At 47.0% G+C, this 72,089-nt stretch overlaps 1 protein-coding gene across 1 annotated transcript; it reads left to right on the forward strand.

Moving 5' to 3' along the window:
• The first annotated feature begins 15,913 nt into the window (after positions 1-15,913).
• Positions 15,914-59,824, forward strand: LOC101732307 (pepsin A). Its single transcript, XM_031895194.1, has 9 exons — positions 15,914-16,005; positions 20,897-21,059; positions 25,941-26,058; positions 27,113-27,231; positions 34,270-34,466; positions 48,130-48,243; positions 50,264-50,408; positions 58,962-59,060; positions 59,566-59,824. The coding sequence occupies exons 1-9, from the start codon at positions 15,953-15,955 to the stop codon at positions 59,701-59,703; spliced, it is 1,146 nt and encodes a 381-aa protein (XP_031751054.1). The 5' UTR covers positions 15,914-15,952; the 3' UTR covers positions 59,704-59,824.
• The last annotated feature ends 12,265 nt before the right edge of the window (positions 59,825-72,089 follow it).

The following is a 72,089-nucleotide window of genomic DNA, read 5'->3' on the forward strand; positions in this document are numbered from 1 at the left end:
TATTACACGGCCCAGTATTACACGGCTCAGTATTACACGGCTCAGTATTGCACGGCTCAGTATTGCACGGCTCAGTATTGCACGGCTCAGTATTACACGGCTCAGTATTACACGGCTCAGTATGGCACGGCTCAGTATGGCACGGCTCAGTATGGCACGGCTCAGTATGGCACGGCTCAGTATGGCACGGCTCAGTATTACACGGCTCAGTATTGCACGGCTCAGTATTACACGGCTCAGTATTGCACGGCTCAGTATTACACGGCTCAGTATTGCACGGCTCAGTATTGCACGGCTCAGTATTACACGGCTCAGTATAGCACGGCTCAGTATTACACGGCTCAGTATTGCACGGCTCAGTATTACACGGCTCAGTATTACACGGCTCAGTATTGCACGGCTCAGTATTGCACGGCTCAGTATTGCACGGCTCAGTATTGCACGGCTCAGTATTACACGGCTCAGTATAGCACGGCTCAGTATAGCACAGCTCAGTATAGCACGGCTCAGTATTACACGGCTCAGTATTACACGGCTCAGTATAGCACGGCTCAGTATTACACGGCTCAGTATTACACGGCTCAGTATTACACGGCTCAGTATAGCACGGCTCAGTATTACACGGCTCAGTATTACACGGCTCAGTATTACACGGCTCAGTATTGCACGGCTCAGTATTACACGGCTCAGTATTACACGGCTCAGTATTGCACGGCTCAGTATAGCACGGCTCAGTATTACACGGCTCAGTATTACACGGCTCAGTATTACACGGCTCAGTATTACACGGCCCAGTATTACACGGCTCAGTATTACACGGCTCAGTATTGCACGGCTCAGTATTGCACGGCTCAGTATTGCACGGCTCAGTATTACACGGCTCAGTATTACACGGCTCAGTATGGCACGGCTCAGTATGGCACGGCTCAGTATGGCACGGCTCAGTATGGCACGGCTCAGTATGGCACGGCTCAGTATTACACGGCTCAGTATTGCACGGCTCAGTATTACACGGCTCAGTATTGCACGGCTCAGTATTACACAGCTCAGTATTGCACGGCTCAGTATTACACGGCTCAGTATTACACGGCTCAGTATTACACGGCTCAGTATTGCACGGCTCAGTATTGCACGGCTCAGTATTGCACGGCTCAGTATTACACGGCTCAGTATAGCACGGCTCAGTATTACACAGCTCAGTATTGCATGGCTCAGTATTACACGGCTCAGTATTACACGGCTCAGTATTACACGGCTCAGTATTGCACGGCTCAGTATTACACGGCTCAGTATTGCACGGCTCAGTATTACACAGCTCAGTATTGCATGGCTCAGTATTACACGGCTCAGTATTACACGGCTCAGTATTACACAGCTCAGTATTGCACGGCTCAGTATTACACGGCTCAGTATTGCACGGCTCAGTATTACACAGCTCAGTATTGCATGGCTCAGTATTACACGGCTCAGTATTACACGGCTCAGTATTACACGGCTCAGTATTGCACGGCTCAGTATTGCACGGCTCAGTATTGCACGGCTCAGTATTGCACGGCTCAGTATAGCACGGCTCAGTATTGCACGGCTCAGTATTGCACGGCTCAGTATTGCACGGCTCAGTATTACACGGCTCAGTATTACACGGCTCAGTATTACACGGCTCAGTATTGCACGGCTCAGTATAGCACGGCTCAGTATTACACGGCTCAGTATTACACGGCCCAGTATTACACGGCTCAGTATTACACGGCTCAGTATTGCACGGCTCAGTATTACACGGCTCAGTATTGCACGGCTCAGTATTACACGGCTCAGTATTGCACGGCTCAGTATTGCACGGCTCAGTATAGCACGGCTCAGTATTGCACGGCTCAGTATAGCACGGCTCAGTATTGCACGGCTCAGTATTGCACGGCTCAGTATTGCACGGCTCAGTATTGCACGGCTCAGTATTACACGGCTCAGTATTACACGGCTCAGTATTACACGGGTCAGTATTACACGGCTCAGTATTGCACGGCTCAGTATTGCACGGCTCAGTATTGCACGGCTCAGTATAGCACGGCTCAGTATAGCACGGCTCAGTATTGCACGGCTCAGTATTGCACGGCTCAGTATTACACGGCTCAGTATTACACGGCTCAGTATAGCACGGCTCAGTATTACACGGCTCAGTATTGCACGGCTCAGTATTGCACGGCTCAGTATTAAACGGCTCAGTATTACACGGCTCAGTATTGCACGGCTCAGTATTGCACGGCTCAGTATTGCACGGCTCAGTATTGCACGGCTCAGTATTGCACGGCTCAGTATTGCACGGCTCAGTATAGCACGGCTCAGTATTGCACGGCTCAGTATTGCACGGCTCAGTATAGCACGGCTCAGTATTGCACGGCTCAGTATTACACGGCTCAGTATTACACGGCTCAGTATTACACGGCTCAGTATAGCACGGCTCAGTATTGCACGGCTCAGTATTGCACGGCTCAGTATTACACGGCTCAGTATAGCACGGCTCAGTATTGCATGGCTCAGTATTACACGGCTCAGTATTACACGGCTCAGTATTACACGGCTCAGTATTGCACGGCTCAGTATAGCACGGCTCAGTATTACACGGCTCAGTATTACACGGCTCAGTATAGCACAGCTCAGTATTACACAGCTCAGTATTGCACGGCTCAGTATTGCACGGCTCAGTATTACACGGCCCAGTATTGCACGGCTCAGTATTACACGGCCCAGTATAGCACGGCTCAGTATAGCACGGCTCAGTATTGCACGGCTCAGTATAGCACGGCTCAGTATTGCACGGCTCAGTATTGCACGGCTCAGTATTACACGGCTCAGTATAGCACGGCTCAGTATTGCATGGCTCAGTATTACACGGCTCAGTATTACACGGCTCAGTATTACACGGCTCAGTATTGCACGGCTCAGTATAGCACGGCTCAGTATTACACGGCTCAGTATTACACGGCTCAGTATAGCACAGCTCAGTATTACACAGCTCAGTATTGCACGGCTCAGTATTGCACGGCTCAGTATTACACGGCTCAGTATTACACGGCTCAGTATTACACGGCCCAGTATTGCACGGCTCAGTATTACACGGCTCAGTATTACACGGCTCAGTATTGCACGGCTCAGTATTGCACGGCTCAGTATTGCACGGCTCAGTATAGCACGGCTCAGTATTGCACGGCTCAGTATTGCACGGCTCAGTATAGCACGGCTCAGTATTGCACGGCTCAGTATAGCACGGCTCAGTATTGCACGGCTCAGTATTGCACGGCTCAGTATTGCACGGCTCAGTATTGCACGGCTCAGTATTACACGGCTCAGTATTGCACGGCTCAGTATAGCACGGCTCAGTATTGCACGGCTCAGTATTGCACGGCTCAGTATAGCACGGCTCAGTATTACACAGCTCAGTATTGCACGGCTCAGTATTGCACGGCTCAGTATTACACGGCTCAGTATTACACGGCTCAGTATTGCACGGCTCAGTATTACACGGCTCAGTATTACACGGCCCAGTATTGCACGGCTCAGTATTGCACGGCTCAGTATTACGCGGCTCAGTATTACGCGGCTCAGTATTACGCGGCTCAGTATTACGCGGCTCAGTATTGCGCGGCTCAGTATTGCGCGGCTCAGTATTGCACGGCTCAGTATTGCACGGCTCAGTATTACACGGCTCAGTATTACACGGCTCAGTATTGCACGGCTCAGTATTGCACGGCTCAGTATTGCACGGCTCAGTATTGCACGGCTCAGTATTGCACGGCTCAGTATTGCACGGCTCAGTATTGCACGGCTCAGTATTGCACGGCTCAGTATAACACGGCTCAGTATTGCACGGCTCAGTATTGCACGGCTCAGTATTGCACGGCTCAGTATTGCACGGCTCAGTATTACACGGCTCAGTATTGCACGGCCCAGTATTGCACGGCCCAGTATTACACGGCTCAGTATTGCACGGCTCAGTATTGCACGGCTCAGTATTGCACGGCTCAGTATAGCACGGCTCAGTATTGCACGGCTCAGTATTGCACGGCTCAGTATAGCACGGCTCAGTATTGCACGGCTCAGTATAGCACGGCTCAGTATTGCACGGCTCAGTATTGCACGGCTCAGTATTGCACGGCTCAGTATTGCACGGCTCAGTATTACACGGCTCAGTATTGCACGGCTCAGTATAGCACGGCTCAGTATTGCACGGCTCAGTATTGCACGGCTCAGTATAGCACGGCTCAGTATTGCACAGCTCAGTATTGCACGGCTCAGTATTGCACGGCTCAGTATTACACGGCTCAGTATTACACGGCTCAGTATTGCACGGCTCAGTATTACACGGCTCAGTATTACACGGCCCAGTATTGCACGGCTCAGTATTGCACGGCTCAGTATTACACGGCTCAGTATTACGCGGCTCAGTATTACGCGGCTCAGTATTACGCGGCTCAGTATTGCGCGGCTCAGTATTGCACGGCTCAGTATTGCACGGCTCAGTATTGCACGGCTCAGTATTACACGGCTCAGTATTGCACGGCTCAGTATTGCACGGCTCAGTATTGCACGGCTCAGTATTGCACGGCTCAGTATTGCACGGCTCAGTATTGCACGGCTCAGTATTGCACGGCTCAGTATTGCACGGCTCAGTATTGCACGGCTCAGTATAACACGGCTCAGTATTGCACGGCTCAGTATTGCACGGCTCAGTATTGCACGGCTCAGTATTGCACGGCTCAGTATTACACGGCTCAGTATTGCACGGCCCAGTATTGCACGGCCCAGTATTGCACGGCTCAGTATAGCACAGCTCAGTATTACACGGCTCAGTATTACACGGCTCAGTATAGCACGGCTCAGTATTACACGGCTCAGTATTGCACGGCTCAGTATAGCACGGCTCAGTATAGCACGGCTCAGTATTGCACGGCTCAGTATTGCACGGCTCAGTATTACACGGCTCAGTATTACACGGCTCAGTATTGCACGGCTCAGTATTGCACGGCTCAGTATTGCATGGCTCAGTATTACACGGCTCAGTATTGCACGGCTCAGTATAGCACGGCTCAGTATTACACGGCTCAGTATTACACGGCTCAGTATAGCACAGCATCAAACCAGCAGAGCAGTCTTTACACGGGTCTTTCTCTGCAGAGAGCCAAAACCAGACTGACTCTTACTGACTGGGAGCAGCCTTTTATACCCAAGGCTCCCAGCATGCTTTGCAATTCAGTGACATCATGCCTTTTAAAATTAAACAGATATTAACTTCAACAATAATTACAATTTTTACAAGTACATGTACATAAGAGTCTGCGCAGATTACAGCATAAAAGGTGAAAAAGAAAATTCTCATTTAAACAAAGTTTAAGATGAACATTTTCTGCTTTTCCCCGTTCTCATCAACCAAGTGCCCCCCCCCCATGATAATAAAGTTACCACCCCTTTTTGCTTCATTTTTTTGCTATTGACATATTTGAAAAATAACTGTGGGTTCCTGTTACCCCTAGCTGCAATATCCCTTTCCATCTCTATTTTAGCTGCCTGATAGCTTTTTGGCTGCTTTATTGCCCCCCTTGTACCTGATGAAAGCCTCAGGTGCCCCAGATAAAGCAGGTTTTTTCTTACCAACCCCGACACTAACACTTTTATCCAACCATAAAGGTTTTGCTTAGCTCCGCCTCTCCTTGCTTACAAGGGGAATATACTGACCTGTGCACTTGCTAAGCAACATTATAAAGATGTTCCATTTTCCTTCTGGGTTTAACCCTGTGAGAAGCCTTTCCCAGCTTACACATTGCAGAGGTGCCCCTATACTGGCACAGTCTGCCCCTATACTGGCACAGTTGCCCCTATACTGGCACAGTTGCCCCTATACTGGCACAGTTGCCCCTATACTGGCACAGTTGCCCTTATACTGGCACATTGCCCTCATACTGGCACAGTTGCCCTTATACATAGTTATGCCCATCCATACATTGGAGTTGCAGTTGCATTTCTAGCTCCTCTCTGTACTTTTTCTTTCAGCAGTCTCCCCCTGTATATAGTTTCCTCACTTTGGTTCTCCAGCCTGGGCCACTACTGGATTTATATATGGACTCACCAGTGGACAGAAGCTGTGTAGCTATCTCCATGTACCTCTTCAGGAGGCCTTTTGGTCATCAAGCTGGGGAGAGTTAGGGTTGGGGAGCAGGCAGATTGGGGAGCAGGCAGGTTGGGGAGCAGGCAGGTTGGGGAGCAGGCAGGTTGGGGAGCAGGCAGATTGGGGAGCAGGCAGATTGGGGAGCAGGCAGATTGGGGAGCAGGCAGATTGGGGAGCAGACAGGTTGGGGAGCCGGCAGGTTGGGGAGCAGGCAGGTTGGGGAGCAGGCAGGTTGGGGAGCAGGTAGGTTGGGGAGCAGGCAGATTAGGGAGCAGGCAGGTTTTGGAGCAGGCAGGTTTGGGAGCAGGCAGGTCGGGGAGCAGGCAGGTTGGGGAGCAGGCAGGTTGGGGAGCAGGCAGGTTTTGGAGCAGGCAGGTTGGGGAGCAGGCAGATTAGGGAGCAGGCAGGTTTTGGAGCAGGCAGGTTTGGGAGCAGGCAGATTAGGGAGCAGGCAGATTGGGGAGCAGGCAGATTGGGGAGCAGACAGGTTGGGGAGCCGGCAGGTTGGGGAGCAGGCAGGTTGGGGAGCAGGCAGGTTGGGGAGCAGGCAGGTTGGGGAGCAGGTAGGTTGGGGAGCAGGCAGATTAGGGAGCAGGCAGGTTTTGGAGCAGGCAGGTTTGGGAGCAGGCAGGTCGGGGAGCAGGCAGGTTGGGGAGCAGGCAGGTTTTGGAGCAGGCAGGTTGGGGAGCAGGCAGATTAGGGAGCAGGCAGGTTGGGGAGCAGGCAGGTTGGGGAGCAGGCAGGTTTTGGAGCAGGCAGGTTGGGGAGCAGGCAGGTTGGGGAGCAGGCAGGTTTTGGAGCAGGCAGGTTTGGGAGCAGGCAGATTAGGGAGCAGGCAGGTTTTGGAGCAGGCAGGTTTGGGAGCAGGCAGGTTGGGGAGCAGGCAGGTTGGGGAGCAGGCAGGTTGGGGAGCAGGCAGGTTTTGGAGCAGGCAGGTTGGGGAGCAGGCAGGTTGGGGAGCAGGTAGGTTGGGGAGCAGGCAGGTTGAGGAGCAGGCAGGTTGAGGAGCAGGCAGGTTGAGGAGCAGGCAGGTTGAGGAGCAGGCAGGTCGGGGAGCAGGTAGGTCGGGGAGCAGGTAGGTTGGGGAGCAGGTAGGTTGGGGAGCAGGTAGGTCGGGGAGCAGGCAGGTCGGGGAGCAGGCAGGTCGGGGAGCAGGCAGGTCGGGGAGCAGGCAGGTCGGGGAGCAGGCAGGTCGGGGTATATGGACTCACCAGTGGACAGAAGCTGTGTAGCTATCTCCATGTACCTCTTCAGGAGGCCTTTTGGTCATCAAGCTGGGGAGGGTTAGGGTTGGGGAGCAGGCAGATTGGGGAGCAGGCAGGTTGGGGAGCAGGCAGGTTGGGGAGCAGGCAGGTTGGGGAGCAGGCAGGTTGGGGAGCAGGCAGATTGGGGAGCAGGCAGATTGGGGAGCAGGCAGATTGGGGAGCAGGCAGATTGGGGAGCAGACAGGTTGGGGACCCGGCAGGTTGGGGAGCAGGCAGGTTGGGGAGCAGGCAGGTTGGGGAGCAGGCAGGTTGGGGAGCAGGTAGGTTGGGGAGCAGGCAGATTAGGGAGCAGGCAGGTTTTGGAGCAGGCAGGTTTGGGAGCAGGCAGGTCGGGGAGCAGGCAGGTTGGGGAGCAGGCAGGTTTTGGAGCAGGCAGGTTGGGGAGCAGGCAGATTAGGGAGCAGGCAGGTTTTGGAGCAGGCAGGTTTGGGAGCAGGCAGATTAGGGAGCAGGCAGGTTTTGGAGCAGGCAGGTTTGGGAGCAGGCAGGTTGGGGAGCAGGCAGGTTGGGGAGCAGGCAGGTTGGGGAGCAGGCAGGTTGGGGAGCAGGCAGGTTGGGGAGCAGGCAGGTTGGGGAGCAGGCAGGTTGGGGAGCAGGCAGGTTGGGGAGCAGGCAGGTTGAGGAGCAGGCAGGTTGAGGAGCAGGCAGGTCGGGGAGCAGGTAGGTCGGGGAGCAGGTAGGTTGGGGAGCAGGTAGGTTGGGGAGCAGGTAGGTCGGGGAGCAGGCAGGTCGGGGAGCAGGCAGGTCGGGGAGCAGGCAGGTCGGGGAGCAGGCAGGTCGGGGAGCAGGCAGGTCGGGGAGCAGGCAGGTCAGGGTATATGGACTCACCAGTGGACAGAAGCTGTGTAGCTATCTCCATGTACCTCTTCAGGAGGCCTTTTGGTCATCAAGCTGGGGAGAGTTAGGGTTGGGGAGCAGGCAGATTGGGGAGCAGGCAGGTTGGGGAGCAGGCAGGTTGGGGAGCAGGCAGGTTGGGGAGCAGGCAGATTGGGGAGCAGGCAGATTGGGGAGCAGGCAGATTGGGGAGCAGACAGGTTGGGGAGCCGGCAGGTTGGGGAGCAGGCAGGTTGGGGAGCAGGCAGGTTGGGGAGCAGGTAGGTTGGGGAGCAGGCAGATTAGGGAGCAGGCAGGTTTTGGAGCAGGCAGGTTTGGGAGCAGGCAGGTCGGGGAGCAGGCAGGTTGGGGAGCAGGCAGGTTGGGGAGCAGGCAGGTTTTGGAGCAGGCAGGTTGGGGAGCAGGCAGATTAGGGAGCAGGCAGGTTTTGGAGCAGGCAGGTTTGGGAGCAGGCAGATTAGGGAGCAGGCAGGTTTGGGAGCAGGCAGGTTGGGGAGCAGGCAGGTTGGGGAGCAGGCAGGTTGGGGAGCAGGCAGGTTGGGGAGCAGGCAGGTTGGGGAGCAGGCAGGTTGGGGAGCAGGCAGGTTGGGGAGCAGGCAGGTTGGGGAGCAGGCAGGTTGGGGAGCAGGCAGGTTGGGGAGCAGGTAGGTTGGGGAGCAGGCAGATTAGGGAGCAGGCAGGTTTTGGAGCAGGCAGGTTTGGGAGCAGGCAGGTTGGGGAGCAGGCAGGTTGGGGAGCAGGTAGGTTGGGGAGCAGGCAGGTTGAGGAGCAGGCAGGTTGAGGAGCAGGCAGGTTGAGGAGCAGGCAGGTCGGGGAGCAGGTAGGTCGGGGAGCAGGTAGGTCGGGGAGCAGGTAGGTTGGGGAGCAGGTAGGTCGGGGAGCAGGCAGGTCGGGGAGCAGGCAGGTCGGGGAGCAGGCAGGTCGGGGAGCAGGCAGGTCGGGGAGCAGGCAGGTCGGGGAGCAGGCAGGTTGGGGAGCAGGCAGGGTGGGGAGCAGGTAGGTCGGGGAGCAGGTAGGTCGGGGAGCAGGCAGGTCGGGGAGCAGGCAGGTCGGGGAGCAGGCAGGTCGGGGAGCAGGTAGGTCGGGGAGCAGGCAGGTTGAGGAGCAGGTAGGTTGGGGAGCAGGCAGGTTGAGGAGCAGGCAGGTTGAGGAGCAGGCAGGTTGGGGAGCAGGCAGGTCGGGGAGCAGGTAGGTCGGGGAGCAGGCAGGTCGGGGAGCAGGCAGGTCGGGGAGCAGGCAGGTCGGGGAGCAGGTAGGTCGGGGAGCAGGCAGGTCGGGGAGCAGGCAGGTTGAGGAGCAGGCAGGTTGGGGAGCAGGCAGGTTGAGGAGCAGGCAGGTCAGGGAGCAGGCAGGTCGGGGAGCAGGTAGGTCGGGGAGCAGGCAGGTTGGGGAGCAGGCAGGTCGGGGAGCAGGCAGGTCGGGGAGCAGGTAGGTCGGGGAGCAGGCAGGTTGGGGAGCAGGCAGGTTGGGGAGCAGGCAGGTCGGGGAGCAGGTAGGTTGGGGAGCAGGCAGGTTGGGGAGCAGGCAGGTTGGGGAGCAGGCAGTGTCATGAAAATGACCTAACAAGTGTAGGCTCAAACACTGGAGAGAAACCGTGTAGCATTCCAGCACTTTATTTTTGTAAAGTCCAATGACATCACACAGCGACAAATCCTTCTAAGAAGTAAAATAGCAAAAAGGCAGTTCCAAAGTCCCACAGAAGTAACTCCACAGTCTGAAGAAAATAATGGCCGAAGGGTAACTGAAGCGGTTGATCCGAAGTGCAGGAATCCTTTCCTCTCTCTCTCTCTGGAGACTGACTCCCAAGCTCTCTTTGGGGCTCTTTTTATGTCCCTGTGGGCCCCACCTCCCAGCAAGCCCCTATTGTTTCTATGCAGGGGTGGGGAGACGTATAGGTGCCAGGGTAACTGGATTATCTGCCTATTGTTTCCAATCAGGCCAGGGCAGATGTGTTGGAGCCTTTGGGTATCAGTCCCTAATCTCATCAGAGGGAAATTAAATCAATTCCGCCATTGTTTAAGATAAACCCGTCACATGCAGGTTGGGGAGCAGGCAGGTTGAGGAGCAGGCAGGTCGGGGAGCAGGCAGGTTGGGGAGCAGGCAGGTTGGGGAGCAGGTAGGTCGGGGAGCAGGCAGGTCGGGGAGCAGGCAGGTCGGGGAGCAGGCAGGTCGGGGAGCAGGCAGGTCGGGGAGCAGGCAGGTCGGGGAGCAGGCAGGTCGGGGAGCAGGCAGGTCGGGGAGCAGGCAGGTCGGGGAGCAGGCAGGTCGGGGAGCAGGCAGGTCGGGGAGCAGGCAGGTCGGGGAGCAGGCAGGTCGGGGAGCAGGCAGGTCGGGGAGCAGGTAGGTCGGGGAGCAGGCAGGTCGGGGAGCAGGCAGGTTTTGGAGCAGGCAGGGTGGGGAGCAGGCAGGTTTTGGAGCAGGCAGGTCGGGGAGCAGGCAGGTTGGGGAGCAGGCAGGGTGGGGAGCAGGCAGGGTGGGGAGCAGGCAGGTTGGGGAGCAGGCAGGTTGGGGAGCAGGTAGGTTGGGGAGCAGGTAGGTCGGGGAGCAGGCAGGTCGGGGAGCAGGCAGGTTTTGGAGCAGGCAGGTCGGGGAGCAGGCAGGTTGGGGAGCAGGCAGGGTGGGGAGCAGGCAGGGTGGGGAGCAGGCAGGTTGGGGAGCAGGCAGGTTGGGGAGCAGGTAGGTTGGGGAGCAGGTAGGTCGGGGAGCAGGCAGGTTGGTGAGCAGGTAGGTTGGTGAGCAGGTAGGTTGGGGAGCAGGTAGGTCGGGGGCAGGCAGGTTGGGGAGCAGGTAGGTTGGTGAGCAGGTAGGTTGGGGAGCAGGCAGGTTGGGGAGCAGGTAGGTTGGTGAGCAGGTAGGTTGGGGAGCAGGTAGGTCGGGGGCAGGCAGGTTGGGGAGCAGGTTGAGAGAACTGCTAGTTGGGGAAAACACACAGGATATTAAAAGATCAATAACATCAATACTTGGGCCACAAGATCATGACTTGCTGCTTTCTAGTTTTTTATAACAAATCCTCCCTGACTGATTTATATCTTCAATGAAATATTTCCTATAAGTGGCCCAGACTTATGCGCTGGGCAGAAGGGTAACTTTGGCTTTCTACCTGCCCCCACCTCCTGCACAAATGTATTTACGGGACTCCCCATAAGATCATGGACGGCACAGAGGAGCCCAGGGTACCCACATATTCTGCATGTGTTATAGGGTCACCTGCAATCCTCTCGGACTCCCCTTGGCTTCAGGGTCTGACTCCCCATTGTTCTGCCACTGGACCTCGGCCAAATGGAAGTGTGTCCTTCCTCAGTCCTATCAAATGTTCTGGAAAAGTAAACACTAAATAACCTTCCGCTATTATCCAAGGGTGGAAAGATAAGAACCAGGAGTGTATTTGTTCTTTCCTATAATAGTCTCAGTTGTACCCAGAAGCACTAACCAAATACACACTGGGGGGCTTCACTTGTGGTTCTGGAGGCTTCACTTGTGGTTCTGGAGGCTTCACTTGTGGTTCTGGAGGCTTCACTTGTGGTTCTGGGGCTTTACTTGTGGTTCTGGGGGCTTCACTTGTGGTTCTGGAGGCTTCACTTGTGGTTCTGGGGGCTTTGCTTGTGGTTCTGGGGGCTTCACTTGTGGTTCTGGAGGCTTCACTTGTGGTTCTGGGGGCTTCGCTTGTGGTTCTGGGGGCTTCACTTGTGGTTCTGGGGCTTTACTTGTGGTTCTGGGGCTTTACTTGTGGTTCTGGGGGCTTCACTTGTGGTTCTGGGGCTTCGCTTGTGGTTCTGGGGCTTCGCTTGTGGTTCTGGGGCTTTGCTTGTTGTTCTGGGGGCTTCGCTTGTGGTTCTGGGGCTTCGCTTGTGGTTCTGGGGCTTCGCTTGTGGTTCTGGGGCTTCGCTTGTGGTTCTGGGGCTTCGCTTGTGGTTCTGGGGGCTTCACTTGTGGTTCTGGGTGCTTTGCTTGTGGTTCTGGGGCTTCGCTTGTGGTTCTGGGACTTCGCTTGTGGTTCTGGGGGCTTTGCTTGTGGTTCTGGGGCTTTACTTGTGGTTCTGGGGACTTCACTTGTGGTTCTGGGGGCACATGGGGCACATTACAATATGTAGATATCCAACAGAAGGAATCCTGGGAATCCAATGGAACCCCTGCTGTAAATGATAAGGATATTAGCAGTCACTGAGGGGTTCTGTGCCCATATAAAGGCACAAGGCTGCAGGCTGAGTTATACAGGGAACTCTGAGTATCACTCATGTATTATAAGGGATAATGTACCCCCTACTGTAAATGATAAGGATATTAGCAGTCACTGAGGGGTTCTGTGCCCCCCATATAAAGGCACAAGGCTGCAGGCTGAGTTATACAGGGAACTCTGAGTATCACTCATGTATTATAAGGGATAATGTACCCCCTACTGTAAATGATAAGGATATTAGCAGTCACTGAGGGGTTCTGTGCCCCCCATATAAAGGCACAAGGCTGCAGGCTGAGTTATACAGGGAACTCTGAGTATCACTCATGTATTATAAGGGATAATGTACCCCCTACTGTAAATGATAAGGATATTAGCAGTCACTGAGGGGCTCTGTGCCCCCCATATAAAGGCACAAGGCTGCAGGCTGAGTTATACAGGGAACTCTGAGTATCACTCATGTATTATAAGGGATAATGTACCCCCTACTGTAAATGATAAGGATATTAGCAGTCACTGAGGGGCTCTGTGCCCCCCATATAAAGGCACAAGGCTGCAGGCTGAGTTATACAGGGAACTCTGAGTATCACTCATGTATTATAAGGGATAATGTACCCCCTACTGTAAATGATAAGGATATTAGCAGTCACTGAGGGGCTCTGTGCCCCCCATATAAAGGCACAAGGCTGCAGGCTGAGTTATACAGGAAACTCTGAGTATCACTCATGTATTATAAGGGATAATGTACCCCCTACTGTAAATGATAAGGATATTAGCAGTCACTGAGGGGTTCTGTGCCCCCCATATAAAGGCACAAGGCTGCAGGCTGAGTTATACAGGGAACTCTGAGTATCACTCATGTATTATAAGGGATAATGTACCCCCTACTGTAAATGATAAGGATATTAGCAGTCACTGAGGGGTTCTGTGCCCCCCATATAAAGGCACAAGGCTGCAGGCTGAGTTATACAGGGAACTCTGAGTATCACTCATGTATTATAAGGGATAATGTACCCCCTACTGTAAATGATAAGGATATTAGCAGTCACTGAGGGGCTCTGTGCCCCCCATATAAAGGCACAAGGCTGCAGGCTGAGTTATACAGGGAACTCTGAGTATCACTCATGTATTATAAGGGATAATGTACCCCCTACTGTAAATGATAAGGATTTTAGCAGTCACTGAGGGGTTCTGTGCCCCCCATATAAAGGCACAAGGCTGCAGGCTGAGTTATACAGGGAACTCTGAGTATCACTCATGTATTATAAGGGATAATGTACCCCCTACTGTAAATGATAAGGATATTAGCAGTCACTGAGGGGCTCTGTGCCCCCCATATAAAGGCACAAGGCTGCAGGCTGAGTTATACAGGGAACTCTGAGTATCACTCATGTATTATAAGGGATAATGTACCCCCTACTGTAAATGATAAGGATATTATCAGTCACTGAGGGGTTCTGTGCCCCCCATATAAAGGCACAAGGCTGCAGGCTGAGTTATACAGGGAACTCTGAGTATCACTCATGTATTATAAGGGATAATGTACCCCCTACTGTAAATGATAAGGATATTAGCAGTCACTGAGGGGCTCTGTGCCCCCCATATAAAGGCACAAGGCTGCAGGCTGAGTTATACAGGGAACTCTGAGTATCACTCATGTATTATAAGGGATACTGTACCCCCTACTGTAAATGATAAGGATATTATCAGTCACTGAGGGGTTCTGTGCCCCCCATATAAAGGCACAAGGCTGCAGGCTGAGTTATACAGGGAACTCTGAGTATCACTCATGTATTATAAGGGATAATGTACCCCCTACTGTAAATGATAAGGATATTAGCAGTCACTGAGGGGTTCTGTGCCCCCCATATAAAGGCACAAGGCTGCAGGCTGAGTTATACAGGGAACTCTGAGTATCACTCATGTATTATAAGGGATAATGTACCCCCTACTGTAAATGATAAGGATATTAGCAGTCACTGAGGGGTTCTGTGCCCCCCATATAAAGGCACAAGGCTGCAGGCTGAGTTATACAGGGAACTCTGAGTATCGCTCATGTATTATAAGGGATAATGTACCCCCTACTGTAAATGATAAGGATATTAGCAGTCACTGAGGGGTTCTGTGCCCCCCATATAAAGGCACAAGGCTGCAGGCTGAGTTATACAGGGAACTCTGAGTATCACTCATGTATTATAAGGGATAATGTACCCCCTACTGTAAATGATAAGGATATTAGCAGTCACTGAGGGGCTCTGTGCCCCCCATATAAAGGCACAAGGCTGCAGGCTGAGTTATACAGGGAACTCTGAGTATCACTCATGTATTATAAGGGATAATGTACCCCCTACTGTAAATGATAAGGATATTAGCAGTCACTGAGGGGCTCTGTGCCCCCCATATAAAGGCACAAGGCTGCAGGCTGAGTTATACAGGGAACTCTGAGTATCACTCATGTATTATAAGGGATAATGTACCCCCTACTGTAAATGATAAGGATATTAGCAGTCACTGAGGGGTTCTGTGCCCCCCATATAAAGGCACAAGGCTGCAGGCTGAGTTATACAGGGAACTCTGAGTATCACTCATGTATTATAAGGGATAATGTACCCCCTACTGTAAATGATAAGGATATTAGCAGTCACTGAGGGGTTCTGTGCCCCCCCATATAAAGGCACAAGGCTGCAGGCTGAGTTATACAGGGAACTCTGAGTATCACTCATGTATTATAAGGGATAATGTACCCCCTACTGTAAATGATAAGGATATTAGCAGTCACTGAGGGGTTCTGTGCCCCCCATATAAAGGCACAAGGCTGCAGGCTGAGTTATACAGGGAACTCTGAGTATCACTCATGTATTATAAGGGATAATGTACCCCCTACTGTAAATGATAAGGATATTAGCAGTCACTGAGGGGTTCTGTGCCCCCCCATATAAAGGCACAAGGCTGCAGGCTGAGTTATACAGGGAACTCTGAGTATCACTCATGTATTATAAGGGATAATGTACCCCCTACTGTAAATGATAAGGATATTAGCAGTCACTGAGGGGTTCTGTGCCCCCCATATAAAGGCACAAGGCTGCAGGCTGAGTTATACAGGGAACTCTGAGTATCACTCATGTATTATAGAGCTGATACAGAAAGGCTAATGTGTATGGGAACAGTGTAGCCAATAACTGCAATATGTGCCTCTATACACAGTTTGTAGGGCTCAGATCTATAGAGAGAAAGCTCCTGGGTGCAGCCTTTATATCTCACTGGGGGTCAGTTTGTATCAGAGGCTCATGTAAGGGGGTTACTGATTGGGAGAAATATATTTGTAGCCTTAATTCCAGAGGAAGGTAAGTCTGCCAATTTCCCGCTCATATCTCAGTATGGGCCAGAGACTGGGGATGGGGAGGGGCTAATGATGGGGAGGGGCTAATGATGGGAAGGAGATTCATAGTAGGAATAATAATAATACACAGACAGTTGAAGAGTCAGTTCTTTCCCCCGTGGGTGTCGCTAATAGAAGTGACTATGAGGTGGCTCTTACTTTTACTCTGGGGGGCAATGGGCCATGGATTGGTACGGTAAGTGTTTTCATTTATTACATATGGGGAATATTTACTTGCCTTACTGCTCATTGTAACATGGATTTCCTTTCCATCCTCATGCCATGATCTTACTCTTTGCCTGTTCCATGTCTGGTAACTGGCAGCAACTTGTTACAGGGAGATTTAATGGGGGGAAAGTACTCAATAAGAAATAGCAACACTGCAATCATCCTTTAGGGATTTACTCATCTGAGCTGGATGAACTGAGCATGCCCAGAAGCCAACGGCTCAAGTACATTCCTGAGGGAGTGGCCGACTGGTTTAGAGGAGGAGGAAAAAATCTAATTCTTCTAATTGATTAAGGGGAAGCTGCAGCCTTACTATTAACCTTGCTGAACAAGGGGAGATCCTGTCCCATGTCATGTTGCACGGAGGGGTACTGTCCCTTTAATGGTCAGTACAAGCCCTATTCATTGCACTCATTTGCACAAGGGGGCGGGGATACTGTCCCTTTAATGATAAGCACACAGGAGCATTAGTGAGGTTAGGCACCAATGTTGGGGATCAGGCTCACAGTTGGGGTTCCCATACATCCCATAGGGGTTCAGTTGGGTCACCCCTCCCTTTGCTGCTGTAACTGCCCCTACTCTCTGGGAAGGTTCCCACTAGATGTTGGAACAGTGTTGTTGGAATTTGCTTCCACTCAGCCACGAGAACATTACATAGTTACATAGTTACATAGTTACATAGGGTTGAAAAAAGACCAGTGTCCATCAAGTTCAACCCATCCAAGTAAACCCAGCACACCCAACCCACACCTACCAATCTATACACTCACATACATAAACTATATATACACCCACTAGTACTAACTGTAGGTATTAGTATCACAATAACCTTGGGTATTCTGCTTGTTCCAGAACTCATCCAGGCCCCTCTTATAGGCATTAACAGAATCTGCCATTACCCCATCTCTAGGGGCATTCCCCAACCCCCTCACTGCCCTCACCGTGAGGAACCCCCTACCCAACATCCCCCGGCAGGGCATTCCCCAACCCCCTCACTGCCCTCACCGTGAGGAACCCCCTACCCAACATCCCCCGGCAGGGCATTCCCCAACCCCCTCACTGCCCTCACCGTGAGGAACCCCCTACCCAACATCCCCCGGCAGGGCATTCCCCAACCCCCTCACTGCCCTCACCGTGAGGAACCCCCTACCCAACATCCCCCGGCAGGGCATTCCCCAACCCCCTCACTGCCCTCACCGTGAGGAACCCCCTACCCAACATCCCCCGGCAGGGCATTCCCCAACCCCCTCACTGCCCTCACCGTGAGAAACCCCCTACCCAACATCCCCCGGCAGGGCATTCCCCAACCCCCTCACTGCCCTCACCGTGAGGAACCCCCTACCCAACATCCCCCGGCAGGGCATTCCCCAACCCCCTCACTGCCCTCACCGTGAGGAACCCCCTACCCAACACCCCCCGGCAGGGCATTCCCCAACCCCCTCACTGCCCTCACCGTGAGGAACCCCCTACCCAACATCCCCCGGCAGGGCATTCCCCAACCCCCTCACTGCCCTCACCGTGAGGAACCCCCTACACTGCTTCAAATGGAAGCTCCTTTCCTCTAATCTATAGGGGGGGCCTCTGGTGCGCTGATTGTTTTTATGGGAAAAAAGAACCCCCCCAACTGCCTATAATCCCCTCTAATGTACTTGTACAGAGTAATCATGTCCCCTCGCAAGCGCCTCTTTTCCAGAGAAAACAACCCCAACCCTGACAGTCTCACCTCATAGTTTAACCCTTCCATCCCCTTTACCAGTTTAGTTGCAGTCTCTGCACTCTCTCCAGCTCATTAATATCCTTCTTAAGGACTGGAGCCCAAAACTGCCCCCCATACTCACTGTTACTGCCCCCCATACTCACTGTTACTGCCCCCCCCATACTCACTGTCACTGCCCCCCATACTCACTGTTACTGCCCCCCATACTCACTGTTACTGCCCCCCATACTCACTGTTACTGCCCCCCATACTCACTGTTACTGCCCCCCATACTTACTGTTACTGCCCCCATACGCAAGGTGGGGCCTTACCAGGGACCTATAAAGGGGCAAAATTATGTTTCATCCCTTGAGTCAATGCCCTGTTTATACAAGACAGCACTTTATTTGCTTTAGTAGCCACAGAATGACACTGCCTGGAATTAGACAACTTGTTATCAACAAAAACCCCTAGATCCTTCTCCATTAAGGATCCCCCCAACTCACTCCCATTCAGTAGATAGTTTGCGTTTATATTATTTCTACCAAAGGGCAGAACTTTGCACTTATCAACATTGAACCCCATTTCCCAGTTTGCTGCCCAGTTTCCCAGTCAAATCGCTCTGCAAAGCGGCACATCCTGCATGGAACTTATAGTTTTGCCCAATTTTGTGTCATCAGCAAAAATAGAAACAGTACTGTCTATGCCCCCCCCTCCAGGTCATTAATAAACAAGTTAAAAAGCAAAGGCCCAAGGACTGACCCCTGCGGTACCCACTAACCACACTGGCCCAATTAGAAAATGTTCCATTTCCCCCCACTCTTTGTACTCTATCCTTCAGCCAGTTCTCTATCCAATTACAAATATTATGTTCTAGGCCAATATTCCTTAATTTGATCATTAACCTTCTGTGAGGTACTGTATCAAACGCTTTAGCAAAGTTCAAGTAGATGACATCAACTGCCATTCCAGCATCAAGGTTCCTACTCACCTCCTCATAAAAGGCGACTAAATTAGTCTGGCAAGATCTGTTACCCATAAACCCATGTGGCACAAACTAATAGTATTGTGAACTGCAATGTATTCAAGTACCCTATCCCTTATTACCCCTTCCAGAAGCTTTCCTACTACTGATGTCAGACTAACAGGCCTATAGTTTTCAGGCTGAGAACGGGATCCCTGTTTAAATAACGGCACCACATTAGCAATCCGCCAGTCTCTTGGCACCATGCCAGACCTCAATGAATCCTGAAAAATTAAGTGGAGAGGTTTGGCAATCACAGCGCTCAGCTCATTTAATACCCTGGGATGAATCCCATCCGGCCCTGGACCTTTGTTTACCTTTACATGTTCAAGTCTCTATTGAATTCCCCCCCGAGTGACCCATGTGTCAGTAGCTAAATTACTAGCACTGGGCATATTACAAGGGAAGCCTTCATTATCTGGCTCCTCAGATGTATAGACAGATGAAAAGTAAGAGTTCAAAATTTCTGCTTTTTCCCCGTTCTCATCAACCAACGTACCCCCCCGTGATAATAAAGTTCCCACCCCTTCTTGCTTCATTTTTTTACTATTCACATAATTAAAAAATAATTTTGGATTCTTTTTACTCCTAGCAGCAATATCCCTTTCCATCTCTATTTTAGCTGCCTGATAGCTTTTTGCTGCTTTATTTGCCCCCCTGTACCTGATGAAAGCCCCAGCTGCCCCAGCTAACTTGAATGCTTTAAAAGCAGGTTTTTTCTTACCAACCCCGACCCTAACACTTTTATTCAGCCATAAGGGTTTTGCTTTGCGATGCCTCTCCTTGCTTACAAGGGGGATATACTGTTGTGTATACCTACAAAGCAATGTTATAAAGATGTTCCATTTTCCTTCTGTGTCTAACCCCATGAGAAGCCTTTCCCAGTTGACACATTGCAGAGATGCCCTTATACTGGCACAGTCTGCACGTCTAACACTGAGCGTATTAGTTACTCCCTTATAGAGCTGTCTCTGTAGCATTATCCCAAAGGAGACCATGTTGGGATCACTGTTCCCCAAATGCTCACCCACACAAATGTTAGAGATGAGTTCATTATTATTAGAAATCACCAGGTCCAAAATAGAATCATTCCTAGTGGGTTCTTGAACCGCCTGAAATAAAAAGTTGCCATTTAGCATAGTTACAAACCTACTAGCTGTTTCTGACTTAGCCCCCCCATTACTCCAGTCAATGTCCGGATAATTAAAGTCCCCCATAATAACAACTTGACCCAGTTTTGAAGCCTCCTCCATTTGCAACAATAGCTGGGCCTCATCCCCCTCATCTATACGGGGGGGTTTATAACATACACCATTGACCATTTTCTTTGTGACCTTCAGCCCTACTGAAATTTCTACCCAAAGAGATTCGACGTTTTTATTGGTAATGTCTTTATTACACGGCTTTAAATCTGACTTTATGTAAAGACAAACCCCTCCCCCTTTATAATCTCTCTGTCCCTCCTAAAAAGTGTATACCCATTTAAATTCACAGCCCAGTCGCATTTATCATCCCACCAGGTCTCAGTGATACCAATTAAGTCATAATTTTCAATACATGCAATAGTCAAATTGGACACTGATTTTGGGGATCAGGCTCAGAGTTGGGGTTCCCATTCATCCCACAGGGGTTCAGCTGGGTTGAGGTCAGAGCTCTGTGTAATCAGGTTCTTCCCATCTCAGCAAACCCATTCTGTACAGACCTGGCTCTATGCAATGTGACCCCCCCATGTGCCCAATTTGTCTAATGTTCTTGTGGCTGAGTAGAAGCAAATCCCAGCAACACTGTTCCAGCATCTAGTGGGTGACCCAACTGAACCCCTATGGGATGAATGAGAACCCCAACTGTGAGCCTGATCCCCAACATTGGTGCCCAACCTCACTAATGCTCCTGTGTGCTTATCATTAAAGGGACAGTATCCCCCCTCTTGTGCAACATGAGTGCAATGAACAGGGCTTGTACTGACCATTCCACAAAGTAGTGTTGGGAATTTCATGGTACCTAGCAGCCTTTAGGTTCCAATGGAAGCAGCGCCCCAGTCCATAGAAACAGCCCATTATTCCCCCAAATGTAAATACCCTGACTCCGACTGTTCCATCAACCCCAAACTAACTGTCATTTCTTTGTGCCGGGGGTCAGCGTGCCGCTGCAGAGAGGGACATCTCTCAGACAGACGCTGATAGAAAGTCGGTTTCCAGAGAATCTTTTTCACTCCTTATCGATGGACTTAGCCGGGAAATATTCCTCTCTTCTGGATAACACCCATCTCTCCTTTATAGAACCTCTAACCAACTACATGGATGTAAGTGTCACCATAACCTTCCTATTATAAGCTGTATGCCGAGTCGGCACTGTTTGGGCAGCACGGCAGATAAAGTGCACAAATATCCATATAATATAAATGCAAATAACCTCAGCTTCTTACTTTAAATTCCAAACCAGGCAATTATTTAACCCTCCCCATTACTGTGCATATATATAAATATAATTTTACTGCCAGACAGGAGCACAGAGATTCTGCATTGCTCAGTGTGTAGCTCGGTCTGCAGTGCAGAATAATATGGGGGCATTACTGGGCTTGACAGAGACTACCCCCCAAAACTAAGGTGACCAGATTTTTGGAGCAAAATCTGGAGACAAAAATGGTGGTGCGGATTGACCCATCTGCGCAGTGAAGTTTTCTGCACCGACGGACCTCTTAAGCTGGCTTCTTGGATGCCTGCCGATCCAGGGAATTCGCTGGGAGGTTTTTTGCCCCACGGGTACAGCAAACAGGGACAATTGCCATGGGGACAGCAGCTCTGAAACGGGGTAATCCCCGTCAAACGGGGACAAATGATAACCATAAACCCTAACTTTGCCCAACACTCGGGACAGGCAGGGAAGCAGAAGATTCTGTATATAACGTCTGCTCAGTTGGGTGCAAGCTGCAATACCAGCCATGGCCAACGTTGTGCCCCTCGTTGCTTCACCACTCGGGCACCTTATGAGTAAATAAAACCTGTAGCAACTGCCTTTGTGCCTTCCTGCTGTTCTGCTGAAAAAGAACAACCTCTGGGGGTGCAGCTCATTAGCCTCCCTGGGTGGGTACGTGGAGCAATATCCCCCCTGCTGTTTATATAACATTTATGGGACTCTATAAGGCCACTATCAAACATTATAAAATCTTAAAGATAAGATCATAGATATTTTATTTTATTTAAACTGCTTTACAGAATTTCTTCCCTTTCCCACAAAAACATGAGCAGCTCTATACGAGAAGGGGTCCCTCCCCACTGCCGACATTGTCCAGTGACCAATTAGCAGTGAATATAAAAGTCATGTGATATCACCCAAGCTGCATTGCAGCCGCAGTACTAAATTCCAAAGGAGAAAAAGGAAAGATCTGAATCAATCTCGCCGCTCATTTATATCAATATTCCGTTATTTTCAATATCCGTGGCATTTCTAACCCTACTGGGCTGCGCAGCCTCTATGTAAACATATAGTTCAATGCTGTCTATACATACAGTAGCTCCTGTATCTGCTTCCATTATGGATATGTATATAAAATTCTAGTTATCAGTTCTGTTTGGCTGCCAAACCTTCCGAAAATCAATTATGGTTCCCTATGAGCCAATTGGCTACACAATATGCACAGTCTGATCCATAACATCCACCTTCTCCATATCCCTTGCAGGGGGCCCCTGCGTCTCCGATCCTGATTGGGCGTGTGTAATGTGACATCATCCCATATGCGCACAATGGGTGCAACCTCATTGGTGGGGCCATTATGAGCTGTTGAGAGATTTCTGGTTAATCTGGGAAACTTGACAGCTCTGCGTGGTTTATAATTACTCAGTTAAGCAGTCGAGCAAATAACTTGGTGATAATGTTTAGGGTGAAGACACACAGAGCTAATAGTAGCAGCTACTTGTCTTCACTAAAGAAACAGACAATGCTGATCATTTAATGAAAACTCTCTATGTGTCTGTGTGTGTGTTTTAACAGAGGCAATTCTCAGTATTGTCAATGGCGGGGTATTTTCTGGACTTTAGTAGCCATGAAAAAGTAGGTGCTGCTAGTAGCTCTGTGTGTCTTCCCCCTTACAGGTAGTAGCCCATGGTTGGTCTATCAGATACCACTTATGGGGCCTGATTCACTAAAGTGCGAAAAAAATTATCGCACGCTTTTTTGCGTTAAAAAAGACGCGATAATTTGCGCGCGATTCACCATAGTATTATTATCGCGTGCGATAAATTGCCATTTTCGCATGGGTTATTTCTTGCGCTAGTTTTACCGCATGCGTTAATTTCCGCGCTTAAAAGAATACGATCGCATGATTCACTATAACTTTTGCGCGCTAAATATCACATTCGGCTATGCAAAAATTAACACGTACTACAGGCAGGCGAGTTTTTGCAATAAAATATGGACTTACAGTGTTATTTATTCAGTCTGTGTTTCCCCCAGAGTGACGCAGCCGCCAGTTTGCAGCGAAATGTTCATTTTTAATACAGTAATTTTCTGCAAGTATTGGCGTGTATGGCTAACATGGCGTGCGTTCATTTGCGCGACTATTTCTATTTGGCTACAAGTGATGAAATGCTTCGCCAGGCATGGATTTGCAGCGGATTTTGGGACGTGCGTTGAATTTTTTCGCGGCGGATTTTTTCATGCGTTTCGCAAAACAATCCGCCAATCGCAAAACACATGAAAAGAATTTGCCACGCAAAAATTCACCGCACATCCAAAAATTTATACAAACGTCAAAAAATAATAGTCACAGCAACAATTTTTTTGCCCGCACAACATTTTTGCCGTTTCGTGGATCTTTCGAAAGATTTGCTAATTTTTCACTAAAGAAACCAGAACACATTTGCTCATCACTAGTGGCTACTATTTATATGCTACTATTTATATGCTACTATTTATAAGCATCTACTATTTATATGATACTATTTATATGTGGCTAATATTTATATACACCATTTATATGCTATTATTTATATGCTACTATTTATATGCTACTATTTATAAGCATCTACTATTTATATGATACTATTTATATGTGGCTAATATTTATATACACCATTTATATGCTACTATTTATATGCTCCTATTTATAAGCATCTACTATTTATATGATACTATTTATATGCTACTATTTATATGCTACTATTTATATGCTACTATTTATAAGCATCTACTATTTATATGATACTATTTATATGTGGCTAATATTTATATACACCATTTATATGCTACTATTTATATGCTACTATTTATATGCTACTATTTATATGCTACTATTTATAAGCATCTACTATTTATATGATACTAGTTATATGTGGCTAATATTTATATACACCATTTATATGCTACTATTTATATGCTACTATTTATAAGCATCTACTATTTATATGATACTATTTATATGTGGCTAATATTTATATACACCATTTATATGCTACTATTTATATGCTACTATTTATAAGCATCTACTATTTATATGATACTATTTATATGTGGCTAATATTTATATACACCATTTATATGCTACTATTTATATGCTACTATTTATAAGCATCTACTATTTATATGATACTATTTATATGTGGCTAATATTTATATACACCATTTATATGCTACTATTTATATGCTACTATTTATATGCTACTATTTATAAGCATCTACTATTTATATGATACTATTTATATGTGGCTAATATTTATATGCTACTATTTATATGCTACTATTTATATGCTACTATTTATAAGCATCTACTATTTATATGATACTATTTATATGTGGCTAATATTTATATACACCATTTATATGCTGCTATTTATATGCTACTATTTATATGATACTATTTATATGCTACTATTTATAAGCATCTACTATTTATATGATACTATTTATATGTGGCTAATATTTATATACACCATTTATATGCTACTATTTATATGCTACTATTTATAAGCATCTACTATTTATATGATACTATTTATATGTGGCTAATATTTATATACACCATTTATATGCTACTATTTATATGCTACTATTTATAAGCATCTACTATTTATATGATACTATTTATATGTGGCTAATATTTATATACACCATTTATATGCTACTATTTATATGCTACTATTTATATGCTACCATTTATATGTGGCTAATATTTCTATACATCATTTATATGCGGCAACAATTTTTACACACTATTTCTAAGCTACCATTCATATGCGGTGACTATTCGCGGGCGTAATTTAGCACATGTACCGGCAAATACCGCATTGAAATAGTCTTCGCGAGTTAAATAACGCATGCAATATCGCGCGTAAAAAAGCGCAAGTATGCTTATAGTGAATCGTGCGAAAAGTCGCCAAAATTAAGACGCAGTAAATTTTTTAGCGCACACTAAAAATAGCGCACGTTTTATCGCACTTTAGTGAATCAGGCCCATAGCTTCATATCAATACATGACCCGAAATGGATTAAAGGGATACTGTCATGATTTTTATGGGGTACTTTTATTTCTAAATGACACTGATTACATTTTTTTTTACATTTTTTTTAGTTGTAATATTGGTGTGTAGGCGCCATCTCAGTGCCTTGTGCCTGAGTCTGAGCTTTCAGCCAGCACTACACATTAGAACTGCTTTCAGCTAACCTATTGTTTCTCCTACTCCCATGTAACTGGAGGAGTCCCAAGCCGGACTTGGATTTCTTACTATTGAGTGCTATTCTGATACCTACTGGGAGCTGCTATCTTGCTCCCTTCCCATTGTTCTGCTGATCGGCTGCTGGGGGTGAGGGGGGGGGGGATATCACTCCAACTTGCAGCGCAGAGGAAAAGTGTGAGTGAAGTTTACCAGAGCACAGGTGACATGGCTCTGGCACCCTGGGAAACGAAGAATATGGCTAGCCCCAAGTGACATTTCAAAATTAAATATAAAAAGATTAGTTTGTGCTTTTGTAAAACAGATTTCAGTGCAGGATTCTGTGGAACAGCTCTATAACTATTAACTGATGCATTCCCATGACAGTATTGCTTTAATCATACATTTATATAATTGTAATTTATACTCCATGCAATACTCTGGCTTATACATTGGCTCTACTGAATCCCAGTACTTTCTGTATTATTATTGCTTGATATGATTAAATTGAGTATTCTCTCTTGCTTACTGGGCAGAACCAGTACTTTGGCACAATCTCTATTGGAACCCCACCACAAGAATTCAACGTAGTGTTTGATACTGGATCTGCAAACCTTTGGATTCCTTCTGTTACCTGTTCCAGTGCAGCCTGCAGTGAGTATTGAAGAGACGGGGTGAGGGTGGTTTAGCAGAGGTCTTCTACAGTCCCAGGGGAGAAGCTGCACAGAAGAAAATGGGGAGTGGTGTAGGAGGGAGGTAGGTTGGTGGGAAGGAAGGAGAATGATGTTGAGACTCTACAGTCCCAGGGGAGAAGCTGCACAGAAGAGAATGGAGATGGTGTAGGAGGGGGGTAGGTGGGTGGGAAGGAAGGAGAATGGTGTTGAGACTCTACAGTCCCAGGGGAAAAGCTGCACAGAAGAGAATGGGGAGTGGTGTAGGGGGGAGGTAAGTGGGTGGGAAGGAGAATGATGTTGAGACTCTACAGTCCCAGGGGAGAAGCTGCACAGAAGAGAATGGGGAGGGGTGTAGGAGGGAGGTAGGTGGGTGGGAAGGGAGGAGAATGATGTTGAGACTCTACAGTCCCAGGGGAGAAGCTGCACAGAAGAGATTGGGGAGTGGTGTAGGAGGGAGGTAGGTGGGTGGGAAGGAAGGAGAATGATGTTGAGACTCTACAGTCCCAGGGAAGAAGTAGCACAGAAGAGAATGGGGAGTGGTGTAGGAGGGAGGTAGGTGGGTGGGAAGGAAGGAGAATGATGTTGAGACTCTACAGTCCCAAGGGAGAAGCTGCACAGAAGAGATTGGGGAGTGGTGTAGGGGAGAGGTAGGTGGGTGGGAAGGAAGGAGAATGATGTTGAGACTCTACAGTCCCAGGGGAGAAGTAGCACAGAAGAGATTGGGGAGTGGTGTAGGAGGGAGGTAGGTGGGTGGGAAGGAAGTACCTTACCTTATACCCCCTTGGCCCTAGCAGTACATAACATTATACCCCCTTGCCCCAAGCAGTACCTAACATTATACCCCCTTGCCCCAAGCAGTACCTAACATTATACCCCCTTGCCCCAAGCAGTACCTAACATTATACCCCCTTGCCCCAAGCAGTACATAACATTATACCCCCTTGCCCCAAGCAGTACCTAACATTATACCCCCTTTCCCCAAGCAGTCCAACATTCCCCCTTTCTCACATCATTTTTTTCTCTTATTTCCACAGCAAATCACAATCAGTTTGACCCCAAACTATCCTCCACGTTTCAGCCTGGGAATAAAATGGTTTCTATTTCCTATGGAACTGGGAGTATGAGTGGAGCCTTGGGATTTGACACTGTGCAGGTAAAAGAGTTTGCTATACAATTGGGATCTTTTATACCCCCAAGCTACCCCCCCCCCCCCATTTACCAGGGGAATGGCCTTGAGTACAGTCAGCATGGCTTATGGGACATGGGCTTTGTCTTACACAGGAGGTTTTTTCTTTTTAACCCATGCCCTGTGCACTTCTACAGTCATACACCATTTGTAAATAATAAATACTCAATGTGCTTGTTTAGTTGGTCCCTATACTTCTTCTAGAGTGGAACTATAACAAAAATCTTACTTTCTCTGCGGGGCATATACAGAGTACAAGGTATTCATATGGTACGGTGTCTCAGAATAAGTTTGTGCCACATGGTTTTATGGGTAACAGATCTTGCCAGACTAATTTAGTCGCCTATTATGGGGAGGTGAGTGTCCTTTATACAGAATCCCATCCTGTGTAGTGATTTCAGCTCTGATGCCCCAGTAGTCCCGGTTACAAACGGGTTACCATTCTTTCTGATTGGGCCGTCCAGACACAACAGCTGTATGTAATGACAGAATTGTTTTTTGTTGTTCAGTATTTGCTGTAAATGTATCTCTGATACTCTTAAATATTCGGCAAAGTTAATCTGCTCCTTCAGAAAAGATGGAGAATATTTTATAGTCTGGTGTTTCAGGTCTCACTTGGGTTTTGGCTAATGGTGCCCTTGGCAGAAAGTCTGCAAAATACATTTGTGATCCTTTCTTATAAGTCTCATTTAGATTGTAGTTTTGTAGCTGCAGCATCATGCAAGAGTTTTGGGGCTCCCACAAGAGGTTTCCCAACAATTCTTTCCTGAACTATGTGATATCAGTTACGGCCACTAGATGGTGCAGTTAGGTAGGAGAATCCCCTGAGGAGGTTTTATATCAGGTTCTATTATTTAATGTGAATTATGTGATATCAGTTACAGCCACTAGATGGTGCTGTTAGGTAGGAGAATCCCCTGAGGAGGTTTTAGATCAGGTTCTATTATTTAATGTGAATTATGTGATATCAGTTACAGCCACTAGATGGTGCTGTTAGGTAGGAGATTCCCCTGAGGAGGTTTTAGATCAGGTTCTATTATTTAATCTATTCTATTCTTTGAATCGGATAAAGCTGCCACTTTGGCACTATCTTCTGAAATTCAAGAATGTGAACAGCGCACAGATTTGCCGGAACACCTGCCAGATGGCACCACAAAAGAAATTGAAGGAAAAAGATTTATCTCAACTTCAACAACAGCCGTTGGACATCCAGTTGAAAATAGAGGACCTTGAAAATAGATCCTGCAGGGACAATATAAGAATATGGGGAGTCACAAAATGTTATTGAAATCTGGAGTCAGAAATAAACAATGACGTTTGTACTGGATTTACTATCCCAATTTTTACAAATGTATTTGATCCGTAGATCTCTGGCTAAACCCCCTAACTGTGATTGGCCTAATAATGTTAGCTAGGAGATTCCCCTGAGGAGGTTCTAGATCAGGTTCTATTATTTAAGGGAAATTATGTGATATCAGTTACGGCCACTAGATGGTGCTGTTGGGTAGACGATACCCCTGAGGAGGTTCTAGATCAGGTTCTATTATTTAAGGGAAATTTTGTGATATCAGTTACGGCCACTAGATGGTGCTGTGTGGTAGGCGATTCCCCTGAGGAGGTTCTAGATAAGGTTCTATTATTTAAGGGAAATTATGTGATATCAGTTACGGCCACTAGATGGTGCTGTTGGGTAGGCGATTCCCCTGAGGAGGTTCTAGATCAGGTTCTCTTCTCTGGCACTTGAAGGAGATTTCCCCCCGCAGAGGTTATACAAGGCAGTGAGCAAGGAGCCACCTCCTTTTTGGCCTATAAAAAAACAGATGTGCATGTTGCCAGGGAGCCTGTGGTAGGCTACGTCAAAAAGGTAACCGGCAGCAGTGAGATAGTGACGGAATAGATTTGGTTGGCGCTCACTGCGGGTGGTGAGAGTCAGCGGTAGGAGAGACAAACCAGGGACCAGTGTCAGGCAGTTCTTACCCAGTTAGTGACCTAGAGAGATAGGGACTAGGGTACATAGGGCCTAGTATACCTGGAACGCAGGGCGGAGCCCTAATAAGGTACAGTGTCCCTGGAGCAGAGAGAAGGAGCAGAGAATAAGGATCAGACCGGGGCCCAGTAGCCTCGGGAACCTTCTGTCACGGAGTGTCTTGTGTGTGGGGTGTTTGAACCTCCTGTTTATTCCTTGCAAGGTCTCCAGGTTGGAACATGGGGTGAGTTACTTGGCCAAGTACCCCAGGGGGGGCACGTGACCTGAACCCAGGAACCCTAACCCATATTACAAATTGCTTGCAGCCAATTACAGGCCTTAATTCTTTAATTTGGTTGACATTTCAGAACTTTTCTACGTGCGTCAAATGTGAAGATTTCATAGCATTTGCCTGACTTCTGGGCAATATCATGGTAATCAGCTAATAAGGATTTCAGACATTCAAAAATAGCCTTTTTTTGCTCAGGGAAAGTTTCCTGTCTGGGTTACTGGATTACTGTCACTGGAATGACTCTTCCTGAGGCACAGCCATAAAGTGAGAAGGTAAAATGAGCCAATTTCATCATCCCACCATTGAACTGACAACCTCAAATTATGGTTTTTTACCTTCATCTGTATCACTTTGGAATGTTCCAACTGTTCAGAGAACCTTAAGTTACTGTGAGAAGCTTTGTGCATCTATTGATCTCAGTGCCACCATGGATTTTATTTCCAGTTTGTAACCACAAGACAAACAAACAACTGTTTGTACCGTACAATCTGCTCACAGGTCTACAGAACCTGCAGGTCCTACTTCCCAGTCGGCACAAACAACTTCCTTAGATTTGGATCAATCGGATAATGACTTATTGGAGAGAATGAAAGTGGCACGTGGGATAAAGCCGCCACTTCGGCACTATCCCCTGAAATCCAAGAATGTGCATGGCGCACAGATTTGCCCGAATACCGGCCAGATGGCACCACACAAGGAATTGAAGGAAAAAGATTTATCTCAACTTCAACAACAGCTGTTGGACACCCAGTTGAAACTCGAGGACCTTGATCCTGCGGGGACAATATAAGAATATGGGGAGTCCCTAAGTGTTATTGAAATCTGGAGTCAGAAATAAAACAATGACTTTTGTACTGGATTTACCATCCCAATTTTTACAAATGTATTTGATGCATAGATCTCTGGCTAAACCCCCTGTGATTGGCTGAATTAGTTTACACTAAACAACAAGCTATTGTGAGTTTCTAGCGAATCTGTTGTTTCTCTTCACCATAAAATTTGCGACGTTTTTGCCGCGACCACGCTCAATTTGCCGCGGCTGGGATTTTTTTTGATGCGCAACTAATTTTTCTGCTGTAAATTTTCGCAGAAGTTTCGGGAAACTATTCGCTAATGGCGAAAAGCGGAAATTCACTGCAAATCCCTGGCAAAAACATTTGCTCATCGCTACTGTCAACTCTTTCACAACAATTTTCAACTCTTTACCAGGTTCATAAAGTTAACCCTACACTGGCAACCGGCTGGCAAGTAAAAGATATCATTGCAAAACTCCAGGTATGACAACGTCAAGAAGCCGATATGACCATTAGATGGACCAATCAAAAATATGATATTAAATATAATAATAAAATAAGGGGCATTGACATTCCTCAGAATATTCCTCATAAGATTACAATGAGTTTGTACTGACAGCCCCTCATACGAGGGTTACTGATTGCTTTATATGTTACTCCTTGTAGATTGTAAGCTCTTTGGGGCAGGGCTCTCTTCCCCTCCTGTATCGGTTACTGATTGCTTTATATGTTACTCCTTGTAGAGTGTAAGCTCTTTTGGGCAGGGCTCTCTTCCCCTCCTGTATCGGTTACTGATTGCTTTATATGTTACTCCTTGTAGATTGTAAGCTCTTTGGGGCAGGGCTCTCTTCCCCTCTTGTATCGGTTACTGATTGCTTTATATGTTACTCCTTGTAGAGTGTAAGCTCTTTGGGGCAGGGCTCCCTTCCCCTCCTGTATCGGTTACTGATTGCTTTATATGTTACTCCTTGTAGATTGTAAGCTCTTTGGGGCAGGGCTCTCTTCCCCTCTTGTATCGGTTACTGATTGCTTTATATGTTACTCCTTGTAGAGTGTAAGCTCTTTGGGGCAGGGCTCCCTTCCCCTCTTGTATCGGTTACTGATTGCTTTATATGTTACTCCTTGTAGAGTGTAAGCTCTTTGGGCAGGGCTCTCTTCCCCTCCTGTATCGGTTATTGATTGCTTTATATGTTACTCCTTGTAGAGTGTAAGCTCTTTGGGGCAGGGCTCTCTTCCCCTCTTGTATCGGTTACTGATTGCTTTATATGTTACTCCTTGTAGAGTGTAAGCTCTTTTGGGCAGGGCTCTCTTCCCCTCTTGTATCGGTTACTGATTGCTTTATATGTTACTCCTTGTAGAGTGTAAGCTCTTTGGGGCAGGGCTCTCTTCCCCTCTTGTATCGGTTATTGATTGCTTTATATGTTACTCCTTGTAGAGTGTAAGCTCTTTGGGGCAGGGCTCTCTTCCCCTCTTGTATCGGTTATTGATTGCTTTATATGTTACTCCTTGTAGAGTGTAAGCTCTTTTGGGCAGGGCTCTCTTCACCTCCTGTATCGGTTACTGATTGCTTTATATGTTACTCCTTGTAGATTGTAAGCTCTTTTGGGCAGGGCTCTCTTCCCCTCCTGTATTGGTTACTGATTGCTTTATATGTTACTCCTTGTAGAGTGTAAGCTCTTTGGGGCAGGGCTCTCTTCACCTCTTGTATCGGTTACTGATTGCTTCATATGTTACTCCTTGTAGATTGTAAGCTCTTTGGGCAGGGCTATCTGCACCCCTTGTATCAGTTATTGATTGCTTTATATGTTACTCCTTGTAGAGTGTAAGCTCTTTGGGGCAGGGCTCTCTTCACCTCCTGTATCGGTTACTGATTGCTTTATATGTTACTCCTTGTAGATTGTAAGCTCTTTTGGGCAGGGCCCTCTTCCCCTCCTGTATCGGTTACTGATTGCTTTATATGTTACTCCTTGTAGATTGTAAGCTCTTTTGGGCAGGGCTCTCTTCACCTCCTGTATTGGTTATTGATTGCTTTATATGTTACTCCTTGTAGATTGTAAGCTCTTTGGACAGGGCTCCCTTCCCTTCCTGTATCGGTTACTGATTGCTTTATATGTTACTCCTTGTAGAGTGTAAGCTCTTTGGGCAGGGCTCTCTTCACCTCTTGTATCAGTTATTGATTGCTTTATATGTTACTCCATGTAGATTGTAAGCTCTTTGGGGCAGGGCTCTCTTCACCTCTTGTATCGGTTACTGATTGCTTTATATGTTACTCGTTGTAGAGTGTAAGCTCTTTGGGGCAGGGCTCTCTTCACCTCTTGTATCGGTTATTGATTGCTTTATATGTTACTGCTTGTAGAGTGTAAGCTCTTTTGGGCAGGGCTCTCTTCCCCTCTTGTATCGGTTATTGATTGCTTTATATGTTACTGCTTGTAGATTGTAAGCTCTTTTGGGCAGGGCTCTCTTCACCTCCTGTATTGGTTATTGATTGCTTTATATGTTACTCCTTGTAGATTGTAAGCTCTTTGGACAGGGCTCCCTTCCCTTCCTGTATCGGTTACTGATTGCTTTATATGTTACTCCTTGTAGAGTGTAAGCTCTTTGGGCAGGGCTCTCTTCACCTCTTGTATCAGTTATTGATTGCTTTATATGTTACTCCATGTAGATTGTAAGCTCTTTTGGGCAGGGCTCTCTTCCCCTCCTGTATCGGTTATTGATTGCTTTATATGTTACTCCTTGTAGAGTGTAAGCTCTTTGGGGCAGGGCTCCCTTCCCCTCTTGTATCGGTTACTGATTGCTTTATATGTTACTCCTTGTAGAGTGTAAGCTCTTTTGGGCAGGGACCTCTTCCCCTCTTGTATCGGTTACTGATTGCTTTATATGTTACTCCTTGTAGAGTGTAAGCTCTTTTGGGCAGGGACCTCTTCCCCTCTTGTATTGGTTACTGATTGCTTTATATGTTACTCCTTGTAGAGTGTAAGCTCTTTTGGGCAGGGCTCTCTTCACCCCTTGTATCAGTTATTGATTGCTTTATATGTTACTCCTTGTAGAGTGAAAGCTCTTTTGGGCAGGGCTCCCTTCCCCTCTTGTATCGGTTACTGATTGCTTTATATGTTACTCCTTGTAGAGTGTAAGCTCTTTTGGGCAGGGCTCTCTTCACCCCTTGTATCAGTTATTGATTGCTTTATATGTTACTCCTTGTAGAGTGTAAGCTCTTTGGGGCAGGGCTCTTATCCCCTCTTGTATCGGTTACTGATTGCTTTATATGTTACTCCTTGTAGAGTGTAAGCTCTTTGGGGCAGGGCTCCCTTCCCCTCCTGTATCGGTTACTGATTGCTTTATATGTTACTCCTTGTAGAGTGTAAGCTCTTTTGGGCAGGGCTCTCTTCCCCTCCTGTATCGGTTACTGATTGCTGTATATGTTACTCCTTGTAGAGTGTAAGCTCTTTTGGGCAGGGCTCCCTTCCCCTCCTGTATCGGTTACTGATTGCTTTATATGTTACTCCTTGTAGAGTGTAAGCTCTTTTGGGCAGGGCTCCCTTCCCCTCCTGTATCGGTTACTGATTGCTTTATATGTTACTCCTTGTAGATTGTAAGCTCTTTTGGGCAGGGCTCTCTTCCCCTCCTGTATTGGTTACTGATTGCTGTATATGTTACTCCTTGTAGAGTGTAAGCTCTTTGGGGCAGGGCTTAAACTTAATCCTTTCTGTACCAGAGGAGCCACTATGCGCTGGCTTTGCCTTGAGAAAGCTAATCTTAGTGTTCTTACCCCAGTACCCACGTATGCCCCACTTATTGCCCCATCATTTCATGTTCAGTAAAATGAAAGTGACTCTGTGTGGGTTTGTGCATTTCATTATAAGTTCTACCTGCCCCAGGGATGCTGGGGTGGGGCAATTGGCAACATCTGGTTCCCTAGGGATATAATGTGTCCGTTTATTCTCTTCGACCTCAAGGTGGGCGACATTGTTGATAGAAACCAAGGGCTGTTGCTGAGTGAGACGGAGTCCATCTTTCTATTTTATTCCAAGTTTGATGGGATTCTGGGCCTGGGGTATCCGAGCCTCTCAGTGGGGGACGTTACCCCCGTGTTTGACAATATGTGGAAAGAGGAGCTAATAAACGAGGATCTTTTCTCCGTCTGTCTAACCAGGTAAATACCCTGACTGCCCAATCAGTATAACTTGCCTCTACCTCGGGCATTTAATTACAGGTGATTTTCCTGCTGCCCTTCCAGCTGGGCCTCCCCCCTTAAGGTGGCCATACACGGACCGATTTTTTACTTACAAACGACCGATTCCCGAACGATCCGATGCTATCGTTAAGTTATCGTATAGTTGGTGGTGTACGAACGATCGTCGGCCCACTAAACGAGCCGACATTATCGTCCCCAAAATCGATCGGCCAGGTTTAAAAATTTTGGTCGTTTAACGATAAAATCTGCCAGTTGGTGTGAGTGTCAGACATTTGTCTTTCAACGATTGTTCTCTGCGCATGTCACGATTGCCAGCAACGACATCGATCGTACGTAGATGTACGATCGTAGGTATTTTACGATAATGATGCGACAAAATCTTTCCCGAATTATCGTTGCCCGTGGATGGCATATCGTATGGGAACTCGATCGCCATACGATCGTTTGTCGATATAATCGTTCATCGCACAACGAGCGAAATCGCCTCGTGTATGGCCACCTTTACACTTAGACCCTATTAAGCAGCCAATGTCACTCAGGCCTATTGCACCCATTACAATTCCCCTCCCCTTGGGCACCACCCTTGCACTTGTGCCCTGGCACTGAATCATTTCCCATGGGCACCTCATTACCACTCTATATACCAATAACAAAAGGGGGGGTGTGGGAGCACCCCAAGGCTAAGTGAGAAAGAGCACATTCCCAGCTCCCCTGTTTCACTAATCATTTAGTATCTAAGCAAGTGCATGTATAAAAACAGGGGTTTTTAGTTATAAAGTTATGATCATGAATTTGACCCCCAAACCACATCAAGGTAAAGCCCATATGGGGGCCCTAACTAAGCAGGCACCTGCCGACCTGGGCATTGGCCTCACTGGGTTTGAGCCTCCCCCATGATATTAGTATTTATATGGGAGATGTTCCAAAACATGGGAGTTGGTCTGGGCAACAACTCTCTTTTAAAAGCCGCGGGCGGGGGGTGGAAGGAGTAAGCCTGTGAAACCAATGTTTTGGCGGGGGGGGGGACCGTGCCCAGGGAGGCCAATGCCTTGGTCAGGGGACAGGCTGCCCTCGGGGCACACTTATATACCCACTTATATAGCCACTTATATACCCACTTATATACCCGCTTATATACCCTTTTATATACCCACTTACATACCCGCTTATATAGCCACTTATATACCCACTTATATACCCGCTTATATACCCTTTTATATACCCACTTACATACCCACTTATATAGCCACTTATATACCCACTTATATAGCCACTTATATACCCACTTATATACCCACTTACATACCCACTTATATAGCCACTTATATACCCACTTATATAGCCACTTATACACCCACTTATATAGCCACTTATACACCCACTTATATAGCCACTTATATACCCACTTATACACCCACTTACATACCCGCTTATATAGCCACTTATATACCCACTTATATACCCGCTTATATACCCTTTTATATACCCACTTACATACCCACTTATATAGCCACTTATATACCCACTTATATAGCCACTTATACACCCACTTATATAGCCACTTATACACCCACTTATATAGCCACTTATATACCCACTTATACACCCACTTACATACCCGCTTATATAGCCACTTATGTACCCACTTATATAGCCACTTATACACCCACTTATATAGCCACTTATATACCCACTTATATAGCCACTTATATACCCACTTATATACCCACTTACATACCCGCTTATACACCCACTTATATAGCCACTTATATACCCACTTATATACCCACTTACATACCCACTTATATAGCCACTTATATACCCACTTATATACCCGCTTACATACCCTTTTATATACCCACTTACATACCCGCTTATATAGCCACTTATGTACCCACTTATATAGCCACTTATATACCCGCTTATATAGCCACTTATACACCCACTTATATAGCCACTTATATACCCACTTATATAGCCACTTATATAACCACTTATATACCCACTTACATACCCGCTTATATACCCACTTATACACCCACTTATATAGCCACTTATACACCCACTTATATACCCACTTATATACCCACTTATATACCCACTTACATACCCGCTTATATACCCACTTATATAGCCACTTATATACCCGCTTATATAGCCACTTATACACCCACTTATATAGCCACTTATATACCCACTTATATACCCACTTACATACCCGCTTATATAGCCACTTATGTACCCACTTATATAGCCACTTATATACCCGCTTATATACCCACCTACATACCCGCTTATATACCCACTTATACACCCACTTATATAGCCACTTATACACCCACTTATATAGCCACTTATACACCCACTTATATACCCGCTTATATACCCGCTTATATACTCGCTTATATACCCACTTATATACCCGCTTATATACCCACTTATATACCCACTTATATACCCACTTATATACCCACTTATACACCCACTTATATAGCCACTTATATAGCCACTTAAATAGCCACTTATATACCCACTTATACACCCACTTATATAGCCACTTATATAGCCACTTAAATAGCCACTTATATACCCACTTATATACCCACGTAAATACCCACTTATATAGCCACTTATATAGCCACTTATATACCCACTTATACACCCACTTATATAGCCACTTATACACCCACTTATATAGCCACTTATAGCCACTTATACACCCACTTATATAGCCACTTATGTACCCACTTATATACCCGCTTATATACCCGCTTATATACTCGCTTATATACCCGCTTATATACCCGCTTATATACCCACTTATATACCCACTTATATACCCACTTATACACCCACTTATATAGCCACTTATATAGCCACTTAAATAGCCACTTATATACCCACTTATACACCCACTTATATAGCCACTTATATAGCCACTTAAATAGCCACTTATATACCCACGTAAATACCCACTTATATAGCCACTTATATAGCCACTTATATACCCACTTATATAGCCACTTAAATAGCCACTTATATACCCACTTATATACCCACGTAAATACCCACTTATATAGCCACTTATATACCCACTTATACACCCACTTATATAGCCACTTATATACCCACTTATACACCCACTTATATAGCCACTTATATACCCACTTATATAGCCACTTAAATAGCCACTTATATACCCACTTATATAGCCACTTCTATAGCCACTTATATACCCACTTATATAGCCACTTATATAGCCACTTATATAGCCAATTATATACCCACTAGTATAACAGTATATTCATAAACTGGGCTGAAGCTTTAAACAGTCTCCAAATGGATATTTCTTCTTGGCCAACAATCGAGCATTGGGAGCTTCTGTAGATAAACTAAAGGAGAGACAATAGGGCTGATTCACTAAAGGTCGATAAGTTTTATCTCACGCTTTTTTTGTGTGTTAAAATTGACGCGAAAAATAATGCGCGCTTCACTTCAGTCTTACCGCGTGCGTTAAGTCGCACATCACATGCGTTAATTCACGCGCAACCGCGTGCATTAATTTTAACACAATAAGGTAATTAGCGAATGAAAAGAATGCGAACGCATGATTCACAAAAGCACCTAAAGCGTTAAATGCGTTAATTAGCGCGTGAATGTGTGCATATTTTAGCGCCCTCGGATTTTTAGGGAAAGGGCCACTTTAGAGGGTTTAAGTGAAGATGAAGTGGTCAGGTGATACAGGCTCAATATGGCGGCCATATCCAGCCTGTATGAGCTGCTTGAACCTTCCCTGCAACCACTGACTCGCCAAAGCCGCGCCGTCCCCGGGATGGTCAAACTGCTGTGCTCCCTGCACTTTTTGGCCGCTGGAAGTTTCCAGAGGGTCAGGGGGTTTACGGGGGGGGTTCACAGCCCACCTTTTCACGGTGCCTTGGCCAGGTCCTGGACGCCATCTGCTCGGTGTCCGGGAATTTCATCTCGTTCCCCTAACATCGGAATGAGTGGAACGCCGTGAAAAGGCATTTTTATGGGGTAAGTGGCATCCCCAATGTGTTGGGTGCAATTGATTGCACCCATGTGGCATTAAACCCCCCCCCCCAAGACAGGGAGCACATTTTCCGCAACAGGAAGGGCTACCACTCCCTCAATGTGCAAGTGGTGTGTGATGGCTGTATGAACATCCTGAGCATCGTGTCTGGGTTCCCCGGCTCCTCTCACGATGCTTACACCCTAAGGCAGTCCGGGCTTTACCATTCTTTTGAGACAGGACAAATGCCTCACGGGTGGCTGTTAGGTAAGTATTTGTGTCAGCTATCTAGCACAACTTGCCCACATTTGCTTTGTGTCCCACTGTAAAACCAGTCCCTGCCTGCCACTGGGAGAGTCAAAGCAGCTGCTTGTAGTGTCACCTATCAGTCTCACACTGTCACATCTGTTGCAAAAGGGCCCTGTTTTGACACCGGGAGACTGGAAGCAGCTTATTTGTTTGCAGCATCTTATTCCATCTTATTTTATTTCAGGAGATTCTGGCTACCCCTGCTCTAGGTGGCTCATCACACCGATTCACAGGCCGCGCTCACGGGCCGAGCGTGCTGTTAACGAAGCACATGTGAGAGCGCGGTCTGTGATTGAGCAGACGTTTGGGATCCTTAAAAGCCGGTTCCGCTGCCTGGATAAATCTGGAGGCAGCCTCATGTACAGCCCCACCAAAGTTGCCAACATTGTGGCTGCGTGTGCTGTACTGCACAATCTGGCGAACCGGCACGGCTTACCAGGGGATGTGGCTGAGGACCTGGAGGACCCCATACATCCCCAAGATCCTGTCCGAGGTGCGGATGCCAGAGGGAGTGAAGTCCAGGGACAAATCATTACCAATTACTTTTCCTGTAAGTACCTACAATCTTTAATCCCATACACAAGAAATACCAAACAACTTTAAAAAAAAAAAAAGGTTTATTTGCAGGGAACCCACTTGCCAAATAAATGTTTTCAGCAGGTTATTACACCACCCGCAACACAAAGAGAAAAAACTAAAAGAAAACTTTCCAAAAAACATATGCCTAAGAAAAAATAAGTTCCACAAATCCCTAATGTGGCACATTTATTTTCTTTTGTGAAGCTGCCTAGTTGAACCTGCAGGAGGGGGAGCTGCGCTCTCACCAAAAGCTCCACTGGTAGAGCTTGTTGGCTCTGTTGGCTTTTGTGCCTGTTGCTGGAGCAGCAAATTTTGTTGTGCCAACAGAGCCACTTTTTGCCTTTTAAGCTCTACCCGATCCTCTTGCAGGCTCAACATGGCAGCCTCATGTTCGACTTTCCTGGCCTCGCTGGCCTGATGGAGGCTTAGCATTGCCGACTCATGTGCGGCTTGGCGTGCCTGACCTGCATTGTAGGGTTAGTGGCCACACACAAGTCGACATGCATTTGATCCATCAGGGCTTTGTGATGCCTTATTAGGGATTTGTGGAACCTATCTTTCTCAGGTTCCTTGGGGGCCACGTTCTCTCCTGTGGCCTGGGTTAGGAGCTGCTGCTGCTGGGGAATGTTGGCCAGCTCCTCATCTGAGAAGAAGGCCACATCGCTGCCACCTCCATGTGACACTCTCTCACTTTCCTCCCCACTAAATGTTTCTCCTCCAATTGCAGGATGGCGCCGGGGGGAGTGGATCCCAGATGAGGAGCGTCCACCTTTTGAAAAAAAGAAAAAAAACTTTATTTAATTTTTTGTTATGTTCATGATGCCAGACAAACTTCATGGACAATAATGATTGTCAGTTTTGGTAAAACATGACCAAGTTTATTTTGACAAAAATATTTGTGGACATTGATTCATTCCAAATGAGGCAAAAAGGTAAAATCAAGTTGAAAAGATTGATTGTCCAAAAGTACAAGATGAACTAACTGCACCTAACCCAGCAAGACACACTTGTCCAATAACACACCTATCTTATTAGCAATACACTGCACTTCTGGAATTGAAACAGCTGCAATATACACAGACACAATTCATTATTTTTTTTTTGTAACTTATATTTTTATTTATTTTTTTCCAATAACAAAAGCAAGGACAGAGAAATACAAGGTTATATGATACAGAGGCATATTAGTTATCATGAAGCAATGAACTAATGGAGTTATTGTACCAGTGATAAGTCTTAATTGCTGTGTCTGCTTTTTCTGCAAAAGGATAACCAACAATAAGATAGATTCAAAAGGGAGGGTAGAAAGAAAAAAGTTAAGGCTAAGGGTACAGATAACTGAAAGATGCATGTTATAAGCCTGGGATGGCTGTTAGGTTATCGAGTATGAAGATAGGCAGGCACTCCGAATTATTTGTTGCAAATGTAGAAAGATGCAGCCAGTAGAAAATAATTAAGTTAAAAAAGTATAAATTTTATTTTATCCATATGTAAAAACAAATAGCCTTACGCGTTTCATACCAATAGGGTACTTAGTCATAGGCTTAATACATTAAACACAATACACCATATTTAAAGACAGATTGACCAATCAGGTAAACTTTGCAATTAGCCAATCAGACCGATAGGTCATTTGGCTAGGGAAAGTAGATAAAAAGTCATAAATTCACATAGGGATATATATTAGGCATTATATACAATCGATTCGTGTATAACCATAAAAAGCTAGATTTAGGTAATTATACATAACAAGTAACATCGTAATCGTAGTTGAGTCCATATGGTTGTCGAGTTTTTAGGAAGAAAATCCACTTTGTTTCTTTTCTAATTAACACTGAGGAGATGTCGCCCCCTCTAGGACTAAGGATAGCTCTATCTATTCCTGTAACTTTTAAAAAAGACAAGGATCTATTTGAACATTCGAAAAAATGTTTTGCAACAGTAGTAAAGCTGTTAACATTAGTAATGTTCAATACATGTTCCCTTATCCTGTCTTTGAGCTTTCTACCTGTCTGACCAACATATTGTTTCATGCACTTAGTGCAAGTAAGAAGGTAAATAACATTTTTGGTATTACAATTGATAAAATGTTTTATCTGATATTTTTTCATAGTCATAGACGGGGTGAATGAATCTGTTTTTTGTATATAATTACAAGTAATACATTGTCTAGATCCACACTTATAGCACCCTTTTGTAGATAGCCATGTGGTTGTGGGCTTTTTAGTATGGATTAAACTTGGTGATAGTAAATTACTTAAAGTTTCAGTTTTTCGAGTAATGTATTTATGTCCATTGTTAAGTATTTGTCTTAGAATAGGATCGGTTTTTAAAATGGTTAGATTATTGTTAATGATTTTTTCTATCATTTTTTGTTGGGGACTATAGGTCAAAATACATGTCAAGGGTTCATTATCCTTATTTTTTGCATATTTCTTACGTTTAGAAGTTTTTTGATTATGCACATGATATCTGTCGAAAAGATTTGATCTGTCTACAGATGCAGCTCGCTCGAAGGCTTTAATGATATTATTTTTAGAGTACCCCCTAAAAAACTTTGATCTATTCGATACAATTACAGATGTTAACAGATTTGTACGTAAACTTTTGCTGAAAAAACATTTCTATAATGATAATATTACTTTATCTGAAGGGGGAGACAAAGAGAACAACTTAGTTACTCCTGTCCTCCTACAATCTCATATATCAAATTTCAAAGATATGAACACGCTTCTTCAACTTGAACAGCTGAGTAGAGAGACTGACCCCGATTCAGGTAGAGTCGGTGTCAGTCTCCCTGAATCAATACACAGGTTTAAATCTAAATCTACCTTCTATCCTACATATCTGAGAGATAATACTATTAACATGTTTCAGAAAAATATAGAAATAGAACTATCATATTTATATGAAACAGTAAAAGATTCATGTACTGGTAGCAACCTCACTAAAAAAGAAAAAAGAGCACTTGACACTTTGAAAAATGACCATGACATAGTTATCCGACGAGCAGATAAGGGAGGTCAGATCGTTATACTAAACAAATCAGATTACATTTCTGAGGCCTATAGACAACTGGCAGATAAAGATACATACTTACCCTTAGATAGAAATCCCACATACGCATACAAGTTAGAGCTTGATACATTGTTACAAGAGGCTCTGAATTTCAACATCATAGATGAGAAAATCATTGCTTTTATCAAAAATGATACACCTAAATCGGCCATCTTTCATCATTTACCCAAAATACATAAAAAAGAGAGACCTCCATTAGGCCGGCCGATTATAGCAGGTATAAGCTCTCTAGGCGAAAATCTTTGTGAATTCATAGATCATTTTTTACAGCCACTAGTTTTGAGACTTCCTAGCTATCTTAAAGACAGTGGTCACCTATTATATACTCTTAATAAATACCAATGGAATTCCACAGACTTAAAATGGGCCTCAATTGATGTTACTTCCTTATATTCATGCATTCCTCATACTCTTGGCCTACAAGCCATTGAATATCACCTTTACCAATATAGCTCATATGAACCAAATTTCATCACTTTTTTACTGCAATCTATACACTTTCTTCTCACACATAATTATTTTTATTTTGATAATAAATACTATTTACAATGTAGAGGCACGGCCATGGGTGCCAAATTCGCACCTTCCTATGCGAATTTATTCCTAGGTTGGTGGGAGGATTTACACATTTATAATGATATCAATCCATTTTCTGTTCACATTCAATATTATGGACGCTATATTGACGATATCATTATGATCTGGTCCGGCACAGAAGAACAATTTAATCATTTTGTCCAACACATTAATACTAATAATTATAATTTACAGTTCACTTCTGAAATACACTACACTAGCATCAATTTTTTAGATATTACTTTGAGCACATTCAATCAATCAGTCACAAGCACAATTTTCCGTAAAGACTGTTCAGCTAATACGCTATTAGAAGCTACATCTTGTCATCCGAGGCATTCAATCTGTAATATTCCATATAGCCAATTTTTACGCATCAGACGTGTCTGCTCTGAAGATACAGAATTTGTATCAAAATCCACTGATCTATACCATAGATTAATTGATAGGGGGTACTCTAAAAATAATATCATTAAAGCCTTCGAGCGAGCTGCATCTGTAGACAGATCAAATCTTTTCGACAGATATCATGTGCATAATCAAAAAACTTCTAAACGTAAGAAATATGCAAAAAATAAGGATAATGAACCCTTGACATGTATTTTGACCTATAGTCCCCAACAAAAAATGATAGAAAAAATCATTAACAATAATCTAACCATTTTAAAAACCGATCCTATTCTAAGACAAATACTTAACAATGGACATAAATACATTACTCGAAAAACTGAAACTTTAAGTAATTTACTATCACCAAGTTTAATCCATACTAAAAAGCCCACAACCACATGGCTATCTACAAAAGGGTGCTATAAGTGTGGATCTTGACAATGTATTACTTGTAATTATATACAAAAAACAGATTCATTCACCTCGTCTATGACTATGAAAAAATATCAGATAAAACATTTTATCAATTGTAATACCAAAAATGTTATTTACCTTCTTACTTGCACTAAGTGCATGAAACAATATGTTGGTCAGACAGGTAGAAAGCTCAAAGACAGGATAAGGGAACATGTATTGAACATTACTAATGTTAACAGCTTTACTACTGTTGCAAAACATTTTTTCGAATGTTCAAATAGATCCTTGTCTTTTTTAAAAGTTACAGGAATAGATAGAGCTATCCTTAGTCCTAGAGGGGGCGACATCTCCTCAGTGTTAATTAGAAAAGAAACAAAGTGGATTTTCTTCCTAAAAACTCGACAACCATATGGACTCAACTACGATTACGATGTTACTTGTTATGTATAATTACCTAAATCTAGCTTTTTATGGTTATACACGAATCGATTGTATATAATGCCTAATATATATCCCTATGTGAATTTATGACTTTTTATCTACTTTCCCTAGCCAAATGACCTATCGGTCTGATTGGCTAATTGCAAAGTTTACCTGATTGGTCAATCTGTCTTTAAATATGGTGTATTGTGTTTAATGTATTAAGCCTATGACTAAGTACCCTATTGGTATGAAACGCGTAAGGCTATTTGTTTTTACATATGGATAAAATAAAATTTATACTTTTTTAACTTAATTATTTTCTACTGGCTGCATCTTTCTACATTTGCAACAAATAATTCGGAGTGCCTGCCTATCTTCATACTCGATTTCCTGTGATGACTCCCTATGCTGAATGGTCTGGGGCATGAGCACCCGGACCCACCGTCACTGTGGATAAGAGTTATATATCCACAAAAAGTGTGATCACATTCTATTGTGTTTTGATTATGGCTGTTAGGTTATTAGTCATTGGGTAATCTATATTGGCAGTAGGTCTGCTACTGGGGGGGGATATAGGCGGGTGGGCGGGTGTCCCTTGTGAAGCTTGATGAAGCTAGGTGGCCAGGCCAATTAGTTCCCAAATGTCCCAGATTTTGAGGTGTTGAGGGGTGTTGTTGTGTAGAGTGGCAATTCCGTATTCAAATTTCCTGTTGGAGTTCACTCGGTTGATTATTTCAGTCATGGAGGGTGCAATTGGTGATTTCCATTTGGCTGCGATGGCCAATCTGGTTGCGGTAAGTATCTGGTTGATTAATGCTTGGCCACACTTACGCATTTTGGGGAATGGTTTCCCCAATAACATTGTAGAAGGGTCTAGGCGAACCTCACGTGAAAACAGTCGGCCCAGTAAGCTTGCTATTTCTGTCCAGATGGGCTGGATTATGGGGCATTCCCAAAAAATGTGTTGTAGGGAGCCCTGAGATCCGCAGCCTCTCCAGCAGTTTGGAGAATGGTCCAGGAAAAGCTTATTTAGTTTTTCGGGGGTGTGATACCAGAACATCAGGATTTTGTATATGTGTTCTTTTTGTCTGACACAGGTTGACATTTTTTTTGCGTTGTCCCAGATATTTGTCCAATCTGTTTCGGATAGCGGCTGGGTGAGTATCAAGTCCCATTTGTTCATGTATTTGTGTCGGGTCTGGGGGCCTTCAGGTATAGTTGTAAGGATATTGTAAAGTGCTGAGATTAGGCCTTTTTGTGGGAGACCCCTTCTCGCTATGGTTTCAAATGTCGTTGGGTGGTTGGCCCTTGCGAAGTTCGCATAGGGCGTTAGGAAATGCCGTAGTTGGAAATATTCAAACTGCTTAAGGTTGAGTTGTGGAGCTTTGTCCTTTAGGGTTTGAAGTGGGAGCACTGTATGATTCCGAGGTTCTAGCAAGTCCTTTACAGTGTGTAAGTTCAATTCTGCCCATCTTTTATGGAATGATGGGTCCATGCCTGGGGGAAATTGGGGTTCCTCAGGTAGATTGTATTGCTTGACAAGTCAGAGGTCAGATTGTGTTTGTGTTTGAGCCTAGTCCAGATTGAAAGTGTAAGGCGGGTTGATGATAGCATGCTTGGGGAGAGATGCATTTTCTCTGTTTTGGACCATATTATTGAGTTGAGGTTAGCTTCCTTATATATATCGCTTTCAATTTGGCCCCAGATAGTAGGTGGGCTCCACGTTGACGACACAATTCATTATTATGCCACTGCACAAGCCTAACACAAAACACAGGTCTAACCAAATTTGGTAACAAAAATTCCTGGAACGGGAGCAGATGACGTTTGTTTGCCTCGCTAACTCCCAGGGCTTATACTCTCTCTGTATAACCAATGCTTAAACAATAATACTCCTTGATAAAGGAGAGTACAGGGCATTAAGGGGTCTGTTTGCTGAAGTGTGTTTAAATTGTCTAAGAGTATAGTCTATGAACAGTCACTAATTTTAACGCCATAAAAGTAGACTATTTTATAGCAAGAATAGTTGCAAAGTTAATTTTGTCACAAGAATATTCGCCGCTATAACCTGCTTCTGTCGCCAGCGATGTGCGTGTAAATGCCAGTGATCATAGCGACGAATATTTTGATTCAAGGGAATTTTTGAGACGAGGGAACATCGCGTCAGAGCGAAGATGTGGGGACCCAAACAACACTTGGGTGAACTGACCCCACACTTCGGTCCGTGCAGGAGGATCTTGCCTCCATGAAGGCCCAGTTGGCCAGCGTCGAGCAGAGCCTCAAGGAGCTTAAGGCCAGAAAGGCCTAGACAGTTTTTTAAAATTTTTTACAAATTTTATTGTTCAAATAAAAGTTGGTACTTTTGAACTGAGTAATGTCTAATTATTTTGCCTTCATTCATGGTATTCTATACTTTCATGTAGTTTCCCCTACACCCTTACATTTATCAGTAACACATCAATATGCTATATGGGTTACATGTTTGCAAATATTCTGCCAACAATTTTGCCTTTAGCCCATTTTGCTGAATAGTAAAACTTGCGCTAATTAGTACGTAGCGTATTTTCTGGCGAGTGGGATAACTGCCAATCCAATGTTTTGTTGCCAGAATAATTGCAATATTATATTTGTCCCCGTTTAATAAAGTGCCCATAACATATTTGCCATTTATTCTGTGTCTAAAATCTCCCACTTAATTTAAGCCACTTTAGTAAACGGACCCCTAAGTATTTTGGCAAATATTTCTTAAATGCCCCCCCCCCCCTATTTACTGGCCTAATTTGTTGTTGTACTACACAGCTTTGAGGACATATGTTGCACACATAATAATAGGCGGCCATACATACATTACATACAAGTAAAGTAAGTAGGAAAGAAGGCAAAAAGGAAGGAAAGTCAGTAAGCCAAAAGGAAAAGCCAGTTGAGTAGAAAAGCAGATGAACAAGTGTTAAATAGAAAGATGAATGCAAGATATTTACCTGTATCTGGAGGCCTCTGCCAGCTTTTCAGGACCCTCTTAATGTCCTGATACCTCTTTTTGCAGTGTTGGACACTCCACAATGTCCCTCCAGGCCTTCGATTTGATGGCAGTGGGCGTATTGGTGGCATATTTGCCGATGACACCGGCACAAGCCCCTCCACCAGCGCCTCATTTTCAAACTCATTACATTTGAGATTATGAAGCCTGCCCTCCTGCTGTGCCTCTTCCCTTTCCCAGATGGGGTGGGGGGAAGCTCCTCGCTCTCTCTGCTGGCTTCCTCGGGATTCCCTGTCTGTGCCCTCAGACACATCAGGGCTGCCAAGGTAAAGAGGCCCCTGTGTGCCAGTGCCGGAGCTGGGTGACACGGCAGTTGGAAGGTGCTCCCTCTTCTTGGCCACCTTTATAGCAGCCGCACTGGTCTCCATGATTTTTTTAGAGACAAAAAAAAAAACCTCTCTCTCTCTCTGTCTGACACTAGCACTTCTGTGCTCTCCCAGCGCAAATGCACAAAATGGCGCTAGTTTTATGTGCTAGCGCACGCACTTTAGTTAACGCGCATAACACATGAAAATAGTCTTTGCGACTAAAATAACGCATGCAGCATCGCGCGTAAATTAGCGCAAGTATGCTTTGAGTGAATCGCGCGTTAAGTCGCAAAAAATTAGACACACTAAAAATTTTACCGCACACTATTAATAGTGCTCGTTTTAACGCACTTTAGTGAATCGGCCCTAATGTTTCTATTCTGTGTTCCTTTCTTATATTAGCAGAATATCCGGGATATGTATGTTACCCTAATACTTCTACACTATCTATACTTTCTATTCTTCTACTTTCAGCCACAAGGGGAGTGCGGTGGTTTTTGGTGGAATTGATGGTTCCTGCTTTGCAGGGGGGGAGCTACAGTGGGTGCCGGTCACGGCTCAGAAATACTGGCAGATAACAGTGGACAGGTGAGTGAAACCATCAGTAGCTGTGACCAGTAACCCCCACTGCACAACAGTGCAGGATATTTAGTTGTAGTGACCAGTAACCCCCACTGCACAACAGCGCAGGACATTTAGTTGTAGTGACCAGTAACCCCCACTGCACAACAGTGCAGAACATTTAGTTGTAGTGACCAGTAACCCCCCCTGCACAACAGCGCAGGACATTTAGTTGAAATGACCAGTAGCCCCCACGGCACCACAGCGCAGGACATTTAGTTGTAGTGACCAGTAACCCCCCCTGCACAACAGCGCAGAACATTTAGTTGTAGTGACCAGTAACCCCCCCTGCACAACAGCGCAGGATATTTAGTTGTAGTGACCAGTAACCCCCCCTGCACAACAGCGCAGAACATTTAGTTGTAGTGACCAGTAACCCCCCCTGCACAACAGCGCAGAACATTTAGTTGTAGTGACCAGTAACCCCCCCTGCACAACAGCGCAGAACATTTAGTTGTAGTGACCAGTAACCCACACTGCACAACAGCGCAGAACATTTAGTTGTAGTGACCAGTAACCCCCCCTGCACAACAGCGCAGAACATTTCGTTGTAATGACCAGTAACCCCCCCCTGCACAACAGCGCAGAACATTTAGTTGTAGTGACCAGTAACCCCCACGGCACCACAGCGCAGGACATTTAGTTGTAATGACCAGTAACCCCCCCTGCACAACAGCGCAGAACATTTAGTTGTAGTGACCAGTAACCCCCCCTGCACAACAGCGCAGAACATTTAGTTGTAGTGACCAGTAACCCCCACGGCACCACAGCGCAGGACATTTAGTTGTAATGACCAGTAACCCCCCCTGCACAACAGCGCAGAACATTTAGTTGTAATGACCAGTAACCCCCCCTGCACAACAGCGCAGAACATTTAGTTGTAGTGACCAGTAACCCCCCCTGCACAACAGCGCAGGACATTTAGTTGTAATGACCAGTAACCCCCCCTGCACAACAGCGCAGGACATTTAGTTGAAATGACCAGTAGCCCCACGGCACCACAGCACAGAACATTTAGTTGTAATGACCAGTAGCCCCCCCTGCACAACAGCGCAGGACATTTAGTTGTAATGACCAGTAACCCCCCCTGCACAACAGCGCAGGACATTTAGTTGAAATGACCAGTAGCCCCCACGGCACCACAGCGCAGAACATTTAGTTGTAATGACCAGTAACCCCCACGGCACCACAGCACAGAACATTTAGTTGTAGTGACCAGTAACCCCCCCTGCACAACAGCGCAGGACATTTAGTTGAAATGACCAGTAGCCCCCACGGCACCACAGCGCAGAACATTTAGTTGTAATGACCAGTAACCCCCACGGCACCACATCGCAGGACATTTAGTTGTAATGACCAGTAACCCCCACGGCACCACATCGCAGGACATTTAGTTGTAATGACCAGTAACCCCCACGGCACCACAGCGCAGGACATTTAGTTGTAATGACCAGTAACCCCCACAGCACCACATCGCAGGACATTTAGTTGTAGTGACCAGTAACCCCCACGGCACCACAGCGCAGAACATTTAGTTGTAATGACCAGTAACCCCCACAGCACCACATCGCAGGACATTTAGTTGTAGTGACCAGTAACCCCCACGGCACCACAGCGCAGAACATTTAGTTGTAATGACCAGTAACCCCCACGGCACCACAGCGCAGGATATTTAGTTGTAATGACCAGTAACCCCCACGGCACCACATCGCAGGACATTTAGTTGTAGTGACCAGTAACCCCCACTGCACAACAGCGCAGGACATTTACATATAATGACCAGTAACCCCCACTGCACAACAGCGCAGGACATTTAGATATTATGACCATTCTGCACAAAGATAGATAGATAGATGACTGGACACCATCCTGCTCTATGACACACAGATGGATGGGGCTGTAGGGCCCTTTCTGGGGGCCTCGCTAAGTATAGAAACAATGTATTGCTGGGGGTCATCTCACTATTCCTTCTCTCTCTGTATTGTAGCGTCACCATCAATGGGCAGATCATTGCTTGCAGGGAAAGCTGTCAGGCAATTGTAGATACTGGCACCTCTGTCATTGCTGGGCACCCAGGCGCAATAAGGACCATCCAGGGAGCCATTGGGGCCAAGGCAGATAAATATGGACTGGTAGGTACAAAGACAACATACAATTGATTGTGTTATAGCTGATAAAATGCCACTTCATATAAAGCTTCCTTAGACCCTGCTTTGTAGTGTCCAGTAGGTAGAATGGGCCCAGTAGGTAGAATGGGCCCCGTCGGTAGAATGGGCCCAGTAGCTAGAATGTGCCCAGTAGGTAGAATGGGCCCCGTAGGTAGAATGGGCCCAGTAGGTAGAATGTGCCCAGTAGGTAGAATGGGCCCAGTAGGTAGAATGGGCCCAGTAGGTAGAATGGGCCCAGTTGGTAGAATGGGCCAAGTAGGTAGAATGGGGCCAGTAGGTAGAATGGGCCCAGTAGGTAGAATGTGCCCAGTAGGTAGAATGGGCCCAGTAGGTAGAATGTGCCCAGTAGGTAGAATGTGCCCAGTAGGTAGAATGTGCCCAGTAGGTAGAATGTGCCCAGTAGGTAGAATGGGCCCAGTAGGTAGAATGGGGCCAGTAGGTAGAATGGGGCCAGTAGGTAGAATGGGCCCAGTAGGTAGAATGGGCCCATTAGGTAGAATGTGCCCAGTAGGTAGAATGGGCCCATTAGGTAGAATGGGCCCAGTAGGTAGAATGGGCCCAGTAGGTAGAATGGGCCCAGTAGGTAGAATGGGGCCAGTAAGTAGAATGGGCCCAGCAGGTAGAATGGGCCCAGCAGGTAGAATTGGCCCATTAGGTAGAATGTGCCCAGTAGGTAGAATGTGCCCAGTAGGTAGAATGGGCCCAGTAGGTAGAATGGGCCCAGTAGGTAGAATGGGGCCAGTAAGTAGAATGGGCCCAGTAGGTAGAATGGGCCCAGTAGGTAGAATGGGCCCAGTAGGTAGAATGTGCCCAGTAGGTAAAATGGGCCCAGTAGGTAGAATGGGGCCAGTAAGTAGAATGGGCCCAGCAGGTAGAATGGGCCCAGTAGGTAGAATTGGCCCATTAGGTAGAATGTGCCCATTAGGTAGAATGTGCCCAGTAGGTAGAATGTGCCCAGTAGGTAGAATGTGCCCAGTAGGTAGAATGGTCCCAGTAGGTAGAATGGGCCCAGTAGGTAGAATGGGCCCAGTAGGTAGAATGTGCCCAGTAGGTAGAATGGGCCCAGTAGGTAGAATGGGCCAGTAGGTAAAATGGGCCCAGTAGGTAGAATGGGCCCAGTAGGTAGAATGGGCCCATTATGTAGAATGTGCCCAGTAGGTAGAATGGGCCCAGTAGGTAGAATGGGGCCAATAGGTAGAATGGGGCCAGTAGGTAGAATGGGCCCAGTAGGTAGAATGTGTCCATTAGGTAGAATGTGCCCAGTAGGTAGAATGGGGCCAGTAGGTAGAATGGGGCCAGTAGGTAGAATGGGCCCAGTAGGTAGAATGTGTCCATTAGGTAGAATGTGCCCAGTAGGTAGAATGGGCCAAGTAGGTAGAATGTGCCCAGTAGGTAGAATGGGCCCAGTAGGTAGAATGTGCCCAGTAGGTAGAATGGGGCCAGTAGGTAGAATGGGGCCAGTAGGTAGAATGGGGCCAGTAGGTAGAATGGGGCCAGTAGGTAGAATGGGCCCAGTAGGTAGAATGGGCCCAGTAGGTAGAATGGGCCCAGTAGGTAGAATGTGCCCAGTAGGTAGAATGGGCCCAGTAGGTAGAATGTGCCCAGTAGGTAGAATGGGCCAAGTAGGTAGAATGTGCCCAGTAGGTAGATTGGGCCAAGTAGGTAGAATGTGCCCAGTAGGTAGAATGTGCCCAGTAGGTAGAATGGGCCCAGTAGGTAGAATGGGCCCAGTAGGTAGAATGGGCCCAGTAGGTAGAATGTGCCCAGTAGGTAGAATGTGCCCAGTAGGTAGAATGTGCCCAGTAGGTAGAATGGGCCAAGTAGGTAGAATGTGCCCAGTAGGTAGAATGGGCCCAGTAGGTAGAATGGGCCCAGTAGGTAGAATGGGCCCAGTAGGTAGAATGGGCCCAGTAGGTAGAATGTGCCCAGTAAGTAGAATGTGCCCAGTAGGTAGAATGGGCCCAGTAGGTAGAATGGGCCCAGTAGGTAGAATGGGGCCAGTAGGTAGAATGGGCCCAATAGGTAGAATGGGCCCAGTAGGTAGAATGGGCCCAGTAGGTAGAATGGGGCCAGTAGGTAGAATGGGGCCAGTAAGTAGAATGGGCCCAGTAGATAGAATGGGCCCAGTAGGTAGAATGGGCCCAGTAGGTAGAATGGGCCCAGTAGGTAGAATGGGCCCAGTAGGTAGAATGGGCCCAGTAGGTAGAATGGGCCCAGTAGGTAGAATGTGCCCAGTAAGTAGAATGTGCCCAGTAGGTAGAATGTGCCCAGTAGGTAGAATGGGCCCAGTAGGTAGAATGGGGCCAGTAGGTAGAATGGGGCCAGTAAGTAGAATGGGCCAAGTAGGTAGAATGGGCCCAGTAGGTAGAATGGGCCCAGTAGGTAGAATGGGCCCAGTAGGTAGAATGGGCCCAGTAGGTAGAATGGGGCCAGTAGGTAGAATGGAGCCAGTAAGTAGAATGGGCCCAGTAGGTAGAATGGCCCAGTAGGTAGAATGGGGCCAGTAGGTAGAATGGGGCCAGTAAGTAGAATGGGCCCAGTAGGTAGAATGGGCCAAGTAGGTAGAATGGGCCCAGTAGGTAGAATGGGCCCAGTAGGTAGAATGGGCCCAGTAGGTAGAATGGGGCCAGTAGGTAGAATGGAGCCAGTAAGTAGAATGGGCCCAGTAGGTAGAATGGCCCAGTAGGTAGAATGGGGCCAGTAGGTAGAATGGGGCCAGTAAGTAGAATGGGCCCAGTAGGTAGAATGGCCCATATACAGAAGGGAAATGGGGAAAAGGAGGCCCATTATTTACAGTATTCTGCATCTTAGGAAGAATTCGTCAGCCTATGACCCATTTAGGTACCAAATGCGTAAGGCTTTATAGCAGTATGTGTAGGTCTAAATCGACTACACTGATTTTACTTGTGGAGCTGCCCAGAACGCTTTGTTTATCCGGAGTTCCTGCCTGTTTTTCTCCATTTCCCATTCAGTATCGGAACCAGTGCCGGTTCTGTTGTGGGGTTTTTCTGAACCCACACTGGGACGTCTCATAGATCTCATAGAGCCTGACTAACCTGTTGGCCGCCACCTTTTCTATTTCTTTTCCTAGAATGTTTGAGCCTGGTCTTCTCTGGCTCCAGAAAGGGTTATTTAACCCTATAATTGTTTCAGTAAAGGCCAGATAATTGCTTTCTGCTGCAGGAATGTGGCCCATATTCACTAGTAATTAAACTACAGGGCCTGGGCCCAGGGGCAGATTGATCAGAGAGTGACCGTGAAATTCTGCCCCTCTCCATTCATTTCTATAGGATTTTTCAATGAGTATTTATCAAGGGCTGAAAGTGAACCCAGTCAATGTGCCATAGAAATGAATGGAGAGCGATGGAATTTCACTCTGGGGGGCTGCGGCCAGCTCTGATTTCACTCTGATAAAAAGCCCCCTGGTCACAAGTGGTTGGACAGAGAACTATGGGGATTTGCACTACTTCTTGCTCATCGCTAGGTAACGAATTCCTAGAAACACAGAAAACTTTCTCACCTACCCTGCTGGGACTTGGGTGGGTTTAACCCAGCAGGAGCAATAGCCTCAACAGTACAGGTAATATTTGATTGTATATTAGCAAGTTGGGGTCCTACTGGTGGGGCACAGGGTCCCCCCTAGGCGACACCATAAGCTTTGAGTGTACAATGGCACATGATGGCAGTTGTTTCCCAGGGGAAGGCTTTTCCATTGCGCATTATCTCCAGATAGTTGTGCACCTGGGATTAGCCAAAGGATTAGGCTCTGAATTGGGTTCTAAAGTAGATCCTTCCTTACAATCACTGAGTGCTTATTGGGCACTTCCACGATGGGACCTGCATTTGCATCAAGCCAAATTCCTGCAATGCATGCTAGGGTTAGGGTTAGGGATAGGGATAGGGTTAGGGTTAGGGTTAGGGATAGGGTTAGGGATAGGGTTAGGGATAGGGTTAGGGTTAGGGCTAGGGTTAGGGTTAGGGCTAGGGTTAGGGCTAGGGTTAGGGATAGGGTTAGGGATAGGGTTAGGGATAGGGTTAGGGTTAGGGCTAGGGTTAGGGTTAGGGCTAGGGTTAGGGTTAGGGTTAGGGATAGGGTTAGGGATAGGGTTAGGGATAGGGTTAGGGTTAGGGCTAGGGTTAGGGTTAGGGCTAGGGTTAGGGTTAGGGTTAGGGATAGGGTTAGGGATAGGGTTAGGGCTAGGGATAGGGTTAGGGTTAGGGCTAGGGTTAGGGCTAGGGTTAGGGCTAGGGTTAGGGCTAGGGTTAGGGCTAGGGTTAGGGCTAGGGTTAGGGATAGGGTTAGGGTTAGGGCTAGGGTTAGGGTTAGGGATAGGGTTAGGGTTAGGGATACGGTTAGGGTTAGGGATACGGCTAGGGTTAGCTCTAGGGATAGGGCTAGGGTTAGGGATAGGGTTAGGGTTAGGGATAGGGATAGGGTTAGGGTTAGGGTTAGGGTTAGGGTTAGGGCTAGGGTTAGGGATAGGGTTAGGGTTAGGGCTAGGGTTAGGGCTAGGGTTAGGGATAGGGTTAGGGATAGGGTTAGGGTTAGGGTTAGGGTTAGGGATAGGGTTAGGGATAGGGTTAGGGCTAGGGTTAGGGTTAGGGATAGGGTTAGGGTTAGGGCTAGGGTTAGGGATAGGGTTAGGGATAGGGTTAGGGTTAGGGCTAGGGTTAGGGATAGGGTTAGGGATAGGGTTAGGGTTAGGGATAGGGTTAGGGTTAGGGATAGGGTTAGGGCTAGGGTTAGGGTTAGGGATAGGGTTAGGGTTAGGGCTAGGGTTAGGGATAGGGTTAGGGATAGGGTTAGGGTTAGGGCTAGGGTTAGGGATAGGGTTAGGGTTAGGGATAGGGTTAGGGTTAGGGATAGGGTTAGGGTTAGGGATAGGGTTAGGGATAGGGTTAGGGATAGGGTTAGGGTTAGGGCTAGGGTTAGGGATAGGGTTAGGGTTAGGGATAGGGTTAGGGTTAGGGATAGGGTTAGGGATAGGGTTAGGGATAGGGTTAGGGTTAGGGCTAGGGTTAGGGATAGGGTTAGGGCTAGGGTTAAGGATGGCGTTAGGGCTAGGGTAAGGGTTGGGGTTAGGGCTAGGGCTAAGGTTACGGTTAGGGTTGGGGTTAGGGTTAGGTTTAGGGCTAGGGCTAGGGTTAGGGATAGGGCTAGGGTTAGGGCTAGGGTTAGGGCTAGAGTTAGGGCTAGGGTTAGGGCTAGGGTTAGGGTTACGGTTAGGGTTACGGTTAGGGCTAGGGTTTGGGCTAGGGTTATGGCTAGGACTAGGGTTAAGGCTAGGGTTAGGGCTAGGGTTAGGGTTACAGTTAGGGCTTGGGTTAGGGTTAGAGCTAGGGCTAGGGTAAGGGCTAAGGTTAGGGCTAGGGCTAGGGTTAGGGTTAGGGTTAGGACTAGGGCTGGGGTTAGGCTAGGGTTAGGGCTAGGGTTAGGGCTAGGGTTAGGGCTAGGGTTAGGGCTAGGGTTAGGGTTAAGACTAGGGTTAGGGCTAGGGTTAGGGCTCGGGTAAGGACCAGGGTTAGGGCTAGGGCTAGGGTTAGGACTAGGGTTAGGTTTAGGGCTAGGGTTAGGACTAGGGTTAGGGCTAGGGTTAGGATTAGGGTTAGGGGTAGGGGTAGGGGTAGGGGTAGGGGTATGGCTAGGGTTAGGGTTAGGGCTAGGGTTAGCGCTAGGGTTAGGGCTAGGGCTAAGGTTTGGGTGAGGGTTAGGGTTAGAGCTAGGGTTAGGGCTAGAGTTAGGGCTAGGCCTAGGGTTAAGGATAGGGTTAAGGCTAGGGTTAGGACTAGGGCTACTGTTAGGGTTAGGGCTAGGGTTAGGGCTAGGGTTAGGGTTAGGGCTATGGCTAGGGTTAGAGCTAGGGCTAGGGTTAGGGCTAGGGCTAGGGTTAGGGCTAGGGTGAGTGTTAGGGTTGGGGTTAGGATTAGGGTTGGGGTTAGGGCTAGGGTGAGTGTTAGGGTTGGGGATAGGTTTAGGGTTGGGGTTAGGTTTAGGGTTAGCGCTATGGTTAGGGTTAAGGCTAGGGTTGGGGTTGGGGTTAGGGTTGGGGTTAGGGTTGGGGTTAGGGTTGGGGTTAGGGTTGGGGTTAGGGATAGGATTAGGGCTAAGGTTAGGGCTAGGGTTAGGGCTAGGGTTAGGGTTAGGGCTAGGGTTAGGCCTAGGGTTAGGGTGAGGATTAGGGTTAAGGCTAGGGTTGGGGTTAGGGTTGGGCTTAGGGCTAGGGTTAAGGCTAGGGCTAGAGGTTAGGGCTTGGGTTAGGGTTGGGGTTAGGGTTAGGGTTATGGCTAGGGTTAAGGCTAGGGTTAGGGGTAGGGTTGGGTTTAGGGCTAGGATTAGGGCTAGGGTTAGGATTAGGGTTAGAGTTAGGGGTAGGGTTAGGGCTAGGGTTCGGGCTAGGGTTAGCGCTAGGGTTAGGGCTAGGGCTAAGGTTAGGGCTAGTGTTAGGGCTATTGTTAGGGCTAGGGTTTGGGCTAGTGTTTAGTTAAGGCTAGGGTTAGTGCTAGAGTTAGGGCTAGAGTTAGGGCTAGGGTTAGGGTCAGGGGTAGGGTTAGGGCTAGTTTATTAGGGTTAGGGCTAGGGTTAGGTTTTGGCTTAGGGTTAGGGATGGGGTTAGGGCTAGGGTTAGGGCTAGGGTAAGGGTTGGGGTTAAGGCTAGGGTTGGTGTTAGGGTTAGGGCTAGGATTAGGGCTAGGGTCAGGGCTAGGGTTAGGGATAGGGTGAGGGTTAGGGCTAGGGTAGGGGTTAGGGTTAGGGTTAGGGCTAGGGTTAGGGCTAGGGTTAGGGTGAGGGTTGGGGTTAGGGTAAAGGCTAGGGTTAGGGTTAAGGTTAACGCTAGGGTTAGGTTTAAGGCTAGGGTTGGTGTTAGGGTTGGGGTTAGGGCTAGGGTTAGGGTTAAGGCTAGGGCTAGGGTAGGGGTTAGGGTAAGGGTTGGGGTTGGGGTTAGGGTTAGGGTTACGGCTAGGGTTAGGTTTAAGGCTAGGGTTAGGGGGAGGGTTGGGTTTAGGGCTAGGATTAGGGATAGGGTTAGGATTAGGGTTAGAGTTAGGGGTAGGGCTAGGGTTAGGGCTAGGGTTCGGGCTAGGGTTAGCGCTATGGTTAGGGCTAAGGTTAGGGCTAGTGTTAGGGCTATTGTTAGGGCTAGGGTTTGGGCTAGTGTTTAGTTAAGGCTAGGGTTAGGGTTAGTGCTAGAGTTAGGGCTAGGGTTAGGGTCAGGGGTAGGGTTAGGGCTAGTTTATTAGGGTTAGGGCTAGGGTTAGGTTTGGGCTTAGGGTTAGGGATGGGGTTAGGGCTAGGGTTAGGGCTAGGGTTAGGGTCAGGGGTAGGGTTAGGGCTAGTTTATTAGGGTTAGGGCTAGTTTATTAGGGTTAGGGCTAGGGTTAGGGTTGGGGTTAGGGTTAGGGATGGGGTTAGGGCTAGGGTGAGGGTTGGGGTTAGGGTAAAGGCTAGGGTTAGGGTTAAGGTTAGCGCTAGGGTTAGGGTTAAGGCTAGGGTTGGTGTTAGGGCTAGGATTTATGGCTAGGGTCAGGGCTAGGGTGAGGGCTAGGGTTAGGGTTATGGCTAGGGTTAAGGCTAGAGTTAGGGCTAGGGTAGGGGTTAGGGCTAGGGTTAGGGTTATAGCTAGGGTTATGGGTTAAGGCTATAGTTAGGGCTAGGGTTGGGGTTAGAGTTCAGGCTTAGGTTAGGGCTAGGGTTAGGTTTGGGGTTAGGGCTAGGGCAAGGTTTTGGGTTAGGGTTAGCGTTAAGGCTAGAGTTAGGGTTAGGGTTAGGTTTAGGGCTAGTACGGTATGTACCCCCTATGTTTGTACCCCATATGTATGTGCCCCATATGTATGTACCCCCTATGTATGTACCCCATATGTATGTACCCCCTATGTATGTACCCCCTATGTATGTACCCCATATGTATGTACCCCCTATGTATGTGCCCCCTATGTATGTGCCCCCTATGTTTGTACCCCATATGTATGTGCCCCATATGTATGTGCCCCATATGTATGTACCCCCTATGTATGTACCCCCTATGTATGTACCCCATATGTATGTACCCCTATGTATGTGCCCCCTATGTTTGTACCCCCTATGTTTGTACCCCATATGTATGTGCCCCCTATGTATGTGCCCCCTATGTTTGTACCCCATATGTATGTGCCCCATATGTATGTACCCCCTATGTATGTACCCCCTATGTATGTACCCCCTATGTATGTACCCCCTATGTATGTGCACTTTTGTGTTGTACATACCTTAGAATGCAAGTGGAGCTGATTAGAATAAGAACTGGATTCATAAGAAAAATTGTGTGGCCCCCAAGGGCCTGAATGAGCAGTTGGTGCTGAGTTGCTTCCTGCCAGTGCGGCAATGATCCAATCACGGCAGATGTAAAGTAAATACAGTTCCTGTTACCCCAATGTTCTAGTCAGCACAAGGGTTAAATCTCTGTATAACTTACTCTTACTCACTGGTTTCCTGCCTCGTTTCTCTGTATTTTATATGAATAATTCTGTGGTTCTGCCCAGTTCACTGTGAGCTGCGAGTCGGTCAGTTCTTTGCCTGAAATCATCATCACAATCAATGGGATCGGATACCCCCTGCCGGCCCGGGCTTATATCAGCCAGGTGAGTGTCACTGACCCAACGTTAATCCCGCCCACAGCTCATTCGGCCGTAGCACGCTATTGGTCCAGGGACTGCTCTGATTGCCATCTTGAAATCAGGAACTATTTTTTGTTACCAAGTTACTTCTGGGTTTGGGAGCTGACAGTTTGCCCAAGCAGCAGATTGGGGAGTAACAGTAACTCTATGGGAGCTGCACTTACTGGCCAAGCCTGTGGGAGGCGCATGAGGAATAGTGCTGTTTGCTGGAGTGTGGGGGCCGGGGGGGCCGTGGGTGTTCTTCATGGAGGAGAAAACACTAAAATGGTGCCCTTGAGCTCTAGGTTTGACCCAACTGGGATCTGCTATACAGATGTCTCTCCAGCACAACCCCAGTGGGGCAATAAGTGCCATTTACAGACTATAGTTATAGTTGCACTACATGTTGGGCGTTTGGGGGACACTGAAACACTCCCCCTGCCCTTCTCTCCTGTGAGTCCAACCGTCGTGTTGCTTTGTGCTTTGCCAGTTCCCCGGCTCGTGCAGCAGCGGCTTCCAGGCCACCTCCGGCCCATGGATCCTGGGAGACATCTTCCTCAGGGAGTATTTTACTGTATTCGACAGAGGCAACAACCGGATTGGGTTTGCTCCCGCTCCGAAGCTCTAACCCTTCCCAGAACCACTTTCTTCTTATTTACTCTCAAATGCTCCAATCTGTGGCTCCGATATTGCCCAGTGTTTGTTATTCCCTGATTTGGGTTTGAAAATAAACATCTGCCAACAACATATAGACAGAAACACTTATTCTTCCAAATCGAGATATACCCCCTACTGTAAATGATAAGGATATTAGCAGTCACTGAGGGGTTCTGTGCCCCCCATATAAAGGCACAAGGCTGCAGGCTGAGTTATACAGGGAACTCTGAGTATCACTCATGTATTATAAGGGATAATGTACCCCCTACTGTAAATGATAAGGATATTAGCAGTCACTGAGGGGTTCTGTGCCCCCCATATAAAGGCACAAGGCTGCAGGCTGAGTTATACAGGGAACTCTGAGTATCACTCATGTATTATAAGGGATACTGTACCCCCTACTGTAAATGATAAGGATATTAACAGTCACTGAGGGGTTCTGTGCCCATATAAAGGCACAGGGCTGCAGGCTGAGTTATACAGGGAACTCTGAGTATCACTCATGTATTATAAGGGATAATGTACCCCCTACTGTAAATGATAAGGATATTAGCAGTCACTGAGGGGTTCTGTGCCCATATAAAGGCACAAGGCTGCAGGCTGAGTTATACAGGGAACTCTGAGTATCACTCATGTATTATAAGGGATAATGTACCCCCTACTGTAAATGATAAGGATATTAACAGTCACTGAGGGGTTCTGTGCCCCCCATATAAAGGCACAAGGCTGCAGGCTGAGTTATACAGGGAACTCTGAGTATCACTCATGTATTATAAGGGATAATGTACCCCCTACTTTAAATGATAAGGATATTAGCAGTCACTGAGGGGTTCTGTGCCCATATAAAGGCACAAGGCTGCAGGCTGAGTTATACAGGGAACTCTGAGTATCACTCATGTATTATAAGGGATAATGTACCCCCTACTGTAAATGATAAGGATATTAGCAGTCACTGAGGGGTTCTGTGCCCCCCATATAAAGGCACAAGGCTGCAGGCTGAGTTATACAGGGAACTCTGAGTATCACTCATGTATTATAAGGGATAATGTACCCCCTACTGTAAATGATAAGGATATTAGCAGTCACTGAGGGGTTCTGTGCCCCCCATATAAAGGCACAAGGCTGCAGGCTGAGTTATACAGGGAACTCTGAGTATCACTCATGTATTATAAGGGATAATGTACCCCCTACTGTAAATGATAAGGATATTAGCAGTCACTGAGGGGTTCTGTGCCCCCCATATAAAGGCACAAGGCTGCAGGCTGAGTTATACAGGACCTTGGAAAGGCTGGTCAAGTTGGGAATGGTTACACTGGGGAAGGGGCAGTTAAGGGGGGGGTCACTATATATAAATATATAAGGGGGGGCAGTAATGAAATAGAGAAAGTACAGGGAAGAGCGACTAAGCTGATAAAGGGAATGGGCTCAGTTATGGGGAAAGGCTGGCCCAGTTGGGATTGGTTACACTGGGGGGGGCAGTTAAGGGGGGGGGTCACTATATATAAATATATAAGGGGGGGGCAGTAATGAAATAGAGAAAGTACAGGGAAGAGCGACTAAGCTGATAAAGGGAATGGGCTCAGTTATGGGGAAAGGCTGGCCCAGTTGGGATTGGTTACACTGGGGGGGGGGGGGGCAGTTAAGGGGGGGGGGTCATTATATATAAATATATAAGGGGGGGCAGTAATGAAATAGAGAAAGTACAGGGAAGAGCGACTAAGCTGATAAAGGGAATGGGCTCAGTTATGGGGAAAGGCTGGCCCAGTTGGGATTGGTTACACTGGGGAAGGGGCAGTTAAGGGGGGGGTCACTATATATAAATATATAAGGGGGGGGCAGTAATGAAATAGAGAAAGTACAGGGAAGAGCGACTAAGCTGATAAAGGGAATGGGCTCAGTTATGGGGAAAGGCTGGCCCAGTTGGGATTGGTTACACTGGGGGGGGGCAGTTAAGGGGGGGGGGGGGTCACTATATATAAATATATAAGGGGGGGCAGTAATGAAATAGAGAAAGTACAGGGAAGAGCGACTAAGCTGATAAAGGGAATGGGCTCAGTTATGGGGAAAGGCTGGTCCAGTTGGGATTGGTTACACTGGGGAAGGGGCAGTTGGTTACACTGGGGAAGGGGCAGTTGGTTACACTGGGGAAGGGGCAGTTGGTTACACTGGGGAAGGGGCAGTTGGTTACACTGGGGAAGGGGCAGTTGGTTACACTGGGGAAGGAGCAGTTGGTTACACTGGGGAAGGGGCAGTTGATTACACTGGGGAAGGGGCAGTTGGTTACACTGGGGAAGGGGCAGTTGGTTACACTGGGGAAGGGGCAGTTGGTTACACTGGGGAAGGGGCAGTTGGTTACACTGGGGAAGGAGCAGTTGGTTACACTGGGGAAGGAGCAGTTGGTTACACTGGGGAAGGGGCAGTTGGTTACACTGGGGAAGGGGCAGTTGGTTACACTGGGGAAGGGGCAGTTGGTTACACTGGGGAAGGAGCAGTTGGTTACACTGGGGAAGGGGCAGTTGGTTACACTGGGGAAGGGGCAGTTGGTTACACTGGGGAAGGAGCAGTTGGTTACACTGGGGAAGGAGCAGTTGGTTACACTGGGGAAGGGGCAGTTGGTTACACTGGGAAGGGGCAGTTGGTTACACTGGGGAAGGGGCAGTTGGTTACACTGGGGAAGGGGCAGTTGGTTACACTGGGGAAGGAGCAGTTGGTTACACTGGGGAAGGGGCAGTTGGTTACAATGGGGAAGGGGCAGTTGGTTACACTGGGGAAGGGGCAGTTAGTTACACTGGGGAAGGGGCAGTTGGTTACAGTGGGGAAGGGGCAGTTAGTTACACTGGGGAAGGAGCAGTTGGTTACACTGGGGAAGGGGCAGTTGGTTACACTGGGGAAGGGGCAGTTAGTTACACTGGGGAAGGGGCAGTTGGTTACACTGGGGAAGGGGCAGTTGGTTACACTGGGGAAGGAGCAGTTGGTTACACTGGGGAAGGAGCAGTTGGTTACAGTGGGGAAGGGGCAGTTAGTTACACTGGGGAAGGAGCAGTTGGTTACACTGGGGAAGGGGCAGTTGGTTACACTGGGGAAGGGGCAGTTGGTTACACTGGGGAAGGGGCAGTTGGTTACAGTGGGGAAGGGGCAGTTAGTTACACTGGGGAAGGGGCAGTTGGTTACACTGGGGAAGGGGCAGTTGGTTACACTGGGGAAGGGGCAGTTAAGGGGGGTACAAGCTCCTAAACATACAATATTAAGTGCTGTTTCTCTGAGTTGGGTATTAATATCAATATATAAGATTTAATCTATAACGGCCTTTGACACAAGGAGTAAATCTGACTGGGGAGTCCCCTGAATGATGGAGTTATTGCCCCCACCTAGTTATGTAGAATTGGGGTGGGGGGAGAGTTGGAGGGGGGGAGAGTAGAAGATACAGTTACATACAGCAAAAATTTGGAATTCACACGACCCCTAATCTGCTCCCTCGATGCCTCGCCCAATCCCAGCTGAGCCCCTCCCATATTTATGTAGTGGGTGTGGAACCAACCAAATGGCCAGAAATCAACCATTTAATTACAAACATATACAGAGAAACTGCACATGGGATCCGCTTTCTATTGTGCTAATGCCTTCCAGCCTGTCTTATCCACAGCCAATCGTTACCTCTCTCATAACCCCGCCCACTGAGTCTGTATAATGTCCCCACCCACTGAGTCTGTATAATATCCCCTCCCACTGAGTCTGTATAATGTTCCCACCCACTGAGTCTGTATAATATCCCCTCCCACTGAGTATAATGTCCCCTCCCACTGGGTCTGTATAATATCCCCTCCCACTGAGTCTGTATAATGTTCCCACCCACTGAGTCTGTATAATATCCCCTCCCACTGGGTCTGTATAATATCCCCTCCCACTGAGTCTGTATAATATCCCCTCCCACTGAGTATAATGTCCCCACCCACTGGGTCTGTATAATATCCCCTCCCACTGAGTATAATGTCCCCTCCCACTGAGTCTGTATAATATCCCCTCCCACTGAGTCTGTATAATATCCCCTCCCACTGAGTCTGTATATTATTCCCACCCACTGAGTCTGTATAATATCCCCTCCCACTGAGTATAATGTCCCCACCCACTGAGTATAATGTCTCCGCCCACTGAGTCTGTATAATGTCCCCACCCACTGAGTCTGTATAATGTCCCCACCCACTGAGTATAATGTCTCCGCCCACTGAGTCTGTATAATGTCCCCACCCACTGAGTCTGTATAATGTCCCCACCCACTGAGTCTGTATAATGTCCCCACCCACTGAGTATAATGTCTCCGCCCACTGAGTCTGTATAATATCCCCACCCACTGAGTCTGTATAATGTCCCCACCCACTGAGTATAATGTCCCCACCCACTGAGTCTGTATAATATCCCCACCCACTGAGTCTGTATAATATTCCCTCCCACTGAGTATAATGTCTCCGCCCACTGAGTTTGTATAATATCCCCACCCACTGAGTCTGTATAATGTCCCCACCCACTGAGTATAATGTCCCCACCCACTGAGTCTGTATAATATCCCCACCCACTGAGTCTGTATAATATTCCCTCCCACTGAGTATAATGTCTCCGCCCACTGAGTCTGTATAATATCCCCTCCCACTGAGTCTGTATATTATTCCCACCCACTGAGTCTGTATAATGTCCCCTCCCACTGAGTCTGTATATTATTCCCACCCACTGAGTCTGTATAATGTCCCCACCCACTGAGTCTGTATATTATTCCCTACCACTGAGTCTGTATAATGTCCCCACCCACTGAGTATAATGTCCCCACCCACTGAGTCTGTATAATATCCCCACCCACTGAGTCTGTATAATATCCCCGCCCACTGAGTCTGTATAATATCCCCACCCACTGAGTCTGTATAATATCCCCGCCCACTGAGTCTGTATAATATCCCCTCCCACTGAGTCTGTATAATGTCCCCGCCCACTGAGTCTGTATAATGTCCCCACCCACTGAGTCTGTATAATGTCCCCGCCCACTGAGTCTGTATAATATCCCCACCCACTGAGTCTGTATAATGTCCCCACCCACTGAGTATAATATCCCCACCCACTGAGTCTGTATAATGTCCCCACCCACTGAGTATAATATCCCCACCCACTGAGTCTGTATAATGTCCCCACCCACTGAGTATAATGTCCCCACCCACTGAGTCTGTATAATATCCCCACCCACTGAGTCTGTATAATATTCCCTCCCACTGAGTCTGTATAATATCCCCACCCACTGAGTATAATGTGCCCACCCACTGAGTCTGTATAATATCCCCTCCCACTGAGTCTGTATAATGTCCCCACCCACTGAGTATAATGTCCCCACCCACTGAGTCTGTATAATATCCCCACCCACTGAGTCTGTATAATATCCCCACCCACTGAGTCTGTATAATGTCCCCACCCACTGAGTCTGTATAATATCCCCACCCACTGAGTCTGTATAATATCCCCACCCACTGAGTCTGTATAATATCCCCGCCCACTGAGTCTGTATAATATCCCCTCCCACTGAGTCTGTATAATATCCCCACCCACTGAGTCTGTATAATATCCCCACCCACTGAGTCTGTATAATATCCCCGCCCACTGAGTCTGTATAATATCCCCTCCCACTGAGTCTGTATAATGTCCCCGCCCACTGAGTCTGTATAATGTCCCCAGCCACTGAGTCTGTATAATGTCCCCGCCCACTGAGTCTGTATAATATCCCCACCCACTGAGTCTGTATAATGTCCCCACCCACTGAGTATAATGTCCCCACCCACTGAGTCTGTATAATATCCCCACCCACTGAGTCTGTATAATGTCCCCACCCACTGAGTCTGTATAATGTCCCCGCCCACTGAGTCTGTATAATATCCCCACCTACTGAGTCTGTATAATGTCCCCACCCACTGAGTATAATGTCCCCACCCACTGAGTCTGTATAATATCCCCATCCACTGAGTCTGTATAATATCCCCGCCCACTGAGTCTGTATAATATCCCCACCCACTGAGTCTGTATAATATCCCCGCCCACTGAGTCTGTATAATATCCCCACCCACTGAGTCTGTATAATATCCCCGCCCACTGAGTCTGTATAATATCCCCTCCCACTGAGTCTGTATAATGTCCCCGCCCACTGAGTCTGTATAATGTCCCCACCCACTGAGTCTGTATAATGTCCCCGCCCACTGAGTCTGTATAATATCCCCACCCACTGAGTCTGTATAATGTCCCCACCCACTGAGTATAATATCCCCACCCACTGAGTCTGTATAATGTCCCCACCCACTGAGTATAATGTCCCCACCCACTGAGTCTGTATAATATCCCCACCCACTGAGTCTGTATAATATTCCCTCCCACTGAGTCTGTATAATATCCCCACCCACTGAGTATAATGTGCCCACCCACTGAGTCTGTATAATATCCCCTCCCACTGAGTCTGTATAATATCCCCACCCACTGAGTATAATGTCCCCACCCACTGAGTCTGTATAATATTCCCTCCCACTGAGTCTGTATAATGTCCCCACCCACTGAGTATAATGTCCCCACCCACTGAGTCTGTATAATATCCCCACCCACTGAGTCTGTATAATATCCCACCCACTGAGTCTGTATAATGTCCCCACCCACTGAGTCTGTATAATATCCCCACCCACTGAGTCTGTATAATATCCCCACCCACTGAGTCTGTATAATATCCCCGCCCACTGAGTCTGTATAATATCCCCTCCCACTGAGTCTGTATAATATCCCCACCCACTGAGTCTGTATAATATCCCCACCCACTGAGTCTGTATAATATCCCCGCCCACTGAGTCTGTATAATATCCCCTCCCACTGAGTCTGTATAATGTCCCCGCCCACTGAGTCTGTATAATGTCCCCACCCACTGAGTCTGTATAATGTCCCCACCCACTGAGTCTGTATAATATCCCCACCCACTGAGTCTGTATAATGTCCCCACCCACTGAGTATAATGTCCCCACCCACTGAGTCTGTATAATATCCCCACCCACTGAGTCTGTATAATATCCCCGCCCACTGAGTCTGTATAATATCCCCACCCACTGAGTCTGTATAATATCCCCGCCCACTGAGTCTGTATAATGTCCCCACCCACTGAGTATAATATCCCCACCCACTGAGTCTGTATAATGTCCCCACCCACTGAGTATAATGTCCCCACCCACTGAGTCTGTATAATATCCCCACCCACTGAGTCTGTATAATATTCCCTCCCACTGAGTCTGTATAATATCCCCACCCACTGAGTATAATGTGCCCACCCACTGAGTCTGTATAATATCCCCTCCCACTGAGTCTGTATAATATCCCCACCCACTGAGTATAATGTCCCCACCCACTGAGTCTGTATAATATTCCCTCCCACTGAGTCTGTATAATGTCCCCACCCACTGAGTATAATGTCCCCACCCACTGAGTCTGTATAATGTCCCCACCCACTGAGTATAATGTCCCCACCCACTGAGTCTGTATAATATCCCCACCCACTGAGTCTGTATAATATTCCCTCCCACTGAGTCTGTATAATATCCCCACCCACTGAGTATAATGTGCCCACCCACTGAGTCTGTATAATATCCCCTCCCACTGAGTCTGTATAATATCCCCACCCACTGAGTATAATGTCCCCACCTACTGAGTCTGTATAATATTCCCTCCCACTGAGTCTGTATAATGTCCCCACCCACTGAGTATAATGTCCCCACCCACTGAGTCTGTATAATATCCCCACCCACTGAGTCTGTATAATATCCCCACCCACTGAGTCTGTATAATGTCCCCACCCACTGAGTCTGTATAATATCCCCACCCACTGAGTCTGTATAATATCCCCACCCACTGAGTCTGTATAATATCCCCGCCCACTGAGTCTGTATAATATCCCCTCCCACTGAGTCTGTATAATATCCCCACCCACTGAGTCTGTATAATGTCCCCGCCCACTGAGTCTGTATAATGTCCCCACCCACTGAGTATAATGTGCCCACCCACTGAGTCTGTATAATATCCCCTCCCACTGAGTCTGTATAATATCCCCACCCACTGAGTATAATGTCCCCACCTACTGAGTCTGTATAATATTCCCTCCCACTGAGTCTGTATAATGTCCCCACCCACTGAGTATAATGTCCCCACCCACTGAGTCTGTATAATATCCCCACCCACTGAGTCTGTATAATATCCCCACCCACTGAGTCTGTATAATGTCCCCACCCACTGAGTCTGTATAATATCCCCACCCACTGAGTCTGTATAATATCCCCACCCACTGAGTCTGTATAATATCCCCGCCCACTGAGTCTGTATAATATCCCCTCCCACTGAGTCTGTATAATATCCCCACCCACTGAGTCTGTATAATATCCCCATCCACTGAGTCTGTATAATATCCCCTCCCACTGAGTCTGTATAATATCCCCTCCCACTGAGTATAATGTCCCCTCCCACTGAGTCTGTATAATATCCCCTCCCACTGAGTCTGTATTATATCCCCTCCCACTGAGTATAATGTCCCCTCCCACTGAGTCTGTATAATATCCCCTCCCACTGAGTCTGTATAATATCCCCGCCCACTGAGTCTGTATAATATCCCCTCCCACTGAGTCTGTATAATGTCCCCGCCCACTGAGTCTGTATAATGTCCCCACCCACTGAGTCTGTATAATGTCCCCACCCACTGAGTCTGTATAATATCCCCACCCACTGAGTCTGTATAATGTCCCCACCCACTGAGTATAATGTCCCCACCCACTGAGTCTGTATAATATCCCCACCCACTGAGTCTGTATAATATCCCCGCCAACTGAGTCTGTATAATATCCCCACCCACTGAGTCTGTATAATATCCCCGCCCACTGAGTCTGTATAATATCCCCACCCACTGAGTCTGTATAATATCCCCGCCCACTGAGTCTGTATAATATCCCCACCCACTGAGTCTGTATAATATCCCCTCCCACTGAGTCTGTATAATGTCCCCGCCCACTGAGTCTGTATAATGTCCCCGCCCACTGAGTCTGTATAATATCCCCACCCACTGAGTCTGTATAATGTCCCCACCCACTGAGTATAATATCCCCACCCACTGAGTCTGTATAATGTCCCCACCCACTGAGTATAATGTCTCCGCCCACTGAGTCTGTATAATATCCCCACCCACTGAGTCTGTATAATGTCCCCACCCACTGAGTATAATGTCCCCACCCACTGAGTCTGTATAATATCCCCTCCCACTGAGTCTGTATAATATCCCCACCCACTGAGTCTGTATAATGTCCCCACCCACTGAGTATAATATCCCCACCCACTGAGTCTGTATAATGTCCCCACCCACTGAGTCTGTATAATATTCCCTCCCACTGAGTATAATGTCTCCGCCCACTGAGTCTGTATAATATCCCCACCCACTGAGTCTGTATAATGTCCCCACCCACTGAGTATAATGTCCCCACCCACTGAGTCTGTATAATATCCCCACCCACTGAGTATGTATAATATTCCCTCCCACTGAGTATAATGTCTCCGCCCACTGAGTCTGTATAATATCCCCTCCCACTGAGTCTGTATATTATTCCCACCCACTGAGTCTGTATAATGTCCCCACCCACTGAGTCTGTATAATATCCCCTCCCACTGAGTCTGTATAATATCCCCTCCCACTGAGTATGTATTATATCCCCGCCCACTGAGTCTGTATAATATCCCCTCCCACTGAGTCTGTATAATGTCCCCGCCCACTGAGTCTGTATAATGTCCCCACCCACTGAGTCTGTATAATGTCCCCGCCCACTGAGTCTGTATAATATCCCCACCCACTGAGTATAATATCCCCACCCACTGAGTCTGTATAATGTCCCCACCCACTGAGTATAATGTCCCCACCCACTGAGTCTGTATAATATCCCCACCCACTGAGTCTGTATAATATTCCCTCCCACTGAGTCTGTATAATATCCCCACCCACTGAGTCTGTATAATATCCCCGCCCACTGAGTCTGTATAATATCCCCACCCACTGAGTCTGTATAATATCCCCGCCCACTGAGTCTGTATAATATCCCCTCCCACTGAGTCTGTATAATGTCCCCGCCCACTGAGTCTGTATAATGTCCCCACCCACTGAGTCTGTATAATGTCCCCGCCCACTGAGTCTGTATAATATCCCCACCCACTGAGTCTGTATAATGTCCCCACCCACTGAGTATAATATCCCCACCCACTGAGTCTGTATAATGTCCCCACCCACTGAGTATAATGTCCCCACCCACTGAGTCTGTATAATATCCCCACCCACTGAGTCTGTATAATATTCCCTCCCACTGAGTCTGTATAATATCCCCACCCACTGAGTCTGTATAATATCCCCGCCCACTGAGTCTGTATAATGTCCCCACCCACTGAGTATAATGTCCCCACCCACTGAGTCTGTATAATATCCCCACCCACTGAGTATGTATAATATTCCCTCCCACTGAGTATAATGTCTCCGCCCACTGAGTCTGTATAATATCCCCTCCCACTGAGTCTGTATATTATTCCCACCCACTGAGTCTGTATAATGTCCCCACCCACTGAGTCTGTATAATATCCCCTCCCACTGAGTCTGTATAATATCCCCTCCCACTGAGTATAATGTCTCCGCCCACTGAGTCTGTATAATATCCCCTCCCACTGAGTCTGTATATTATTCCCACCCACTGAGTCTGTATAATGTCCCCACCCACTGAGTCTGTATAATATCCCCACCCACTGAGTATAATGTCCCCACCCACTGAGTCTGTATAATATTCCCTCCCACTGAGTCTGTATAATGTCCCCACCCACTGAGTATAATGTCCCCTCCCACTGAGTCTGTATAATATCCCCACCCACTTAGTCTGTATAATGTCCCCACCCACTGAGTATAATGTCCCCACACACTGAGTCTGTATAATATCCCTATTCATTCCACTCATGTTGCACAAGTTGGGGGGGGGGGGGTACTGTCCCTTTAACCCTACTGGCCTGGAGCTTAATCAGGTCAGTTATTTACAGGGTTAATGACAAGGAACATTTTTCATGGAGACTCAATTCACATCATTAACTAGAAGAGAATATTGAGTAAATATTTGGAATCCAGGCTTGTAACCCATAGCAACGTATTGAAATTTATAATATTAGCAGCTGGGGGTAAAAGTGAAAGCCCACCTGCAGGAACCCCCAGGTGCCCCCGATGGGCAGCACTGCAAACTGTTTGCTGCTGGCGATTGCCCTTGGCTGGGGCAGGATGGGAAGTTTGGGGCATTTAGCCAAGGTTTCGCTCATTTCAGCCACAGCAGGTGAACCAGGAATTGGGAACGGGGGGGGGGGGGGCAGAATTATTTTATTGGGATCCATATAAAGTGAGAAAGGAAACGATCATCCAGAAGGAATTTTTATAGAGGAAAAGGGGCCAAAAGTATCAAATTTGGGGATAAAAAAGTGAAATTAAATAACAGAGACGAAAAGTGCTGGGAAAAAGCAACAAATTCACGTGGATTTTAGGTCAAATAAAGTCAATCTATTTATCATTATCTCCATTTGGGCCCATCTACCGTCATCTCTCTCTCTCTAATTCCCTCTCTTTCCCCCCTCTCTCTGTGTTTATCTCTCTAATTCCCTCTATTTCTCTCTTTCTCCCCCTCTCTCTGTCTCTCTTTTTCTATTTCTCTCTATTTCTCTCTTTCTCCCCCATTCTCTGCGTCTCTCTTTTTCTATTTCTCTCTATTTCCCTCTATTTCTCTCTTTCTCCCCCATTCTCTGTCTCTCTCTCCCTAATTCCTTGTATTTCTCTGTGTGTGTCTCTCTCTCTTTCTCCCGTCTATCTCTTTTTGTCTCTCTTACTATATCGCTCTTTCTCTGTAGTTCTCTCTCTTTTTTTCACCTTCCCTCTGTATATACCTGTCTCTCTAACTTTCTCCCCCTCACAGTCTCAGTATTTCTGTCTCTCTGTCTCTCCCTCCCTCATTTCTCTGTATCTCTGCCTTTCCCTGCCCCGTGATATTGTTCCTGTAGGTTCTGCTGCTGAGAGTTCCCAGTTGGATGGACAGTTTGTTCTCAGGCTCTGCCCAGTCCCAGATCCCTTAAACACAATATTTCTGCTTCCAGCACAATGCATCAGCGGGTGTGGTGAGACGTTCAGTTCCACCCTGTTACAGCTCTTATATCCCCTCAGCCCTCAGCTTCCCAGCTGCACTCACACTCGGGCACCACAGACTGACAGACTGACTGACAGAGAAAGACGGGCACCAGAGACTGACAGAGACAGACGGG

This window comes from Xenopus tropicalis, chromosome 1, assembly GCF_000004195.4.
Source record: "Xenopus tropicalis strain Nigerian chromosome 1, UCB_Xtro_10.0, whole genome shotgun sequence".
Lineage (NCBI taxonomy): Eukaryota > Metazoa > Chordata > Amphibia > Anura > Pipidae > Xenopus > Xenopus tropicalis.

What these genes read in the sequence shown, in the direction of transcription:
- LOC101732307 (XM_031895194.1), top strand. Translation starts at nt 15,953, where the DNA reads ATGAGGTGGCTCTTACTTTTACTCTGGGGGGCAATGGGCCATGGATTG. An exon ending in AGGCAGATAAATATGGACTG is followed by an intron (nt 50,409 to 58,961) that starts GTAGGTACAAAG and finishes GGTTCTGCCCAG; the next exon opens with TTCACTGTGAGCTGCGAGTC. An exon ending in CCCGGGCTTATATCAGCCAG is followed by an intron (nt 59,061 to 59,565) that starts GTGAGTGTCACT and finishes GTGCTTTGCCAG; the next exon opens with TTCCCCGGCTCGTGCAGCAG.